Below are 72,089 nucleotides of genomic sequence, written 5' to 3'. Positions count from 1 at the left end.
TGAGACCTTTAGGTCTGGTATTGAACAAATCAGAGATATGATACATTTTCAACAGAAAATTACACCAACACATGTATATTTACAGGTCAAAATTTCAAACTCCAAATTAACTACTGCACCACCTCTCTGGTTTTAGCAAACATTTGGCAGACGATTAATCTTGTGACTGACTGTGCAAGGGTTCTTTTTTTTTTTTTTTTACAGAGAATAATGAGATTATTCATAATGTTTCAATAGAGACGTTGTGAAAGTCTAAATTAGATCCTGTTTTCTCCCCAGATCAAACTAGTAAATATAAACATTCCTGACATCATTGATGGCAGACCATCCATCATCCTGGGCCTCATATGGACAGTCATTCTACAATATCATGTGAGTTATACATTTTTCATTGTCATAGATTTTTTTCTTCTTCTCCTGTCTTCTTGTCCTCTTTGTTTTACATTTGTTGTTCTTCTCTCTATTTTTATCTTTTTGCTCTCCGTCTCGGCTCATACATTTTGACTGAACCTTTAAACTTAACATCTCCAAAATATATTTTTTATTAGCCAGGGATGCTTTCTCATGCAATTTTTACCTTCCCCTTTCTTTGTTTCTCTTTGTCTTATTTTGTAAGTTTTTTGTTGTTGTTGTTGTTTTACATATTTTTTTACCTTCAACTCACTTTCCAAATACAAATGCCTAAAATGTTGAGTGTGTGTGTTGGGGGACTTCTCAGATCGAGGAGTTGGCCAGCAGCCTATCATTCGACTCACGTCAGTCCTCCATGGAGTCGCTGGCCAGTCTGGACTCACGTTCCACCCTGTCGAGCCGCTCGGCCAGCAGCAGTCCTGTTCCTCCCAGAGGCTCACCACTACACAGCCGCTTCAGGGTTTCTGCCAAGAAGGCCCTGATGCTCTGGGTCCGGGAACAGTGTCACAAGTACGCACTCAGTGAATGGCATTAATGAGCAAAGATGTTACTGTGTTGTATAGGGTATATATAGGGTTACATTGATTGCTTGCCAAATCATTGAGAAACCTCTATTAGATACAACTTCTGTTGTGGGCCAAGTATGTGATTCAAAAAGTGATATATCCTCCCACTGGGACCTCTTGGTCATTTCCAGGTCTGGGCTAAAGACCAAAACCTGATCAGGGCTTTACTGACCTGTACTTGCTCAGGTACTTTGGCTTCCAAAATCTGTTAAAATACATTCCTATACACAGGAGCTTTAATGGTATTTTTTGTTACGTATTTCCCTCCTGTATTTAATATCATCGAATTGCTGTGTTTACTTAGTAGCATTTGTTATTGTGTTTTTTCTGTGAAGAAGCAATGATAATGGAACTTCATAAAGACAATAGTATTAGCACTAATTTAAGCACTGAAAATTTATTTTTATCCAAAGACTTTTTTGGTATATTATTTATATTATCCTGTTTCATTTGTTCAAATATTGATGTTGTCCTGGATGTCTTGGACTTAGTCTGTGAATTAGTTTTTTACTTACCTTAAATGCTGTGGTTGGTTTCTAAGTTTCTTTATGTTAGATTCATTCTTTTGTCTGTTTTTTCTGGATTTTGGTCACTGGTTGCATTCATATTGTTAATTTTAATTAAATTTATCTCCCAGTAGCAACATTATCAAAACACTGTGTCAAACAGCAGCACATACTAAAGACTGTATATAATAAATAACTGAATGATTTATTTCCTTCAGAGCTGGCTGTTCAATAAATGTGAAGGACTTCAAAGCAAGCTGGAGGAGTGGAGTGGTCTTCCTGGCGATCCTGTATGCTCTGCGGCCCGACCTGGTGGATCTGTCCAAAGCCAGAACCAGAAGCAACAAACAGAATCTGGAGGAGGCCTTCCGCATTGCAGAGAAAGAGCTCAGGATCCCCAGACTGCTGGAGCCTGATGGTGAGTGACTGAACTTTATTGCAATAGTTTGACAAAACCCGCTGTATGACAGAAGAAGCACGAGCACTTACTAAACTATTTTTCTCCCTTATGTTTTTGAATAACAATGAAAACAATAAATATTGGATTTGTTTAAGTTCTAATGTCATATGTGGTCTGATAAATATTTAATTTGAGGTAAAACAGCATCAGCCTCTTGAGTGATTGTTTTTGAACAGTCGTATCATCACCGGGCTGGGAGCGGCGACCCTGATGTAGGTGTGATGTGAATATTCTGCCGACACTGTTCAGGTTTAACTAGTGCAACAGGTGTGGGTGAAGTATGATAGAAAAGCTATACCAGAACCTCTGTCGCTCTGTATCACAAGTTAAAATTCAGACAAAGGTGGATGCTGTAAAGTCACTGTAGAAATATCATAGCTTGCTGTTACTTTACCAGAAATAAGTCCATATAGTAATATTGTTGGACTATTATAAAACACTCTGTTAATTATATTATGGAAGTCGCAGTTTGTTTTGTTTTTAAATGAGTTAATACTTGTTCCCATTGGATACATTATTGAATGCAGTTCTGTTCCATAATATAACATTCTGTGCACTGCTTTCATGGGAGAGTACAATACAATAATCAAATACACATTTCACACATTATCATCAGTTTGTGTGCACAGGGAAATGTAATATCATTTGTTCATGATATTGATAGCTGACCTGCTGCTCATTATTTTTAGCCCCAGATTTGTACATATTCCACCAGCTATGTCTCACCACTAAGGAGCAGAGTCCTTTGTCTTCAAAATAATATGAATAAACGTGATAGTAAAACAGGCTGAAAATATATTCTTAGATTAAATACATTTTAACAAATTTACAAACTTTTCAAAACACATTATTATTATTATTATTGCTTATTTTTTAGATTGTTGACAAAGAAAAAAGTCGTAGTTTGTTTTCATTTCAGGCTGCAAAATCAGGAAATATCAAGTAGGCTTGCCGCCCCCACCCCTGCACCCAGCGATAATTTCACATATCATGCTACTTGGGCTGGACTGTATCAAGATAAGAGAATATGAATGCAGCCGTTTATAAAGTTGATGCTGATGCACATGAACATGAACACATGAACATTTTGAGAATCCTCTGAGTTTCACAACACAGACTCACATAGATTTACCATGTGGTTGACTTTTTATGATGATTTATTTGCCAGTCTTCTGCAATCAGTTTTCTACAGTTGCACATAATTCTACTGGTTTACATGAAAACTATCTATTACTAACTATTAGTGTTTTGCTCATATTTAGCATATCCCTCTGTGCCTCTTCGTCTGTTTCAAAAACTCTATTACAAAGATGATTTCTCCCATTTTTCTCACTGGCATACTTGTGTAGCAGTAATTGATGTGGTGCCATGTGAATCACTGTGAAAGTGTGCTGAATGTGGCTGGGTGCTGTGACTGAGCCATACCAAAGGAGCCTAAGGGCAAGTGAGATGACGATCTAACAGTCTGCTGACTCACTTGTTGCTTGTTTGCTTCAGTCTAATATAAACCCCTCACTTGTTTCACTTTGCTCTGCTTGTTAGTTTGTCAGCAGACTTTTAATCAGCCGGATGTTTTAAAAACAGAGTTACACCTCTGTCCCTCAGATTTCAGTACCGAGGAGCTTACTTATGTGTTAGTCTAAACCTTTGACAGTAAGGGGCTAATCATGGAGGATTGTGATGTGGATGCAGATGTGGACGTTCGAGACCCTGATGAGAAGTCCATCATGACCTACGTGGCTCAGTTCCTGCAGTATTCCAGGGACCTGCCAGTGCCAGAGGAAGAAATGCAGGTCTGTTTCACTGTATCATATTCTACTCAAACATCAAGCAAAATAGGGCACCATGTGACACTGCAGCAATGTTTGCAGAAAAGGTTTAATGTCAGTGTAGTAGTTGAGATAGTGTTTTGGATTCTGGTGAAGATGGTATTAACCGTTTAACCACTGCAGTCCATTGTCAATAATTAGGATGCAGCTGAGCTCTGTCTAATTCAGTCCTGCTCAGTCAGCATTGATTTGATGGTTTGCAGGTCAAAAGAAGTCTACACATCTGCACATCAAAGTTAAATAAGGCAAAGTGTGGTTGAAAAGTTTTTACATGCTTTGGTTACGTATAAAAGTTGTTTCAATGTAGACAACTTAATTTTACTGTGAAGCAGGTCTAAGCTAGACTGTAATCACAGATTTAACCAAATTTTGCCAGTTTTAACCTCGACACCTGGATGTCTTTTCATGTGCAAATCAGTAAATCAATGCTTAGTGGATTTTTCTTTTTCAGCTTCTTCAATCCTTATGGTTAAAGAGTCTGACTTATGTCTGATGTGTTCACTGTTTCAAAATCTGTATTTGAGTATAAAGATGGATGCATGGATGCACGTGGGTGATAGGTACGTAATCACACTCCTGTTGAACAGGAATCCTTTAAATCTGGTCAGAACAGAGAGTTGTTCCAAAGATATATACCAGAGGAAGGCTACTTTACAGTACCACAATAAATGTATTGTTCTTCACCGACTCCACACCACCATCTGTTTATCTGTTTCTTCATTTGCACTGTCATCTCTTTTTTGCAAATTGTCCAGAATATATGCAGATACAGATGTGTGTATGTCAGCCTCCGACATACCAGTCAGGTCGGAATGTTTCTGGAAATTGTAATTGCAAATTATTTAAAGCTTACAAAACACATTTGGTAAAACTGTTACTGTGTTACCAATTTGTAAATTGAAGGTTTTACCTGCATCGAAGTTGTGTTAAATTTGGTTATCCTGACCATAACTAGTATAAAGAATCACTGTGTCTGTTTTTGTTAGTGCACTGCCCTTCAGTTACCTCTGCCACATGCCACTTTCCACAATAACGTTTTGTTTAGAATTTCTGTTTTCTTGGCATCATTTTCTCCACTGTTTCTGCTCCTCCTCCTCTTTACTTTCCTTTTTCCTCCTAGACACAATATCTGACTCCTCCTAAAAGTCCTTCTCCAATCAACCTGCCTGTTCACTACACTCCTGCTATCTCTGCTTCACCTCTGCGACAGGTAGACACTGCAGCCATAGCGCCACGCTGTTTCATCTCTCAGCTTTAAGCCACCTGCTTATGTTATAATTAACCAGCAATGGATTCAGTGACACGTTAGATTTGATAATAATTTAGATATCTGAAATAATCTTTTTTCAACACTAACATTTTTGGGGAGAGAATTTACTGCAGCTTTTGGGAAATAGGGGAAAATGTAAACAAACTGGACGACACTGACAGGACTACGAACTATACAAAACTATAAAAAAAAGAGAAGGAATGAATTAATGAATTAATAAATAAAACAGTTTGACTGAAATTAAAGGCCACATAAACAAAAACAAGGCAGTAATACTTGACATTTATAAAGAAACTTTTACAAAATGTATTATTTAATTTTGAAAACAAACCCAAATCCATATGACTTCTTCTTTCATTTGTCTCAATCTACTCTGTCTCTGTCACTGCCACACCGCCCTGTCACTGCGTAATGGGTTAAAAATAACAGACATTTTTGTGTGTTCATTCAGTGTTTGCAAACCCTCTGGGTTGCTGCTTTGTTATCGTCTGCTGTGTCACATGGCGTAAATCAGCTGCACCAATCCTCTGCAGCACCTGCAAATAACATTAGATTTTATTGCTAACGATTATATACTAGGAGAGTTGTTTATTGGGACAGCATGGCAGCTATTTAAATTAAAAAGTCGGTTGCTCAAGCCAAGATTACCTATAAATCACATGGAGGTTTCATAGCAGGACTGATCATGCAGAATCGAACTAGTTTGACCTGTTCTCTGGGAAGAAATCCAAAAGCACGGTAAGGGTGTGTTTCTCTGCCTCCCATGAGATGAATAAAGTGATCATGGGGTGACTGCAGTGCAGCTATGAAATCCTGCGGGCTTGGCCTGTCGCAGAACTCATGAAAGATCAGTGGCAGTGGACAAAGCAGCTGTCAGCTGGAGTCTCTCACAGGATATCACCTTGTCCACGTGTAGCTGCTGTAGACATTTTAGTTTTTAATCGACTTTTTATGTTGTTACTTTTTCCCCAAGGTGTTCTTCATTCTGCAGTGATTGTGCAAGATGTGTTGCAGGGTGAACAGCACAAAAAATCAGACCTCTGCAAAATGAAGAGTTTTGTTCAAATTTGGGAAACACATCTGAAAATAAATCTAGAAATTGCCCTACATAATGCATCAAATTAAAACAAATAAACCTTAATTCTACTACACACTGAACTCTTTGTTTTCATACAGCTGACATTGTGAGAATAAAGGTGGCTGTTGTCCATGTTGCCATGTTCTTATGAGTAAAAAACAAACTTGTTGCCAAAACAGACATCTATGGGCTTGGAACTCTACTGTGCACAGGCTTGCTTTAAATGCAAGACATTCTGGCACCTCAGCTTCCATTCTGTTTATTAAGTATCCCATGACTGGTGCTGTTGCCTTGTGGGAAATGATTTTGCTTAGCTCTTTTGTTTACATAATTATAGCATAATAAATATGGTATTTTAGTGCTAGATGGAGTAGAACAGCTTTTTCTCTGCAGCCGTTGTCTTGCCTTTGTTTTACCACCTCTTCTACTCGTGAGGGATATAAATAAATAAACAAAGCTGCAGTTTTTTTTTTCATGGATTTGTATGGGGAGAAATGTTTTAGTATTCAGTTGCAATCTAGTTTGTCTTAGTTGTCATAGATGATAATATGTTAGAGCAGTTTGACAGTGATTGACTTCCCTTCCTCTCCTGTGTCTTGGCCTCAGTCTTCTTACAAGACATTTAAATCAAACTAAACGTCACTGCTTATGACTGACCCTGATAAGCATGACTATACCACTGGGTAATGAAATTAGGTAAGCCTGGAAATGTTTTCAGTCAATAACTATTTTGTAATTATCATGTTGCCAGGCAACACCTGATCGCAAGGCACAGGAAGTGACGTGCTGGCTGGCCCAGGCCTACGATGAGCTCCTGGAGGGCTGGGACTCCACGGAGGGAGAGAGCTACTCAGAGAGATACCATGTACGTTTCCAGCTAGTTCCTATCAAGATACGTAATGGCAAAACATTGTGTTACATGTAGCATTTTAAAACACTGCAGTAATTGTCTTGTTAACTGTTACATTCATATATGATTGCAACATGCCAATTGGAGACACAGTTGGCAGCCTCTGGCTTATGTTGCCTTCAGTTATTAAGAACTTATTGCTGCTTCTTCAATTTAAAGCAGCCCCATTCTGTCTTGTTGCACAATGACATGTAATAGTTTTCCCATGAAACAATCTATCTATCATCAGTGTCCTTAAAAAAGAAAAAGTGTATCCTTGAAATTTTGCTGTTTGAGTTGACCCTACAGAAGTGGCACTAAAGATTTCATTTTCAATCCCTCAGGTATTTCAGACCTTTCTCGTGTCCTTTAATGAGCAACGGCGGCCCATCATGCCTTTGTTGACAGCAATGAGACGAACCTCGAAACTGAGCGAAGAGCAGCGGGCTCTCAGAGAGGCATGGGACACCCTCACTGAAAAGGTCCGCTCCACTCAAATCTCTTTTCCCATTCAGTAAAGCTTGTACAGTTTTTGATATTGGTATATTTAAACTTTTTTAATGTGGTTAAATGTGGTTAGTTTTGGTAGTGTTTGATTAGGTTACATAGTTGGCTTCTCCAATATGTTATATATTTACAATGTCTTATTTACATGTATGCATCAATATACAATATGCAGGTATACATCTGTATTATATTCTTCTGCACACACTATAAATGTTTTTGTATGCATTTTAATTTGAAAGACAGTTTACTTTAAATTAAATTTGACTTCTTTCTCTCTGTTTTTTCATTTAGCTTCGTGAATACAAAATTGAGTTAGATAAGAGCCTTCCAGCCCCCTTGGATACTGTGGCCCGCTGGTTGCTGAGAGCAGAGGGAGCTCTGGCCGAGGAGGAGGGTGACCCACAGGACCACGGTCGTGCTGCTGACGAAGCCAAGGAGAAACAGGAGCTGCTCAAAGTGAGTGTTTACTCCATCCAACCTTTAAACTATAGGACTCTAGGAAGTGAAAAAAACAATGATACTGACTTAACAGACCCAGGTTCCTCAGGCAGGGGTTTTCATGTAAAGAATAAAATTAACATCAGCTGAATAATTCCTTTATCTGAATATCCATGTGTTCATTTACAGTTCAGAGAAAGTGTCGAACACAATGTCGACATAACTCTCCTTTTTGTAAGGTTATATAGACTTTCATGAATGTGTAAATGTACCTGTGAATGAGCTCACACCTGAATGTTGCTGTAGGTTTGCCTGGAGGAGATGCCGCAGCAGGTGAGGACCTTCCAGTCCTTCCAGAACCTGGATGAGTACGGAAACATGATGGTTCCTTCTGACAAGATGGAAGAGCTAAAGAGGAGGTGAGGATACTTTCCCAGGTGGACTGTTTGTTCACGTGTATGTGTTCAATCATATGTACTGTACCTGCAGTGCATGAATTGATTACTTTCCATAAGCTAAATGTTCTAGTAGTACATCACTAGTAGTTGAACCTTTTTTGTGGATGTCGTTTCCAGGTTCACCGGTGTGAGAGTTACTGCTAAGTACCATGGAATCAAGCTGGAGTACCGGGAGCACCGCCACACAGTTTTGGATTTGTTGGGGCAGATCAGGACCAAGCTCCGTGTCTGGAAGAGGCCTTACATTTCTCCAGAGGCTGTCAGGGTGTTGCTGCAAGAATGGCATGTGAGTAGTCCTTGATCAGATTTGGCATCTTCAAAACGTACTTCAACAATTGGGAGTAGTGGGAAGGAAGTGTCATGTTGGTGTTTCACATGTTATATAAGTTGGAAGTTGGGTGATTGTAAGCACTTTAGCACAGGCCCTGATCCCGGAGGGGGGCATCCTAACTGAATGTATATTTGCATGTTTATATTCTAATAGATTTGCTACTGTAGTAACATGCTAAGGCTAATGCTAAACATCTGATGTATCCTAAATTAGCCACTGTAAAGATGACAAAACCTTTAGCTTTGGTAAGAACATGGTCTTTCCACTGGTACCACTATGATAAAACTTGCTCCACCAGCGGTGAAGGTCCAGGAATGAAAAGTTCATCTCTCAGTTTTTTCCCAAAAATGTTGTTTCTATTGTATAATTTGCATGGCTGTAATGGCTGTGTATATAAAATCTTTTTTTTTAAAACACAGGAGCTGGTAAACACACAGGAGCTACCTTCTCTGTTGGAAGCAGCTCTTCATAAGTTGAAGAAGATTTCTGAGAAATATTCAAGCAAATCTGCCCTTGGTAAGTGTTCTGTGACTCCATGACAGACGTATTGAATTCCTTTATCTATATCTAACTGATATGTTTTGCTGCTTGCAGTTTGATTGAAGCCAGTTCATGGATTCAGTTTTGGATTGACTAAGTATTTGACTGCTGTTTGTCTTGCTCTTCAGCTGCAGACTGTCACCACGTCAGTCTGCAGGTGAAGCAGCTGGAAGAGGACACCACTGTGGTTTTAGAGGAGTTGACCACAGCCAAGAGCACCATGGGACGGGTCCTGTCTGCCTGGGACGCCTACAGCGACAGCCTCAGTTCCCTGCAGGCTTGGCTGGAGCAGGGCTCTGCAACATTCAGCCCTGGGCACAGACCAGAGGTATTGTAGATACAGTAGAGAGAGCAAGGAAGAGAGATGAACATTTGAAATATTTTGGGGAGAACATATGCAATGGCACTATTCCTTGAGTTTAGTTTTCTCTTCATTAAAATTGTGTAAACAAATTTATTTAGTGATTAAAAAACAACAACTACAGCTACTTCCTTTGCTCAACCCCCTGCAACTCAACCAATGAGATTATTTTTTCTCCAGAGCATTTGGAGACTAAAATGTATCAAAAAAGTAATAGAATAGCCTACACTTAGACACAGTCTTTTTATACACACTTCAATATTCATCCTCTCTCTTGATATAATCATGTTTTTTTAGGTAACGCCTGAATCTGTGGCTGAGTGGGGCTCCCGACACGCCCACCTGAATGAGGTGGGTAACTTCCTGATCGAGTCAACAGACCCTCAGACCAGCAGGAGCCTGGCGGAGGAGCTGCGCAGGCTCAACATATACTGGGCTGAGTTCATCAAGAGAAACACTTTTGTAAGTTACAGAACAAGGAAAACCTGATTACTGAGAAACACATTTGTGTTTGCTGTCATTTCACCGTAGCTCAGGCTGCAGATGAGATATTTAATAAGGCACGTGCCATATCGCTTTACATATTTAACATTTTGAAGGGCTGTTTCTTAACCAGGATGAGTGGCTTTGTTGTCCTAATGTGTTGTCCTAGTTTCTTCTGTATTTCTTGCTAAGTGACTGGTGACAGCAGGGATTCAGGTAACTTAATGTCTCATGGCTTTGGAATTTAAGGCGTAATTGTCATAATTGTTCCCACACTCTTATACTAAGGAGTGGGTTCAAGTTTGAAAGTGGTACTCCACCTTTACTTTTTGTATGGAGGTTATTATGAATGTTAGGCATTATAGTCTTTAACAATAGTGCATTATCATGCGGCTTCAGTGATATCTCGAGTTGCAGACAGGTGTTATAAATACATCCTGTGAAATGATTCTATCAGACGATTGTATCATATCCACTGTGGTATTAACAAACAAGAAACAAGTGTCATTAAAATACCAGAATTAATGACTAATGATTAAAAATAAATTTAACAGCCTAAGCTTGTCTGATTGGCTTTTGTTGTAAAAGCAACAGCTTTTGTCTTTCACATTATCAAGTTTTTTCTCTTTGTGTTATTTAACATCTTGTGCATTTTTCAGGACAACGCGCCTGAGCCCAGTGCCGACATCCAGGCCAGACCCCAGGACCCCCAAGCTCTGATCAGAGAAGCCACTCTGATTCTCAAAGAGCCTCTGGAGGCAATGGCAGGTCCTTTGCGCACCTACAGAAAAAGAATACAGGTAAGACCAATGGAGTCGTTAGCCGTTCATTTTACACACTGTTATGTGTTATGATTATGGCACTCTGAATTACTCACTCTTGCTTTCTTCCCTTCAGTTCATATTGAGGAAGCTGAAAGAGGTGGATATGGAAGCTCTGGCTCCCTTTTCAGAATGCCCAGCAGATCAGTTACAGAAACTGAAGCTTGCTATGCCTGAAGTATGACTGATTTTGTTATGTTTTACAAGTCTTTATATTTTGTTCATCTGTTCATCTCATTTTGTAACTAAGTAGCACCTGGCAGCTAAAATTTGTGCATGTATAGTGTACTGTAATTTATTCATCCATTACTATCCAATTCCTTAACATCACCAGGTGATACAGACCCTGTTCGAGGCAGAACAGGTCTGTGCGGAGCTGCAGCACAGTGTGTCGGGTCTGGACAGTCGCTTGGCTGAACTCCTGCATTGGGAGACGGAGGCCAGGGAGCTCTACCAGCTGCTGAGGGCTGCAGAACGACAAAAGCAACAGCGGGGCCAGGACCCACGAGCCAGGGTAAGACAACCCACAGAGAAGAAAGGTTGTTCTGTTTTATGTCCTTTCATAAAGCATTATGCATATTCGAAGAAACACTGGTGGTTATTCAACACCATTTATTCCCGCAGGTCCTGATTTCCCGTGGTCTACAGCTGGAGGGTCAGGTGGTGACAGAGGAGCAGGACCTGCAGGTGGTGGTGATGACGAATCAGAAGAGCTCTCCCATCCAGTACCTTCACGCCTCCGCCATACAGGACCGAGTGCGAGCGGCTGTTGCTCAGTCACAGGCCAGTAGACTGCACAAGCCATTACTTTTTGCATGTTCTGTATGAGAATAGTATAGCAAGAGAAGCATGACAGATAATTTTAACAATGTAATTACAATGCCAGTTTTTCTAATATATGTGATTTCAATTCCAGGAGGCTGTTGGTATGTTGAGCAGCTTGGGAGCCAGAAGAGACAGAAGCAGAAGCCCCCCAGAAGGTTCTCCTCCATCTAAAATCCTTATCCAGGCTAAACAAAGGCCGCAACATCTGAGACAGTCAGACACCAGCCAGCCAATGCAGCAGCCAGAGACAAAGTTAATTTCTCATCAGTATCATGAAACCTTTATTCCAACGATAGTGGTGCAGGAATACAGAGAGGAAAAGATGACCTCTCCTCCAATGCCATATACCTATGCGCAAGCTGTGATGCAGACCAGGACAAAGTCACCACCAGAAGTCCAAACTCAGGCCTGGTCAGAGACTGATGCACAAAAACAACTGCAGATTCAGGAGCAAGGGTTGATACAGCAGCAACAGCTGACGCAACAAGAACAACTTAACATACAAAAGGAAAAAGAGCTACAACAGCAAGAACCCAAGCACCAGCAACTACAAGAAGTGCAACAGCAGAAGCTGATGCCAACACAGCCACAACAACGGCAGCAGAAACAGGAGCAGCAACAGGTGGAGCAACAGGTGGAGCAGCAGCAGATAGAAGTACATCAGTATCAAGTTCATCAGCAGGTGGTAACTCATACACAGGTTGAAACACAAGTCAAACAGATACGGGAGTCCCACGAGCAGACTTCACGTCAGCAGCCAGCTGTAAAGAAACCATCTTTAAGCTCAAGTGAGCTTCAAAGCAAAAAGGCTCGGGCCATGAAGAACCGGCCCTGGCTTCAGAAACCAGTTTCAGCAGAGCATAAAACTCCTGCTTCAGCTTCAGAACAGGATACTGCTCAGGACCTAGTACAGACTACACAGACTCCAAAGTCAGACAGGGGAATGGCATCAGTTCAGGTTGTTCCTCAGCATACAGGAACTCCCAAGCCTCAGCCTGAGGCAAATGCCAAGGCCACTAAGCAGCCAAAACAACAGAAAAAAGAGCCACAAAAACAAACACAACAACCTCAAAATCTCGATCAGCAACAGCAAGAACAACTTCAAGATCAGCAACAACTACAAAAAGAGCAGCATCTGCAACTGGAAAAACAGCACAAGCAACAAGAACAGTTGCTGCAACAAAAACAACCACAAAAACCACTACATGTTGAAAGACAAGCACAACCAGATTCAGACACCAAAGCTAAATCCCAGACTGTAACTGTGGCTCAGCCTCACCCACAATCTAAGGCACAACTCCAAACTATGGTTCAGTCTACATCTCAGCCCCAAGTACAGTCAACAATTGTGTCCCACATTACCACAGACAGCCATCAAGCAGTAAAGACCATGTCACAAACCAGAGTGAGCCAAGGTCAGTCACAGGCACAAGTCCTCCCACAGCCCCATGGCCCTGTCAAGACACATTTACTGACCCAGCCACAGACACAACCACAGCACCAGTCTCAGGGTCAGGCTCAGTCCCAAACATGTGTCCCAGCTGATTCTCAGCCAGGTATGCACCCACAGGGTCAGCTGCAGGGTCTAGGCCATGGTCCAGCTTTAGCTCAGGTGCAGACATGGGCTCAAGTCAGGCCTTCTTCCCCAATGCAGGCTCCAGTACCGGGCCAAATTCAGCCTCCCGTTCCATCCCACATTCAACTTCGTAGTCATCCACAGTCATGGGCCCCTGTCAGACCCCCCTCCCCTAAGCCCCCTATACAGACTCAGCCTCAAACCCATGTTCAAGCAATCGCTGATCCTCAAACCCATGCTCAGTCAGTGGCCCAGGCTCAAACCCATCCTCAGCCAAAAGCCCATCCTCAAACCCATGCTCAGTCAATGGCCCAGGCTCAAACCCATCCTCAGTCAATGGCCCAGGCTCAAACCCATCCTCAGCCAAAAGCCCATTCTCAAACCCATGCTCAGTCAATGGCCCAGGCTCAAACCCATGCTCAGTCAATGGCCCAGGCTCAAACCCATCCTCAGCCAAAGGCCCATCCTCAAACCCATGCTCAGTCAATGGCCCAGACACAAACCCATCCTCAGCCAAAGGCCCATCCTCAGTCAATGGCCCAGGTTCAAACCCATACCCAGCCCGTGGTCCAAGTCCAAACCCATCCTCAGCCAAAGACCCAGGCTCAAACCCACGTCCAATCAATGGCCCAGGTCCAAACTCATACCCAGCCCATGGTCCAGGCTGAAACCCATGTCCAGTCAATGGCCCAGGTTCAAACCCATACCCAGCCCATGGTCAAAGTCCAAACCCATCCTCAGCCAAAGGCCCATCCTCAAACCCACGTCCAGTCAATGGCCCAGGTTCAAACTCATACCCAACCCATGGTCCATCCTCAAACCCACGTCCAGTCAGTGGCCCAGGTTCAAAGTCATACCCAGCCCATGGTCCAGGCTCAAACCCATGTTCAGTCAATGGCTCAGGTTCAAACCCATACCCAGCCCATGGTCCAAGTCCAAACCCATCCTCAGCCAAAGACCCATCCTCAAACCCATGTTCAATCAATGGCCCAGGTTCAAACTCATACCCAGCCCATGGTCCAGGCTCAAACCAATGTCCAGTCAATGGCCCAGGTTCAAACCCATACCCAGCTGGTCCAGGCCCAAAGACATGGCCAGTCAATGGCCCCAGTTAAAACACATCCTCAGCCAAAGGCTCATCCTAAAACCCATGGCCAGTCAATGGCCCAGGTCCCAACTCATCCTCAGCCAAAGGCCCATCCTCAAACCCATACCCAACCCATGGTCCAGGCTCAAACCCATGTTCAGCAAATGGCCTGGACAAGTCAGGCCCAACCTTTGACTCAACATCATACACAAGCTCAATCTGTAGTCCTGGCTCAGGGTCATTCTCAGCCTACTACTCAGTATTCACATACACATGCTCAGGCACTGGTCCACCACCCTGGCCATCCCTCCCAGGGCCAGCTACAGGCTTGGACTGAAGTCAGAACCTCATCCCCAATGTCTTTCCAGCATCCACAAGCTACAGCACAACCCCAGCTTTATCTTCAGGGTTACTCCCAGGCTCAGTCTCCATCTCAGCAGTGGACACCCAAACAAGAGCGACAAAATCAATTCTTTCCCCATCAGAGACATCCCATTCCTCAACCATATCATCAACAAACAGATCAAGCTTCACAGTCTCAGGCCCCTCCAACATTTCAGGCTCTACCACAGTGGGCCCAAACTGGGCCCCAGCAAGGACCTAACATAGGGGCACCTGGGTATTCTCACATGGGACCATCATATACTCATCCTCAAATGCAGCCACAAACACAAACCCAACCCTGGGGTCAAACACAACCCCAGATGAGGCCCCAGAGTCCCATGCAACAGCAGCCTCAGATGAGAGCTTATAATGTTCATATCCAGACACAACAAGGCCAAGTGCAGCAGCAGACTTCTGTTCAAGCACCCCCGCAACTCCAGCCCCAGCCATATCCACATCCTCAGTCTCAGCAATATCCACAGGTCCCACATCAGCCCCAAACCCATCACCATCCTCAGCCTCAGATACAAACTCAAAAACCTCTTCAGTCACAACCACCACAACAAACCCATCCTCCGGTTCCTTCACAGCCCCAGCTACAAACTCAGTTGCAGGCCCAAACACACATTCAGACACCGCCTTCGGGACAAGCAAAGACTCAGCAGCCTCAGCTCAATCTTCAGTTCCAGGAACCCCCTCCACATCCCAAGCATCAGGCACAGATCCAACCACAGCCAGAAATTCAGTCAGTTGTTCAACCAAAATGTGAATCACCTTCAAAACCCAAAACCCAGGCCCAATTACCACCACAACCAGAGGTTCAATTACCAGCTCAAACCAAGGTTCAGTCACCAATACAACCCATGACTGGATCACTGCCACAACCCGCAGCTGAGCATCAATTGCCACCACAACCAGTTGCTCAGTCACTAATCAAACCCAAGGCTGGATCACCTCCAAAACTGAAGCTGCAGGCCCAACCAGCACCACAACCTGAGGCTCAATCATCAACTCAAACCAAAGTTCAGTCACCAACCCAACCGAAGACTGGATCACCTCCACAACCCAAGCCACAGGCCCAACCAGCACCACAACCTGAGGCTCAATCATCAACTCAAACAAAGGTTCAGTCACCAACCCAACCCAAGGCTGGATCATCTCCACAACCCAAGCCACAGGCCCAACCAGCACCACAACCTGAGGCTCAATCATCAACTCAAACAAAGGTTCAGTCACCAACCCAACCAAAGGCTGGATCACCCCCACAACCAAAGCCACAGACCCAGCCAGCACCACAACCTGAGGCTCAATCACTAATTCAAACCAAGGTTCAGTCACCAACCCAACCCAGGCCCCAATCTCCGACACAACCCAAACCTCAGGTACAATTGCCACCACAACCCCAACTTCAGGCTCAGTCACCACCGTTACCCAAGGCCCAAATTACAACACATTCCGAGGCTCAATCACCCCAACAGGCCAGACTTCAGATCCAACCACTTCCACAATCGGGACCTCAAACCCAGTCTCCTCCACAACCCAAAACACAACATCCCCAAATCATTCTCCTCTCTCAGGTCAACGTGCTGCCTCAGTCCCAGGCCGAGTCACCAGATCTCTGCATCAACCCTCCAGCCCTGGCTCAGGCGCCTCCCCAGGCCTACACAGAGGCTTATGCCAAGGCCCAGGCTTTGGCCAGGAACGGCTTTGAGGAGGCCAAGCACTGCCTGCAGGAACACATCCTGGAAGCCATCAATGTCTTCAAAGACAAACGTATATCACCCGAGCAAGTATCAGTGAAAGAGGTAAACTTAATTACTGATATTCTCATCTGATTCATGTCATTAGTGATGGTAATGAGTAGGTTTTAATCGACATCTTTTAAATTCAGTTACAGGTCTGTTTTAATACATGCTACTGCCAATTGATATTACAGTTTAAACATGGTGTTTTGTATTAGGATAGATAAAAACTTGAAGCTGGGGAAATATTTCACACAAGACATGCCAAAATGAGGAGTTGCAAGGAGCCAGTCTGCAACTTTAATATATCACTTCCCCTCAGGAGACTCTAAAGACTCTGGATCCAGAGTTGCTGGAGGAGTTCCTGAGAGCAGCCAAGGGCATGGAAGCCTTTTGTACCCCCTCAGAGCTCAGAGACATGGAGTTCTTCACCCAGTCTGTCAGGACACAGTGGGAGGTAAGACACAAACTCACTGTGGGAGTTGTTTTAATGTGTGGGATTTTTAATTGCCATAAATAGACTTTCACATTTGTTAGTTTTAATGAGGTTTTATTGTGTTCTTTGAGGGAACAAATGTGATAACTGCTTGCACATGTTTTTAAACTATAAATGTACTAAAACCATTGTAACATTTTCTGCATTTGTCAGCTTGTTTTTAGATATGAATGTCAGCAGATTGTTCATTTGCTTACATATAAAGCATTCATATTATAAACCATTTAATACTTTGTTCTAACATGTCGTTTTTTAAAAATTCATTTTATTCTATTTCCCAGGCTGTGAGAGCTGAGATCTCAGGCTTTTTGCAACAATTGCAGTTCGAAGTAACAAGGACAGACTTTAACACAGCTGCCCTGCAGTGTGAGATGCACTTAAGCTCCCGATTAGAAAAACAAGTTCAGGTAGCTCAATTACTAGAACTAAGCTCTTGGCAGGTGTGCTTCAGTGGATGGGTATTCTGCCAGCTTATCAGCTCTGCTTATCTAACCTTTTTTCCTCCGTCTTCTTTGTATGCCTCCAGGGAGACTGACAATAATAAGATTTGGTAACTGTTTTGGTTTCTCTTTAAGAGTGCTGTTTTAAATAAAATGAATAAATAAAATAATTAAGATTAAATTCTTAGCCATTATACAGTGTAAACTACACTGTATAGAAGACAAAACATTTCAGTAAAAGATAAAAACAGCATTCTTTTATTTTTGTGTAGTTCATCTGTTCGCTGCTGCCATCTGGGGTTTACTTGTGCATTGCAATATGGCTATGTTAATCAAAGATATACAAATTTAAAAAATGTTTTGTTGAAAATAAATTATGTTGTGAGTTCATGCATATTTCTATGAATCTGAAAAAAACAACAAAAAAGCCAAGCAAGGTTCTGAGTTAAACTAGCATTGAGTTGGTAGTATTAATCCCCTGCCTGCAATTGCAGTAATCACCATGCCTGTACGCTCATTGTTTCTGCTCTGTCAACATTAACCAGGCTTGCTTCTCAGTGGATGGCAGCTTTGCCCAGGCAGGGCAGCACCTCGAGGCCTTGAAAGAGCTGTGTGACACCCTGAGCCCAGAGGATGCCCACCGCCTGGCCCAGACTCAGCTGAGGGAGTGTGAGAAAAGGCTGGCTGCCATCCAGCACCAGTTCAGTGGAGACCAAGACACAATGCTCCCTGATTCTAGGTGGGATATTAGAGTGAGATACAGTCTTCTAAACATCAGAGATGATGGTCGATTTTTTTCTTTAAAGGAAGACATTTAGGGATGCAGCCTGTAATTTTAGATGATTTCTCAGACCCAAAGTCCTTGAAATTTCACGTCAAAAATTTAACTTCCACTGTCTACAGACTGATTTTGTCCTGTGTAGCAGTTAAGACAAAATACTGAGAGTGATCCTTGTTTCTTCTTCACAGGATTCCTGTTGCCTTCAGTGAGGATCTGACCACAGAAAAGGAGTGTGACAAACCTCAAGTCTCAGCTGAGGTATGAGTCACGCCCACTGAGACCATGTACTCTCTAAATTCAACTCAGTTAGAGCTCCTCTAAAACCTTTTTTACACCATGCTAAACAACTGTTAGACGTTTTCTTGTTATATACATTCAAACCTGGAAGTTGATCACCATCTTTTACAGGCAGTCACGGAGCAGCTACAGAGGTTTGAATTCACAGATAAGGCGCTGTTACTCTTTTTCAGGTGTCCCCGGTGACAGTGAAGACAGTGAGTGTGGAGAGGAGGGAGGTTGAAAAGCAAGCGTCTGTGGAGGAAGAAGTCACCAAAAAGGAGGCTTTAGACAAGTAAATGGAATTTACCACAGTCCCATGTTTTATAAACTAACACACTATAGATTTTATTAATGAAAAGAATTTGGATAATCAGTGTTTATCTTGTTGTCTTTTGTTTTAATTTGTAAAATCTCCAGATATGAGAATTGTAAGAGGACTCTGCAAGCCCAACTTTCTAAAAATGAACAGAGCATCAAGGATATCCCCTCAGACTCCGTCTCTCTTAAAGGCCTGCATACACGGTTGCAGGAAATACAGGTACAATATAAGTCTGTGTGTGTCAGAAACTGATAGAACTAAAGACTGAAAGATTGTTTCAGTGTTTGGAGATTACATTTGTTTTTGTACTGTATTTACTAAGCAAACAAATCCCTCTGACATGCCAACAATCTTGAGTTGAACTTTTCTTTCCGCAGTTCTTGAGGCAGGAGACTGAGTCTCTGTGGTCTGAGTATGGAGTCATGTGCTCCCAGTGTTCCCAGCTGAGTGGAAACACTGGTCTGGAGCAGGAGAAGTCGGAGCTGCAGGAGCAGTGGCGCAGCCAACAGTTTAACCTTCAGAGGAGAGGCAGCTCGCTGGGTGCTGCCCTCAGACAGATTGACTCCACTGAGAACCACATGGTGGACTTCACCGACCGTCTGGACCGTTACCTGAGACAACCCAAAGACATCACTGCCTTCACACTGGCCAGTACCAACATCCTGAAAGATATTAAGGTGTTCTATCAGTCACACATATCTTTCATTTGTTTTTTTATTCTGTCATTTTGTCAGATTTACTACAAGTATATGCAGGGAACAGTTTAACTTCTCAATCAGCTTTGGAACTAAACTGTGCACATTGTCTCCCTTTGCAATAGGAACTAGATGAAAACATTCAGAGTGAGCTGAACCAGCTGTCCCGTCTGGACCCTGAATCCAGCGATCTGGACCCCAGAGACTGCTTCCCTCTGACCCGTGAAGTCGAGACTCACAGAACCAGCCTAGATCAGCTCCGACAGCAGGTCCGCAAGAGTGAAGCAGCTGCCCGTGCCCTCGACCGGTTTCTTATGTCACTGCGGACTGTGGATGAAGACATCTCCGGTGTCCAAGGTGCCCCCTGCAGTGACGCAACGGTACTGCAGGACTGTCGCTCCAAGCTGGCTCTGATCAGGCAGAGCATCGACAGTCTGAAAGAAAAGGCACCTCAGCTGGATCTGCTCCTGCAGGGAGCCAGACTGACAGTCACAAGGGAAGGTGTCCCAGCCTCCTGCCTGGATATGGTAACTGCCCTGTTGAGAAGACTGGAGGAGGCTGACAGTGGGTTGGCCAGCCAGCAGCAAGACCTCAAGAAGGAGACCCAGAGTAAATCTCTGGGCCTGAGGAAGAGAACGCTGATGGTGGAGCTGAGGAAGCTGCAGGATACGATTGAAATGCAAGGCCTAAAGGAGCCAACCATTCCTGCTGTGCAACACAGGTGTGTGTTATGTGATTTATGCTGATGCAACAATACTTAAGCTATCTTTCTGATGGTTGTAATTGTGATACTTACATGTTTTTCAGGGTTTATGTTTTATTTAACATGCAATTTAAATGTGTGTGCTCTTTTACTTTGCTGTTTGTGTTTTTGATGAGATCCTTTTCTCTCAAGTGTCTGTGTGAAAGGCTGCAGTGTTAACCAGAGTTAGTATACTACATGTAAATACACAGTACTTATTAGAATATAAACCTAAGAAGTATCTTAATAGATTTATTTGTAGAATTAAAAGCCAGATTTCCTGATAAAATGTCTAAATAATAAACTCCTATTTTCCAGGCTCCGTGCTTTGTCAGATTTGGAGGACCAGGTGCAAGCCCAGCATGCAGAGCTCCAGAACATCTCTGAACTTCAAGAGAAACAGGGAGGAGGAGAAAGCCTCCTGCAGGAGTTGGAGACTCAGTGGAATGAGATTCAGAAAGGTTTTTCTGACAGGTGTGTTTAGTGGGAGAAGCATGCTCAGATCAATTAATCTCAATAAATAAAGCCTTTAGGAACAACTGGCTCCTGGCCACTTTGCTAACATGCGTTACCTGAAACAGAGCTACATTTACACTACATCTGTGAACCTGAACAGATGATATGTTTAGCTCTCTACACACAGACCTCATCAACTAGTCATTGTCGAGAGGTGTGTCTTTAATTAAAGTTGTGATATAAGCTTGTTGGATATTCATGTAAAGCTTTTCTGACAATTCTGTTAAGATGCTAAGCTGTATGTTAACAGCTGCTCAAAGGGGCTTTTGGTAAATAGCAGCGTGTGTGTGGCCAACAGAAGGCAAGACATCACTCTTAATTATTTTTGTCATTTTCTCCCTCTTGCAGGAAAAAGCAGTGCAGCATCCTGTTGGAGAATCTGAAGAAGTTTCAGAGCTGCCGCAGTCACCTGAGCAACTCCATGCAGAAAGCAGAGCAGACGATCAGTGACCAGGCTTCCTACATGGGCAAAGACAACCTGCAGAGAAGTATAACCAAGGTGAATTCACAAAAAAGTTTACTTTTTTCTGCTGTGACCCATTAATTTGCTGAAGAAGAGTCATGTGCTGTGGCTTAGATTTACATGTAATAGCAGTGTTTGGGTAGACAAAATAAACATTCTGTTAATGAAGTGAATTTTACAAAGTGTAACCCAAATGTTTAACACAGCTTGAATTTTTGTGCATATACACAGTAAGTGCAAAGAACCAGTAGATGGCAGACACATTCTAAAAGAAGACTGTTGTTCTCACTGTGTGGTCAGGTGTGCTCCATGTTAACATGTGTACATTTATCCAGGTCTGTGATATTAAGGAGGAGCTGAGTGGTCTTGGGGAGCGTATGGAAGAGATGAGAGGTGTTTGCAGACAGCTGCAGTCCCAACTGAAGAAGTTCCCAGACTGCAGTGAGTCTCCATTTGAAGCAGAGGCTGACACTCTGATGGACAACTGGCTGGATGTAAGCATCTATGCATGTGTATTTCCCATAGACATTAGATAGGAACATATGGATACTATATTTATCATATTTACCAACAAATACAAGAATTGTACTAAACCTGAACGCTGAGTGGATTCAAGGAGACAGATCAGCCGAACTTGACTGAATGCTGTTGTTTGTTGGTTCTCTTTCAGGTGACTGAGAAGACAGATGCATACATGGACAACCTTAAGGTGGGACTGGAGTTGTGGGAGAAGCAGCTGATGCTGGGAGGAGAGGTGGACAGCTGGGCAGGAGCCAAACTTGCGCTGTTTGCAGAGAGCCATCCCTTCAACAACGAGCAACAAGTACTCGCCATGAGGGTAAGATTTCTGTGGAAGTGAAATTCACAATACTTAACAGGCAGGTTTTCATTTTAAGGACAACTTCAACCATTTTACACTTCGCCCTGTAGGATGAGATCCATGCTAATGAGGAGAACATTGAGCATTTCCACAAGAAGTCTGTCGAGATCCAGGAAATGCTGCAGAGTCAGGAGGCACCACTAGAGCTACAGGTGAGTGGAGAAATTAATAGATCTTCTTTTACAGTGTTTGTGTCCTCTTGACAGTGTTTTAATAAGTGCTGCTGTCGTTGAGAAAACTCATCACTCCTTAGCAACAATGATGATTTACTCTATTCTGCTCTGCTCTCTTCCTCTCCTCTCCTCACCGCGTCTTCCAGGTGATGGAAACCCAGATGAGGAAGAGGATGGAGCAGGTGAAGGAGCTGTTTACCGACTGCACAGACGTCTTTGAGGAGCTGATTGCTGTGAAGAAACACCTTGCTGAGAAGATAGAGGAGTGCCAGTCAGCTGTAGAGAGCATCCAGTGTTCTCTCAGTAAAGTTGATGCTTCAGGACCAGAGGTTGAAGCCCAGATACAGGTATACAGCTGCTTTATTGTAGAACAAAGTACAGTTTAGCAATATAAGAATGAACAAAATTAGGATATATATATATACAGTATATATACTGTACTAGTATACACTGTGAGCAGTAAAATATACACACCTAAAGTACAGGATCTTATTCATAAAAGGAAATACGAATAATTTTTAATGGGTTTTCAGCTTATTCAATTCAACCTTATATCAGTCCCACATTAGTGAGTTAATCAATAACCTCTATTTTTACTATTTCATCTCTCCCCACCAGGATCTGTGTGATGATCTTGAGACTCAGGAGGAACAGGCTGAGTCCGTGTTGAAGGAGGTGGGTTTGGTTTCCAGTGTGGCCAGTCCTCAGGTGCTGGAGGCGCTCTCTGTAGACTGCAGCAGGCTGAGAGAAGCCATCTCCCGCACCAAAGACATGATTCACCTGAAGAGAGAGGAGAGGGATCAGGGCCTGCTCGAAGTGGTCAAAAGTTTGTATTTCCTGTTTCAGCTGTGTGTATTTTTGAAAGTGACCAGAATTATCATTGAGAGAGGTGGTGATATACATGGTGATATCTTGTTCTTTCATTCTTCGTTATGGTAATAGTTTCCCATTTTTCCTCAGATGAAAGGCAGTCATTTGAGGCATGGTTCCAGGACTTGCAGCTATCTGTCAATGAGTTCTTTGAGAACCCTGAGAGCAGAACAGATGTGGAATCATCTCTGCAAAGGCTCACTGTAAGTGGATGGAGGAGTAGATGGATGATTGGAGAGAGAGGCACGTATGACCCTAGTCATATGAACCTATGTGATCTAGGTCTGATAAATAGATAAAACTTTTCAAGATGGATGGGTCCTCACCATTTCTCTTGTGTGCATCAGAGTTTCTTAAAATCCAAGGATGGAGAGAGACGTCTGGACCAGCTGAAGGTTCAGCTGGAGAGAGGCAGCCAGCAGATCCCTCCCCAGCAGCTCTCCGAGTTCACCGCCTGGCTGAAGGAGCAGCAGGAGGAGGTGGGCACGTTCAGAACTCATTGCCACAACAGGCAGAAACAAATGGAGTCCCTCCTCGGTGACTTGAACAGGTAAATGCTGTCTTGGTTCCTCAACAGCACCAGTTCACATTAATACAAATGAATCACCATTCCTACAAACAGTCTTTTAAAAGTTGTCAGCATTTTATCATGTATGAACACAATATTATCTGGACTTTGTGATCAGTGACATGGTAAGTGTAAGTTAACGCGTTCCTTGACTTGTTTGTGTGTGTTTTTCTTGTGTTCTCTAGTCTACAAAAGCAGCATGATGGCTTCCGTGAGTGGCTGCAGAGCAAAGAGAAACAGTCTGTGGTGTCAGACAAAGTCAAACTCCTTCTCAAAGACCTTCAGGATGAGAGGTGATATTCAGCTTGAAACATTCCAGCTTACATGCAGTAAAAACAAAATAATTTATTGTACTGAGGATACATATGGTATTAATACAAAAGTGCACATAACACACATACTTCTTCACAAGAGAAATGAAAGTGTGATGAAACATTTTGCTGCAGTTTTAACTGGGAGTACTGTTCATCTTTGTGAATAATACAGTACATTGATCACTAACACAAATGCAGCGACATCCTCCTTGTTTTAGGGAAAACAAACATGCATGTTTGCCACCAAATAAGGCAAAATTGCACCATAAAATTGTTTCACCATTGTAATGAATGGTTGTAGAATATGAGACATATCTACTGATTACCTGCAGTGATACTGGTGTTAGTAGGCTACATATGTAGGATGAGCTAAACTGCAAAAAACTAATGCCTGAAGTCTAGAACTGTTAATCCACAGTGCAATACAGGTTCAGCACATGCTCTGTGATGCATTGTCTTGTGTACTTTGTGTCTCTCTTTCAATGTGACAGTGGTAAAGCCGAGACCCTCAGTGAGCTGGTAGCATCAATACGCAGACAAGGGGTGAGAGCTGAAAGCCTCCTGAAAGACAGTGATAACCTTATACAGCGCTACAAAAACCTTGAGGCAAGGCTGCAGAAACAGGCAGAGGCCCAGAGTGCCCTGGAGGAGGAGTGCGACAGGTTTAATACCCAGGCTGGGAGCACCAGGACCTGGATCAGTGACCTTCTTCAACCCCTCACCTCCCCAGGCAGAGACATACAGACGGAGGAGTTGAAATGCAAAGCACAGGTCAGTGGAAAGACTTTAAGTCTGATCTGAAATAATCGATTCAAATATTCACATTAGCCTCTTATGTTACCCTGAGCTGAAGCTGACAGGAATTTGATCATAAGGTTTAGAATAAACTTAAGTGTAATGTAACTAAGTGTTGCACAAGTAGAACATTTGACCTGTTGGAAACACAAGATAAAATGTCAGAAGGTCACCAAAGTCCTGAGGATTTATCCTCTTAGGACCATGAATGTAAGTACCAATTTCCCATTGTGTCACCAGGCCATTCTGAGCTCCAAGCCTGAGGGAGACTCTAAGATGAACGACCTGATAAGACAAAGCCAGAGTCTGTGTGAACAGGAGGACCTCGACAAAAGCAGGAAACAAGAAATCCAAGAGTCGGTCAGAGAAATAGAGGAGCAGTGGAGGACAGCCCTGCAAACAGCTGAGGACTCTCTGAACAAGCTGGAAACACAAGTCTTATTAGACCAAGACCTGGTCTCTTTCAAAACCCAGAATGAAAATATCGAGTCCTGGATCAGAGACCAGGAACAGAACCTGCTGTCTGTTGGTGGTAACATGCAAGTTGAAGAAAAGCTAAAGATTGCGCAAGTGAGTTTAAGATTGTGTGTGGATCAATTTTTGGTGGGTTATAATTTCAAGAACATCTTGTAGTGGTCAGATAATGGGATATTTGTTGTTTTTCAGGCTACTCTGAGCTCCAAGCCTGAGGGAGATTCGAAGCTCCACGATCTGAAGCAACAGTGTCAGAGTCTGTGTGACAACCAGGCCTTGGACGAGAGCAGGAGACGAGAGCTTCAGGACGCAGTCAAACACAAAGAGGAGCAGTGGAGCAGAGTCTTGAAGGATTCTGAGGAGGTTCTCAACAAGGCAGAGACCGAAGCTGCCTCTGAGAGGGACTTTGATGCTTTCAAAACCCAAAGTGAAAGCATCCAGTCTTGGATCAAAGAGCACAAGCAGAAGCTGTTGTCCCTGAGTAGTCAAATGCAGTTTGAAGAAAGATTACAGATTGCACAGGTGAGTTAACGAGTCAGGTTTGACTTGAAAATATCAGGCTGTAATGTTCATAATATCAGAAATAATTTAGTGTCAGTATTTATTTTATTTTTACTGACTTTATAGAGAAAATATCCTACATCATGTTTGATTGACTAACTATGAAGCAGTGTTGACCAGTGACAAGTTTGTAGTTGGAGTTCCCTCACCACCATATCTGTGTGTTCACCTTCAGGCTGTGTTGACTGCCAGACCTGAGGGTGAGTCCAAGGTGCTCGATCTGAAGCAACAAGGCGAGAGTCTGTCTGAGCAGCTTGAGGAGAGCAGAAAACCCGAGGTTCAGCTGCTGGTTGAAGACACAGAGCATCAGTGGAGAACAGTCCTGCAGGCTGCCAGGCAGGCAGAGCTCAGAAGTCTTTCAGATGACTTTGACACTCAGAGTAAAAACACTCAGTCCTGGATCAGAGACAGACAACAGAAGCTGCAGTCTGTGGGTAGTCACACACCACCTGAGGAAAGATGTCACATTATCGAGGTTTGTTTGAACTTGTTGTATTTTTTGATGAGTTGCCTTTAAAAAGATATGGGCATTAAGTTCCTTACAAGTGTCCATTTAATACATCCCTGATGTTTGGAAGTTTAAAAACGTTGAGGATTGATAATGTCATGAAATTCCACTGAGTCTGACAAGATTAATTTTAAACTGATTAAAGATAAGCCATTTCTGACAATGTCAAGCTGAGGTGTACTAAAATGGTTGTAAACAACATTTTCTATCCAGCAACATGTTTTCTGATATCAGTTTTACAGCCTAACTTTTCATCTGTCTTCCTGTTATTCCTTTTGTTAAAGCTCTAAGGTCTGAATTAATCAGCTATTGCAGTTAATGAATATTGTGTTTGCGTTATTGTGGTCTTCTGTAGACCATCTTGAGCTCCAGACCTGACGGTGACTGTAAGGTGAACAACCTGAGGAGACGAGGCCAGAGTCTGTGTGACCATAAAGATGCAGACGAGGGCAGGAGAGTATATGTTCAACAGACTGTCAGAGAGACAGAGGAGCAGTGGAGGACGGTCCTGCAGGCTGCTAAACAGATCAAAGCTGCTGCAGAAGCACAGATCGCTCAGGAGACTGAGAGGAAAAAGTTAGAGGTGAGAGAAGTCAATGTAAAGTTTTTGACCTTTTAATACAGTTATGACAGTTTTCCAGAATAACTCACACTGTGTGCTATCATTAATGGTCAGTATACAAAGGTCTAAATATAGATCATGGACTTCTATAGTCAGCAGAAGCTTTAGCCAATAAGTCCTGTCCAAAATATGCAAGCTTTTACAACAAGGAGGCTCATTCCAAACTTGAGATCCACTGTGATTTTACTTAGAATATATGTAACTCATAAATATTTATATTTTAATTTATATTTTAATGCATTAATTCTATCTTGACTTAGAAAATTGTTTATTGGCCCTGTAGGTATCATAACAATCATATATATGTATTTTTGCAAGTCTTACAATGCTCCCACAGTGGGAGTGTATGATGAACTCTCTAAATAAACATGCGCAAAACATGTTCTCCCTCTCCCTGAGCCATTTTAAACCACCTCATTATGTGTACGTGTCTTTTTCTTTTCAGCTGAGGGAATTTGATACCTGTCAGCAGGACACTGGGCGCTGGCTTGTAGACCTTCAACAGCGACTGGGCTTACTGGGCAGCCAAACCAAAGCTGAGGACAGACTGCGCACAGCACAGGTGAGCTGAGAGGCCAAGAGCAGTGTGGCTCATGTTACAGGGAGAAATGACATCACCATAATGGAGAAGAAAGTGGAACATTTAGCAGCTACAGAACCAGATATTTTTCTCAGGAACTGGTGGAGACCAAAAAGTAGATAATACAATCACAGCTACAAATGAATGATAAAGTGACTCTCTGTCTGCTGGATGAAACATGCATGTGTCCCAACCCCACAATTATGCTGTGGATCTCACAGATTATGTTCATTGCTTTAAACCAAGCCTTGCCTTTTAGATGTGACTTTCTTTATCTTATCTCCAGGACATCACGAGCTCCAAGCCTGAAGGAGACTCCAGGCTCCAGGAGCTGAGGAGACAAGGCCAGAGTTTGTGTGATCAGGATCTTGAGGAACACAAAAAGCAAGAGGTTGATCAAAAAGTTAGAGATGCTGAGGAACAATGGACTAGAGTCCTGCAGGATGCTAAGCAGGCTGTGGATAAGGCTGAGAAGCAGTGTGCTCTGGAGGGCCAGCTGAAGGACTATGAGGCCCTGAGAGGAAACACCAGAGCCTGGCTAGAAGAGAAGCAGCAGAGCCTTGTCTCTGTGGACGGTCAGAAAGATCCAGAAAAGATAATAAATGTTGCACAGGTCAGTTGCCATACAAGATTAGGCAAAAACTTGGACATCTGTGCTAATGTAAAAGTTATGTGTGACATATAGCAAGCAAGCATGCTGTTTTGGTCTGCGCTTAAGTAACTTACTTTTGTCAAAATTAGCTTTTTTGTTTAAAGTTTTAATTCCTTAACTTTTGCATGTTTTTTTCGATGATTTTTGTCTTTTCAATGTTAATATTTAATATTTGATATTGATATTTTATCACAACTCAAAACAGGATTGATCTGAATGTTCAGATTATTTTGTAAAACATGATCGTTGTTTTTTGCACCCTTGACATTCTCTGCAGCAGCCATAATTTATTTTCTCCTCTCTGTTTGTTGTAAACACACTTTGTAACTTCTTCTCAGACGATCCTGAGCTCCAAGCCTGAGGGAGACTCCAGGTTGGCAGACCTGAGGAGACAAAGCAAGAGTCTGTCTGACCAGGAGGACCTGGAGGAGAACACGAGACAAGAGGCTCAGCAGACAGTAAAAGACTCAGAGGAGCAATGGAGGACAGTCCTACAGACTGCTGAGACCACTCTGAAGAAAGCTGAGGTCCAATACTCACTCTCCAGGGAGATGGAGGCCTTCTTTACCCAAGCAAGGAGCACTAAAACCTGGGTTAAAGAACTGCAGGAGCAGGCTGAGTCCAAAGGGAAAGGCACTCAGGGTAGCAAGGCTGAAATAGAAGACAGGCTGAACACAGCACAGGTAAAACATAAAATACAAAATATCATTATTTTATTGGCTTAGAGCAAAATAATTAATAATAATTAATTAATGTATCATTTGAAAAAGAAAAGATGACGATGATTATATTTGTAAGACATTTTTATTTCAGGACAGTGGACAAATGACAACTGTTCAACAGAGTAAATATCTAGATCTATAATAAATATAATTTAATCTAATAAAAACTATGATTGTGTCTTTAGGTCATCCTAAACTCCAAGTCCAATGGTGAGGCTCAAGTGATGGAACTGAAGAGTCGAGCACAGAGACTTTGTGAGCAAAAAGACTTGGAGGGAGAAAAGAAGCTTGAAGTTCAGCAGATGGTCGAAGACACTGAGCAGCAGTGGAGGACAGTCCTGCAGGCTACTGAGGAGAATCAGAGGTACAGGAAGCTCTTTTCAGATGTTTGTGGGGAAACAGATCAGCTGCCTGAAGCTTGTTATCAGGCTCAGACTTCTGTGGCTGTAACTGACAGCAACACACTGAATTTCTTTCCAGTGGCAGTGTTTAATAACATTTTATCAGATCTGCTTATTGGATCTAAATCCTTTGAAATCCTCTATCAGATTCACAGTATTAAGGTTTACTAACTCTTTAAAGTAATAAATCAAGAAAACAATATTTATAATATCTATGAATTATACCAGAAAGACTGACATTCCTGGTAGATTACACATTTGTTTGTGAGCTAATGACTATCTGAATATTTTTTTCATTACCCACTAATAAAAAAAAGAGAAGAGACAGGAAAGATTCCACTAGAGATTTACAACATGGAACCGTTTTTCAGAACTCAACCTTAACCAGCAGCCATTATGTGACGGAAATGCTTATGTGAATATGACTTCAATTGACTTAATACTGAATTTACTTTGAGTCTGATTTCTAATGTTATCTGTCATATGCTGTTACCCATCAGAGAGTTGAAGGGTGTTGTGGAGCGCCTGGAGTCCTGTCAGCGTAAGCGAGGCCAGGCTGAGGCCCGTCTGGCTGAGCTCCAGAATCAGACGTCCAACCTGCCACGTGTCTTCCCCTGGCCGGGCCTGGGAGAGCGGAGGCAGGCAGTGGAACAGGCCCAGACCCTGCTGGACTTGAGCACAGCCCTGGCCCCTGTCCTCTCAGACCTTCGCACACAGGTAAAGACCTCATAGGAAAGCATATTTCTTTTCCTGCAGATTTTTTGTACAACTTTAATAAAGCTGAAAGAATGTGATTAAGATTAAGTTAAGGCTCACAAAATACAATAGAACATATATTTTAAAACATCCTCATTGTGCTGCACTGTCCCCTAGGCTGCAGAGCTGTTTGAGATCACACAGGACCATGGCTGGACCGATCCCTCCTGGGCAGCCAAGCAGGAGTCCATTCCTGCTCTGCTGAGAGAGCTGACTGTGAGTTCAGTGCTCTTTGCTTACCTTCTGTTACAAGTAAAAACTGTTACTCAGCTTCTCTGTTTAGTACAGTACCATCCAAATAAAATCTAAAAAACTACTGTTATTTTCAGGATGCGGTGGCTAACTTGGAGCAGGGCATCCTGACAGAGAGGCAGTGCACCCAGCTGGTGGAGCAGCATGAAGCAGCTCAGGATTGGCTGAGGGAGCAGGTTAAAGGCCTGGGAGCTCCTCCAACAGACAGACAGGGTCTGCACAGCACTGCCAATACTCTGAAGGTCAGACAATACAACATAATCACACAGTTGTTAGCTGTTAAATAATCCAGAGGCACTTATTTTGATCTATCATTGAAATTATTCATGTGACGTTACACCAAACTGGAGAAATTCCTTTACTAATAACAGACTAATAAGACATTTGAAGAAAACATCAGAAAACACATTGTGGAATGTGTATGCATGTTCAGTTTATCACTCAAAAATTGCAAATGTATACTTTTAAAAAGATGTAAGACATAATGTAGTCATAGCAACTGTTATTTTACTTTGACAATCTTACAAATTAAAACAGCCTCATTACGTTGTTGTTAGTGGTTCTTTGTCGTGGTTATAGTCAAAAATACTTTCAAAAGATGTTAATCACTGTTCATTTCAATAATCTGGATCTCCAGGCTTTGCTCCAGACAGTGGACAGGGAGCAGAGAGAGATGAAGGAGCTAGACTCTGCCAGAGACAGTTTGCTGAGCCTTTGCACCCCTGGAGGTCGGGATGCACTTACCCTGGAAGTCAGTCACCTCCACAACCTCTGTGCCACCTCGGAGCATGAGGTAAGGGAGCGCCTGACGGCCTGTGAGGCCCGGCTGGAAGAGCTGGAGAGTCAGTTGGCCAGGAGAGTCCAGGATCTAAAGGAGAGAACGGCAGCCCTGCAGTGGGAGCTCCGCTCTCTGGACCAGGCGCTCAGTTACAGTGAACCACAGAACAACATTGCTCAGCTCCAACAGCACTGGCACAGCCTTCAGGTTGTTACTAAATTTAAATTTACAAAATTTCTGATTCAGTTGTCTTAAAAAAAAAGGCATATATAAGCAACTTTTTAGGGAGCAGTTCACATCAAAAATATGAACCTGTGCAGTTTAGAACCTGCAGACATGCATGCATTACATATGTGATGTTGTTGTCCCCTTCTGTTAGAACTGTGAGAAGTCACTAGAAGATTTGGGTGTGAAAGTTCACGATCTCCACCAGGAAGTAAAGTCAACCCCTGCCACGAATGAACTGCCAGCAGAAATTATCAGTGTGGTTGAATCTTTATGCCAGCAACATGACAGGTATCTATACAACTGATGACATTTACTTGTTGTTGTACCAAAGCTGTTAAAAGAATGCACAAACAAAAATGATTCCGATTGTTACTCATGTCAAAAGACGGTGAACACCACTATTTTTGCCACTTTTTGTTTGATTCATATATTTTTGTTTCACTTGAGATATAAATGGGAAAATATATAGTGAAACATGAACTTGATCTCAGATGACATGCAGTACCATCTGTCCAGTTTGCTTTGGGGCTTTTTGAAGTGTAGATAGCCTACTTGAACAAATTCTCAGCTGGAATCCTTCTATTTCTATTTAGTTTTCGATTATTCTTACATACCCTTAACAAGGCAGACTGGGTCATTCTGCTCTTGATCAATTACAAGGAAACACAACGTTCTCCTTTATTTATTACATATTTGAGGCATCCAGAGATAACATTTTAACCAATACCTGGTTTCATTGATCTAACTTAAAGGACTCACATCCACACACAAACATTTTCCTATTGTTTGTTATGTCAGAAGAAAGTTTTTAATCGGTTCTTGTACTTGCAGTAGTTCCTGTTTGCGCACCGTTTTAAAAGTCTTTTTTTTTTTTGCCCGTTTTCATTTTTATCTCATCTAGAATAATAGATTCAGGTACCATGCAACATGTTATGTTTTAAAGAAATGTGCTTAATTCTGTCTACAGTCTAAAATCCAGGCTGAATGAGCGTCAGGGTACCTGCTCTAAAAACACAGCTCGCTGTCTGACGGATTGCCTTCATGCCCTGCAGCAATGGAACCACAGCAAAACATCAGAGTCATTTTCTTCTGTACAGGTTTCTTTCTTTGAATGTTTTTACTTCTTTGCTGACAAATACTTTGTTTCAGTAACACCCTTCTTCACATTTGTGCAGTTAAATATATGTGAGAGCTGCATAGTAAATGTAATTTTCTGCAGTTAGCTTGTTGTTAGTGTTTTGTTCAGAGGCATCTTGCTTGTAGATGTTGGAATTATAATAAGAGTCTATTTAAGAAAGCTTAGTGAGTTTAGGGATTTGTGAAATGTAACATTTCAACTCTACGGAACACTTAGCAGTAGCTTATTTACATTTGACTGGCAATGTGGGATCCATTTTCTGATGATATTTCACACATAGATTTGTCATCACTGCAGACACTTAAATACTTTTTTCTCCCGGTTTTAGGTGACATTAGAGGAAGGTGAAAAGCTGCAGATGAGCCTGCGGGAGGCGCTTTCTCACCAGCAGTTTCTAACAGACTGCCTGACGCCAGTTTTGTTTGAGAAACTGGAGAAAGAGGGGTCACAGTCACTCAGAGAAGCAGACACACATAAAGGTTTTCTAAGCCAGAGCTTAAAGGTATTTAATTAAATATATTTTGAATCGAATTTCACAGGATCATAGAAGTTTCATTTAAACAATATACATATATATATATATAGTGTTATATCATTTGTTAAATATTTTGTGTTATATTTGAGAAACAGCTAACTTTGTAGTAATTAATGCATATTTATCCTTTCATTCAAGGAACTTGATGAAAAGAGGAACAAAAAACCGCATGACATTGACAGTCAATCCTCTGATGTCCTGTCCGTTAATCTAGAGGAGACAACGACCTCTGTAGTGGCACCACCACGAAAAAATAAGCACGCATCAGAGAAAAAACATCGAGTGAAACTACAAATAACCACTCCCTTAACAGAAAAATCTACATCTGTTGAAGATGAATTGTCAGTTTCAGCTGATTCAATCATAAAAACTGAAGCTGAAGCGTTAGTGTCAGCAGTCTTGGAAGATGCAAAAAGTACTGGTGAGAAGCAAACCACAATTGAAACAACAAAAAAGAAATCTCAGAGTCCAACACATACTTCAGAATTTATAACAAAACAAAGTTTCAACACCTCTGAAGAGGCACAAGTTAAAAGTGTAAAGCTAGATGTCACAGGTGAGCATGTTGAAGCTGAGCAAATTAAACCTGCTGTTGTGGAACCTACACAGATCCAAAAGGTCATTGAAAAGTCTGCAACTGTCATAAGTGAGGAAACTAAACCTGTACCAACCAGAAGAAAGTCCAAAGCTTCAACCACTGATAGACTCACAGAGCAAGCTCAAACCACGACCAGGCCTGGACTTGAACATACTGTTAAAGAGGCAAGGAGTCCAGAAGTGTCCTTAGAGATTAGTGATGCAAAACCTACAGAGATCAAGGAGGACTCTGAGAGTCTGATGTCTCTCCAAACTTTAGAGCCTGTCACAGAAACAGATGCTGACCAACCTAAGCCTGTACAAAAAAGGCAGGAGTTAAAGGGTTCAAAAGTTTCCACAACTTCAGAAACCGTCACTACCCAGGGTATAACTACTGAATACTATGCGGAGCTTGAGGATGATAAGACTTCTTCAACTGCATGGGTGGTCACAGAGCCATCTGAAACTGCTATTTTGAAAGAAAGTAAGGTTATACCAACCAGAAAAAAGTCAAAGAGTCTAGATGTTTCAACTGCTCCAGAGCCCATGTCAGCAGCTGAAAGATCTACATGTGTGGTTAAAGAACCTGAGATGTCTTCAACCACAGACTTAGTTCCAGGGCAACCTGTAATTGCTGTTTCGGAACAAAGTGAGGTTTCACCACCCAAGCGAAAGTCAAAGAGTCCAAACCTTCCTCAAAAACACACCGACCAGCAGGTAGCAAAGATGAAGGTAGAAAGTCAACCATCTTGTTTGAATTTGAGTGAGCAAACTGAAAGTATCAGTATGGAAGAAATAAGACTCATACCATCCAAGAGGAAATCAAAGAGTCTTGAGGTTTCCACAATTACAGAGCGAGTGTTTCCCCTCGATAGAAATACTGGTGTTGATCCTAAGGAAACAAGACAAGAACTTGAGGAGTGTCCCACAATCCCTCTTTCACAACTTTCAGATGCTGAAACTGCTGATGTGGAAAAAAGTAAGTTTCTGCCACCGAGGAGAAAGTCAAAGAATACAGAACTTCTTCTTAAACTTGCTGACACTGAATTTCCTCAGATAATGGAAGGACCTGAAGGTCAAAGATCTTCGTTGAGTTCCAGTGACCAAAATAAAAATGTTGTTATCGAAGAAACGCTTGCATCACCCAGAAGAAAGTCAAAGACTGGTGACGTTGCCACAACTTCTGAGACAGTTGTTACAGATGTTAGATCACCTGATGGAGAGGTTGAACAAAATAAGAAAGAACTTGATGGTCAAAAGTCTTCAACTCCATTTGTGGCCACAGAACCAATTAAGAGTACTGTTGTGGAAAAAGGAAAGCTTTCACCAACAAAAAGAAAGTCAAAGGCCCTGAAAGTTTCCCCAGAATCTGCCACCAAGGATGTTGCAGAGATCATAAAAGAGCCTGACAGACAGAAGTCTTTAGATCAAATTGAGGCAGAAACAAAGCTCATAGCGACCAGAAGGAAGTCAGAAGGTTTTGATGTTAGCACTGCTCCAGAGCCGGTGTCTGCTATTGGTGGGACTACTGAGTGTAGGGAAGCTAGGAGAGAACTTGAAAGTGGGAAGGCTTTTTCAACTGCACAGGTAATCATGGGATCAGCTGAAACTATGATTGTGGAAGAAGGTAAGCTTACACCAACCAAAAGAAAGTCAAAGAGTCCAAAGGTTTCTCCAGAGCTTTCACACAAGGAGGAAACACAGGCCATGGAAAAGCCTGACAGTCAAGTAACTGAAGCTGCTATTGTGGACGAAACTAAAGTTATACCAAACAGAGGGAAGTCAAAGGAAGGTCCTGACGGTCAGAAGGCATCTTCAACTCAGGAGATGGTCACAGGACTACATGAAATTACTGTTGTTAAAACAGAAAAGCTGTCACCAACCAAACAAAAATCAAAGGGTGTGAAACTTTCCCCAGAACTTGCTACCACAGACCTGACAAAGACCATGGAAGAGCCTCACAGTCAGCAGTCATCATCAACTCCAGAGGTGGTCACAGCAACAGCTGAAATTACTGTTGTGGAAAAAGGGAAGCTTTCTCCAACCAAGAGAAAGACAAAGGGTCTTAAACCTTCCCCAGAACTTGCTACCACAGACCTGTTAAAGACCATGGAAGAGCCTGGCAGTCAGCAACCATCTTCAACTCCAGAGGTGGTCACAGCAACAGCTGAAATTACTGTTGTGGAAAAAGGGAAGCTTTCTCCAACCAAACAAAAATCAAAGGGTGTGAAACTTTCCTCAGAACTTGCTACCACAGACCTGTTAAAACCCAAGGAAGAGCCTGACAGTCAGAAGCCATCTATAGCTCCAGAGGTGGTCACAACACCATTGGAAATTACTGTTGTGGAAAAAGGGAAGCTTTCTCCAACCAAACAAAAATCAAAGGGTGTGAAACTTTCCTCAGAACTTGCTACCACAGACCTGTTAAAACCCAAGGAAGAGCCTGACAGTCAGAAGCCATCTATAGCTCCAGAGGTGGTCACAACACCATTGGAAATTACTGTTGTGGAAAAAGGGAAGCTTTCTCCAACCAAACAAAAATCAAAGGGTGTGAAACTTTCCTCAGAACTTGCTACCACAGACCTGTTAAAACCCAAGGAAGAGCCTGACAGTCAGAAGCTATCCTCAGCTCCAGAGGTGGTCCCAGCAACAGCTGAAATTACTGTTGTGGAAAAGGGGAAGCTTTCTCCAACAAAGAGAAGGTCAAAGGGTCTTAAACCTTCCCCAGAACTTGCTACCACAGACCTGTTAAAGACCATGGAAGGGCCCGGCAGTCAGCAGCCATCATCAACTCCAGAGGTGGTCACAGCACCAGCTGAAATTACTGTTGTGGAAAAGGAAAAGCTTTCTCCAACCAAACAAAAATCAAAGGGTGTGAAACTTTCCCCAGAACTTGCTACCACAGACCTGACAATGACCTTGGAAGAGCCCGGCAGTCAGCAGCCATCATCAATTCCAGAGGTGGTCACAGCACCAGCTGAAATTACTGTTGTGGAAAAAGGAAAGCTTTCTCCAACCAAGAGAAAGACAAAGGGTCTTAAACCTTCCCCAGAACTTGCTACCACAGACCTAACAAAGACCAAGGAAGAGCCTGACAGTCAGAAGCTATCTTCAGCTCCAGAGGTGGTCACAACACCATTGGAAATTACTGTTGTGGAAAAGGGAAAGCTTTCTCCACCCAAACGAAAGTCAAAGGGTCCTAAACATACCCCAGAACTTGCTACCACAGACCTGTTAAAACCCAAGGAAGAGCCTGACAGTCAGAAGCCATCTATAGCTCCAGAGGTGGTCACAGCCCCAACTGAAATTATTGTTGTAGAAAAGGGAAAGCTTTCTCTAACCAAGAGAAAGTCAAAGGGTCTTAAACTATCCCCAGAACTTGCTGCCAGGGACCTGACAAAGACCAAGGAAGAGCCTGGCAGTCAGAAGCCATCTTCAACTCCAGAAGTGGTCACAACCCCAACTGAAATTACTGTTGTTGAAAAAGGAAAACCCTCTCCAGCAGTTTCCCAAGAACCTGCTAACAAGGAACAGATTCAGACCAAAAAGGAACATGACCATCAAAGGTCACCATTGCCTTCCACAGAGCAAATTGAGGTTGCTGCTGCGGAAGAACCTAAGCTTATACCACCCCGAAGAAAGTCAAACAATGTTGAAGTATCCACAGCTCCAGAGACAGACTCCGCCCTTGAAAGACTTACTGATGTAGAGCCTAAAGAAACTGAGAAAGAACTTGACAGTGTGAAGCCTGCCACAACTTTAGATATGGTCACAGGACAGCCTCAAACACAACCACATCTCTCTTCTGAGCCTACAGACACACCACTCATAGCAGATTACATTGACAAGTTATGGAAAAACACAGCAGATATTCAGAGGAGATATCTGGTCCTTGATATGCCTGACATAGAAGTTACCCAGACACATGAAATAAAGCCAGTCCAGCCAGAGGCAGAGACTGTGGCTGAAAGGGACTCCACGAAACCTACTTCTGCTGTTTTTGCAGTGGCACAGCCTCATGAGGCAGAGGCAGAACCGGCAGAAATAAGCTCATCTGAGCGGGAAATAATGGAACTAAGCGAATCTATGAGTCAGCTGAAGATCATGGAAACCACACAGGAAAGACCCAGAGAGGACAAGGAAATCTGTGTCCAAAAAGAATATGCTAAAATTGATGAAATCCCCAATGTGGGAGAAGTGAATGTTTTACAAATGACTGCAAAGACTGGTACACACAAATATGAAACCATAACTGTCTTAAAAGAAAAAGAGCATGAGATGGATATAAACCAATCAGGTATCATGAGTGAGACAGTACCAGAGAGCAAGGATATGGCTATGTTTGATGTTCAGCCAGAGAAGGTTGCAGTTGAGATTACCGGGGTAGAAGTGGGAGAAAGCAGTACTGACAGTGTGGCTAAAAGTGATTCCAATCAACCTACCTCTGCTGATGATGCAGCTGTGCAGCCACATAAAGCAAAAATATCATTTGCAGAAACAAGTTTATCTGAGCATGACACAGAGAAACTGAGCCAAACTGTGTTCCAGTTGGAGCTGTTGAAAACCACACGGGAGGGAGAGCAAACTGAAGTGTCTACACATGCCATCCAAGATTTCCCAGAAAGCCTGGGTGAAAAGTCTGTAAAAATCCAAATGGAGCCTGAAGTGCGCATTCTCCAACTAGATATACCAACCAGTCCAGAGGAAAATAAAAGCATATCTATCACAGTAGCAAAGGAGCAAAAGGTGGATATTGTTGAAACAAGTATCCAGCGTGAAAGGGTGCCAGGAAGTAAAGATGTAACTACTGCTGATGTTAAACCAGAAAAGGCTGCAGTTAAGATGACCATGACAAAAGCACCAGAAATCTCTGCCGAATGTCCAGACAATATGGCTCAAATGGACTCTGCTCAACCCACCTCTCCTGCCTCTGAAGCATTGTCATCACATGAGACAGGGACAGAATTTATAAAAATAAGCTTGTCTGAGAAAGATATGGTTATACCAAGCCAAACCGAGACTCGGATAGAGCTCTTAAGGACCACGCATGAACAACCCAAAGTGGTCAAGGAACATGTCCAAGAACAGTCTCCTACACTGTTGACACATGGCATGGACAAAGCACCCAAGAGCTTGGATGAGAAGTCTGTTACAATGGAGAAAATTCACATGGGGCCTGAAGTGCACATTCTGCAACTAGACATAAAGACCACTACAGAGGAGCATGAAAACACAACTGTCACAAGAGCAAAAGAGCCAAGAATACATATTGTTCAAACAAGTATGCAAAGCGAAAGAGTGCCAGAAAACAAAGATAAGACTACTGATATTAAGCCAGAGAGAGCTGCAGTTGAGGTGACTGTGTTAAAGGTGCAAGAAAGCAGTACTGAATGTCAAGACAGTGTGGCTCAAAGGGACTCACCTCAATCCCATTTTGCTGTTTCTGAATCAATGCAACCATGTGAGACAGAGACAGAATTTATAGAAATAAGCTTATATGAGCAAGCGACAGTAAAACCAAGCCAAACTGAAAGTAAGATAGAGCTCTTAAAACCCACACAGGACAAACCTACAGAGGTTAAGGAACATGGGGTTCAGGAAGAACATCCTGAAGTGTCAACACATGGTATGCACGATATACCCGAGAACCTGGATGAAAAATCTATTAGAATTGAGAAAATTCACATTGAGCGTGAGGTGCGTGTTTTACAACTTGATATACCGACCAGTCTTGTGGAGCATGAAAACACATTTGTCATGAAGGCAAAAGAGCAGAGGATAGATATAGCTGAAGCCCAGTGTGAAAGAGAGTCACAAAACAAAAATATTACTACAGCTGATGTTCACCCTCAGAAGGCTGCAGTGAAGACAAGAGCGGAAGTTCAACAAATCACCAGTGAAAGGCAAGAGAATGTGACTCCTAGTGACTCCACTCAACCCACCTCTGTTGCTTTTGCAGCAATGGAGCTAAGTGAAGCAGAGACAACATTTGCAGAAATTTGCTTATATGAGCAAGACACTGTAAAACCAAGCGAAACTGTGATTAAGCTAGACCTCTTGAAAACCAAACAGGAAAGACCCAAAGAGGTCAAGGATGGTGAAGTTCAGGAAGAGCATGCTGAAGTGTCTATGTCTACAAAAGACGTGCATGATGCACCCCAGAGTCTGGATGAAAAGTCTGTTAGGGTGGAGAAACTCCACAAAGGGGCTTCAGCATGTGTTTTACAACCAGATACACAGGCCACTATCAAGGAGCATGAAATCACATCTGTTAAGATCACAAAGGCGCCAAGGACTGATATAGATCAAACAAGTATCCTGTGCGAAAAAGTGCCAGAAAACAAAGACCCGACTTCCACTGGTGTTCAGTCAGAAAAGACTGCTGTTGAAACAACCATGATAGAAGTGAAGGTTGAGAAACATGTCATGGATGATTCACCCAAGGTCCTTAATGAAAAGACAGAATTAGTAGAAATAAGCTTTTCTGAACAAGACACGGTTAAACCAAAACAAACTGATACTCAGGTAGAACTCTTTACAACCGCACAGGAAAGTCTCAAAGAAGTCACGGACCCTGGTGTCCAAGAAGAACATGCACAAGTGTCGACACATGAAATAGATGATATACCCAAGAGCCAGGATGCAAAATCTGGTACAAAAAGAGAAATCCACATGAGTGTACATGAATATGAAACTGTCACAGAAGAGGAACCAAGGATGGATTCAAGTATCGAGTTTGAGACAGTTAAAGAAAGCAAGGATATGACTACCACAGACGTTCAGCCTGACAAATCTGCAGTAAAGATGACCAGGGTAGAAGTGAAAGAGAGCCGTACTGAATCCCTGCCTGGACTCAGTGTGTCCCATGAAGCCCAAATGGACAAACACACAACAGATGCAACAGAAAAGAAAGAAGAACAGGAGGAGGAGAAGAAGAGGCCAATTCAGGAACAAGAAAGGGAAACAATGGTTAGAGTAGAGCTACAAAATGTGGCCTCAGCAACCACCACTGATGAAGTGAGGCTTCAGGACGTCTGTTTGCCACAGGTAAGACATGAGGGGCAGTAATCTGCTTTCTAGCAGTTAAAAATATTTGAAACTATACCAACAAACAACTAAACTAATGTATTTGGTATTGTTTTAAGGAAAATTACAATCTATTCTCGTCTTCAACTTTTTTTCCCTTCAAGAATCATGTCAGTTTGCAGTGTCAGCAACAGCACAAAATACCTACATAAGCTAATATTACATATTCTTCAAACACAAGTGGAGTAAACAGAGACAGAGAGATAAAACAATATCCTGAGAAAAGAGGATAAATATAGGTTTCTTGCTCCAGGGAGGTCACATAGAAACTGTCTCCTGTATATACATGTTTGCACTTGATCTCTAACATTCTTTATATGTCCATTGATGATTGGTCAATTCACCTATAGAGCCTCTGAAAAAGCCTACAGTTTTCACAAGATATTTACTTAATATGATATGATTAATATTTACTGAACATGGCTACATGGCTATGTTTTATCAGCATTACAAGCAAAGCCAAGAACATAATCCTGAGACATTTATTACCTGTGCTATCAAAGGTTTCAGTGCTTCAGGGTAGGAATATGAGCTACCTCATACATGATATAATTATCCTGCAGCTCATAGGCAGTACACTCGGTGCACTTTCAGACAAAAGTTATGATTCAAATGGGATAGACTTGTGGTCACAAAGAGAGAGAGTTCTTTTCTTAGCTCAACCGAAACAGTATACAATTGTATGTCATAATTTTTCTTGCATTAATACTGGTGTTTTGTGTCCACAATAGGAGCAGGTGCCCAGTGCTGACAAGATATCACCTGCATCACTGCAGGCGGTTCAGAAATCGTCTACTGACATTATCCTGGATAAAGTTACCCAGGTGGAAGGATTACCGACTCAGGAAAACAAAGCAGAAGAAAGTGTTTTGAAGACTGAGAAACTCGTTCTGGGGGCACCAGAAGGCTTCGCAATGAGGAACATCCTCACAGAAATACAGCTGCATCCAGGGACGGGACCCAGCAGTCAACTCATTGAGGTATTAAGATTACTGTCTGAAATAGTGCCTTTTTGATGCTACCACCAGGAGTTGCCAAAGTTAGAAACTGTGAAATCCTACACAGAGTCTTTAAATCAAAAGAGAATAAAGCTGTGATTTGTATCACAGAATCGCTGGTATTAATATAGCTCAGGTTGTCATGTTCTTTTCTTTCTTTTACATCCTACCTGTTGCTCTCCATTGTATAATGATAAATACACAGTGAAGTCCTCAAAGACTGGTGCAATTTCTTAATTCAGAAACTCAATCTTTTTAGAGTACTTCTTATCTTTAGAGGCACACATTACTTTGAATAAAACTTCTCAGTTTCAGGTCTAAACATTCTTTGGTTTTCAGACTGAATTTTCAGATTCCAAGCTCTGATGTGTCTCTTTGTCTCAAGGGTAAATCACTTGAGGATGCTCCAGAGGCTCTGATTACATCCAACAGTGATCTGGATGCTTCTCTAAGCAGACTGGTATCTAAAGTGTTGAGCTTCAAGAATCGCCCGGCTGAGCTCAGCCTGACAGCCATGGCCCAGCAGGTGGAGGAGGCTCAGGTGAGATGAAAGACAACATGACTCACCAGAGAAATATCAATGATTTATAGCAGCAGCTGGATTTATAGGTGTTGTGGAGTTGGACAGTAGGTTGGTAAAACATTTAATGATGCCAAAGTACCTCCAGAATTGGGCATCTTTAATTGATATCTGTACCAGTCAAGACATGGATAGTAAAACAAGCACACATTTGCCAAAGCAATGTGAAGCTTACCCTTGTATGGTTGTAACTGTTTGAAACCACTCATAGCAGTTTACTTATGTGTAGTATTAATTTTCAGATAGTCTAGATAAACATAAGATTTGCATTAAAAAATTCAGGTTTTGAATAATGTTCTGTGTGTTTACTGTGACTTGTTGAGTACAGCAGTGCAGAGACACTGCCCAGGCGCAGTTGTCATCCCTCTCCCAGCTCAGAGGAGCTGATGGTGAGAGCCGGGACACGCTGGAGCATGCAGAGGATCAGTGGAGCACCGCTGTTAAGGATGCAGCTGCTGTGATCCAGAGTAAAGAGGCCCAGCTGCAGCTTGTGACTGATTACTGCAGACACACTCAAAGAGCCAAGACCACAATGGAGAGACAGACAGCACAACTGGACGCTGTGAAAATGTGAGTTTGAACAGTTTGAGACTGGACCATAATTCTCAAAGATGTATCAAGAGACATGGATTGTGTGGCATTGAAATATACTCTCTCATACCTACAGTATGTCTTGTGTAATCTTTTGCAACAACCCAAATGCCAAGCATATGATGTGTAGCCTTTTCTGTTTTTCTTTCAGGTGCCCAGATCAGAGCAGCTCCAAGGAGGCAGAGCAACTATCCTCCTTACAGAGAAGTATGGAGGAGAGCAGAACAGTACTCGGAGAGTTGCTTGTGACCTATACCAAGTTGTGCCCCCATCTCAGCCAGTCTGAGCGTGCAACCGCACAGAATAAGCAGAGGAACCTACAAGAGAAGTGGAGAGGCCTGGAGAGAGCTGTGGAGAGGACCCTCCATCACACAAACGTCCATTCTCTCGAGATCAGCAGCCTTCGGTCAGAGATATTAGATCTACAGGAACACTTGGAAAAAATTGACAAAGACCTTAAAGTCAAGTCTCCTGCAGTTACTCAGTGGAATTGCAAGAAAGCACAGCAGCTGATGGAAGCAAATGCTGAGGTTAAAGCTGCCAAGCAGAAATGCATCCATTTGCAGCAGCTTTCAGAGACACTACTGCTCAGCCCACGGTGGGAGAAGGAAACAAAAGAAATCCAACAAGGGCTCCAGACAGTCAAAGACAAGCTTAGCCACACAGAGGAACTAGTGTCCACCCAAACCCAGAACAGCAGCAACCCCATCATGGAGAAAATTATTGTGGTGATGAGGGATGGCCTTGCCTGGGCTAAACAGACAGAGAGTGACATCGAGGGCAGGAGGAAAAGGGTGTCTCTCCTTCCTGAAGAGGTTCACCGGCAGCTCAGAGATCTGAAGAAGCTGCAGTCTGAGGTGATGGTCAAACAGGGCCAACTGGAGTCACTGGTGGAGGAGCTGACGGAGCTGCTTCCACAGCTGGACCAGGCTGAGGAAGTGCCCATGGTTCGCGCTTCTTTGGAATCCCTCGAACAAATCTCTAAGTCCACCACTGATAAGCTAGCCAAGGCTGTGAGAGACATAGAGTCAGGGCTGCAGACCAGAGAAAAGCTGTCAGAGCAGATTGCAGATTTAGATTCCTGGGTTGTGGCTCATCTACACCGAGAGGCTTCCAGGAGTGCAGACAGTGAGTACAGAAGCCCCACTGAACTTGATCGCAGAGTTCGTCAGATGCAGGAGACACTGTCTGAGGCTGAAAAGCAGGCCGCTGTCTGTGAGGCTCTTTTAATGAAGAGTAAAGACATTTCCTCTGAACTCAGCATCACAGAGAACTGTCAGCTTTTTGAAAAGCTTACTAACCTCCAGGAGGACATCAGAGCTATCAGTAGCTGTGAGAAGGCCAACAAAAAGGAGCTGGATGAACTCATTAAGTCTGTAGAGTCAAACAAGAAAAACCTTGTCACCATTGAAAAAAGCCTGAGGCTGATGTTAGTGGATCTCAACAAACACAGGTTTCCCATCACAAGAGAGTCCCTGCAAGCTCTGGAGCCTTTCAAACACGTGATTTTGGGGCACAAGTCCCAGGTTGACCTCCTGCAACCCTGGATTCCCTGGGAAAAAACAAGGGAGCTGCACTCAGTCATTTCTGAACTTTACAGCAAAATTGTTAGCCTGGAAATGAAAGCCACTGATCATGAAAGGTACCTGAACATGAGGCAGTGTGTGGAGGACCTCAGGGAGGATGTTCAGGAGCAGGTCCGGCAGAGTAAAGAAGACAGCAAGGAGCTGGAGGAGAAGTACAAAGTCTGTCAGACCTTACTCATCCAGTTTCCCCTGATGAAGTGTTTGTGTAAAGAGGCTCACACCAAACTTCAGATAATCTCCGCCGACCTCTACCCCTCCCAGCTGACTGTTGAACGACAGAGGCTTAAACAAAATGAGGAGAGCCTCGACACCTTGGAGATTACGCTCTACAACAACCTCAGCATCATCGAGTGGAACCTGTTGAAGGGACTGGACCTTGAATCGGAGAAGAAAGCCACTCGGGCCTTCCTCTCGCAGACCCAGCAGGAGCTCCAGACACTCACCGTGGTGGAGCCGAATGAAACAGTGATCAACAAGGAATACCAGAGAATCATGTCTTTGAAAAAGACTGTAGAGTCAAGAATGAGAGCACTGGAGGTTCTAGAGCAAAAAAAGGGCAAGAAAAAAGGAAGTGGATCCCAAGATCTGATGGTCTTGAAGGATGCAGTCATCAGTGAATGTGACTCAAAAATGGCAAGTTGCATTGTTCTCCTTCATTTTTCATATGCTTTTTACATATTAGACAATAGTGTTTTAATGTTTAGAAAATCCCAGAGAAGCATTTGAAAGTTAATTAATACAATATTATTCTGTGTCTGACAAGTGTCCTCAGGCTAAAACAAATTCATCACATTATTTTCATACTTAAGTATTGTCCTGGGCATAAACTATTTTCTTTAGTCAAGTCCCGGGCATTTCCAAAACCAGGTCCACTAAAATCTGTTTCATGATCAGGTTCAAAACATTTGACACCAAGAAAGAATCCAACGCAGATGACATTCAAGCCTTGGCAAAACTAAGATATTACTGCTGAAATAAAGATTTTAAAAGTTTCCTGGGCAAAGAAAAGCCTGGTCTTATTTTTGCAGTCTTGACCATCAATGGTCATAAACAGTGATAAACTTGTGCTTGCCATCTTAACTATGAAAGGCCAGGGTCAGAACTTATGGAACTGGTTAGGTCAGGCACAATCTGAATATAATCACACACATAAACAACCCCTGGTTTTACCATATTATTTAAACCACTCATTTGGAAGATGATGTCTGAAACTTTTGTCTTTCACATTTTGCAGAGCTACTTCTTGGTTCAGCTTTGAATCGTACTGCACTCAGCATAGTTCCATTATACTGTTAAACAAAGCAATGACAAATTATACTGGAAATGGATAACATTGTCAAAAACATCAATAAACTGAATGAACTGACTAGAAAAATACAGCCCAAGTATGATTACAATTTGTAGTTAAAATTTGTATTCATTATATTTTAGGAAAGCATCTCGCAGGCCAGGGAGGCTTTGAGAAGCTACACCTTTGCTGTTAAACGAGCAGTACATTTCCTGGGGGACATCGAGGTCTCTCTGCTGCCGCCACAGGGCCCTGTTGGTCTCTGCTCTGAAAGACTGGAGGAGACCCAGAAGGCTTTGGTTGCCCTGCAGCAGCAATTCCAGACCCACGTGGAGCAGCTCCAGAGCCAGTTTGATCTGCATCCTTACCTGTCCCCTCCGAAGGTGCAGCAGCTCCTGGAAGATATTCTGAGCCAGCTCCTGGTGAGGATGTCCACTCTTCAGGCAAAGGGCCATGTCCAACTGGAGTGTCTCAGCAGGTACGAGGCTCTAAGATAAAACTCTGATTCCTCAACTCCTAATCGAAGTCTTATGGATGCCAGTGTGTAATTGCATGTGTGAAAGGGAAAACTAAAATTGCACAGCACATTCATCAACGACAAGGATAGAAAATTCTTTTATATACAATTTTTAAGAGTAAAGAAGTAGTGTACAGTTTATGTTTTGTGGAGAGATAACAGTGACTTGATGATAAAACACATCATCCGGTAGAGACTGCAGGATCTACCATATACCTTAGAATACACAGCCATTCTATGCATATGACTACAAGCAGTCACTTCTTCTTTAATGAATTTCTGTCTTTCAGGTGTGCAGAACATCACAGAAATTACATCAAGTGCCATGATGAAATCACCCAGAGTATGAAGAGTGTAGAGAGCAGCCTATTGCAGTTAATCTCTGAAAAAGTCATCTGTCTCGCTGACTGCACTGACCAAGAGGCAAAGCTCAGAGTACGTAACAGATTGCTTCTCTGCAAGGTTGAGTTCTTTGGGGCCTTGTATTTTTCCCCTCTAATACTTTTGTAAACAAGTTATGTCAAAAAATGAAAACAACAAAAAAAAAAAAGAAACAACTGACCTGACCCTTTCTCGTGCAGGCTTTGTCTGAGGAGGTGGAGTCCCTGCTGAGGCGTCTGGAGGAGCTGAAGGAGTGGTGCCCAGAGCAGAGCTGTCGTGGAGGCAGGGAGGCCGCTGTGGCTGCTGTCTGGAAAAGGGTATCAAGACTACGGCGCTGCACACAGGAGCTGGCGACTCGTAGTAAACAGAGGATCACAGAATGGAGTGATATCACCAACAGTGTAAGTTGATGTAGATACAGACATAGATTTGTAGAGTCAGCTTTACATGCACTCTGACTTCAAGGTATAAAAATTTCCATTTGAAAAAAATGTCAGTGGCTGGTTTTGTAAGAGTAATGCAAGAGTATTATGTGAGAACCATGTGCTTTAATAACAGATTTAACAAGTACATTAAATTATCTATGTATTTTCTTTCTGTATAGTCAACAGTTCATCCTAAATTTACAAGTCCAAGTATACATTTTCCAATTCCCTCCTTAGGTGGAAAAGGCCTCTACTGTCCTGGAGCAGGTGGAGGCAGAGCTTCCTGAAGGCTCAGGGGTGAAGGCCTCCACTGAGGAGCTTCATGACCTGCTGCAGTCCTGGGAACAGTACCAGGACAGACTGGACTGTGAGCATCGATCCCTGTCTGCACTGGAACTGCGCGCTGCTAGGTTGCTGGGTGTCCCCGCCCACCTAGAGCAAGCTCCTCCCACCCCACTCTGTCAGCAGCTGCAGGCGATGCAAGCGCGATATGGCAGGTGAGATGTTGTTTGGTGTGCAGTTCAGAACTTTACTCACATCAGTGCTGCTGAAGTGGTAAGGTGATGATCTATGAAAATCCAGTTTGAAATTCTTTGATTGGTCACCTAGTATTTATATAGAACATAATTTGCAAGTGTAAATTTCCAGCTTGCCTCCAAATCTCATGCAAACAAACAAACAGATACAGGTGAAAAGATAACCTCCTTGACGGATATATTGAACCCCGTTCATAATGATTTCTGCTCTTGGAAAAGTATATGACTGTTTACAGGAAAAACTCAATTTCCCATAAGCCCTGTTAAGATAAACAAATGCAGGGAAAAGTGGGTCAGGTTAGACAGCAGTGCCTCTGTGGTACACTATTAAAATACATTTGCACTGACAGTGCTTGAACTACTGTGCCTCTGTGCTTTCAGTTTAATGGTGGATGTTGTTCTCAATGCAAACTTACTTTCATGCATTTAAGGTAAGAGTCTGTACAGTTTTTACCTACTCTCTCTGGATGTACTTGTCTATGTGTTTCCACAGTGTGAAGCAGAGCAGCAGGGAGGGTTTAGAGGCATCCAGGATGGAGCTGGAGGAGAGAGAAAAGGTTCGGGACGAACTGCAGGGCATCCGGGTTTGGCTGGAGGCTGCAGATGGTCTTCTGTCAGAGATGGAGCAGAGCAACAGCACACAGGAGCTTCAGGTGGATAGTAGATACTCTTTTGCATGAAATTGTGTTTATCAAGGTTGTATCACACCTGCTGTCTTCTTTTCAACAGTGGTTGGAAAGGCGAAAGTTTTTGAACATGCTTTTGCTCTCATTTTGTGGGTGTTTTGGTTGCAAAAAGGTGAAAACTCAACTCTGCCCTGATGTGTAGGCACATTTCTGCGTTCCAAACAGCCAGCATTACATCAAGGAGCACGTTCTCACCATTAAACATCCCTCATTGTTGATGTTCTCTGAGAGACAACAGCACATTTAACTTTGTTTTGCCAATGCTGTATGAGGTTCTACAAATCCAACGACACAAGTCCTCACAAGTAGCTTGTTGATTTGTCAGATTTTATTTTGACAGTGATTACTGCCACCTGCTCTACAAGTAAAGCATTGTCTGAGCCTGTCTGAGTTGCCATCATTCCACATAAACCATAGATAACAAATGAAGGAACCTAATTTTAAGCTCATTGCATCGTTAAATAGAAAATAAAATTAGTGTGATGTAACCAACCATCCATCCATGTCCTATTATTACAAAGAAATGGAAACAATAGTTATATTTAAGTACTTCTCATGAAAGCGAGCGACTCCTCTGCACTGATCTGGACAGATCCCACTTTGAACCTTAAACAGCACATTAGAGTGTGAGCTCCTCTCTCCCTCCTGACCAGTGGATTGTAAATAATGGGTCTCTAATGAGACAGGACAGTTTCATCAGCTGAACTGAAAACACAATGATGCGTTTGTACTCACTGTAACATCATGGCTATTTTTATAAACAGCACTTGAAACACACTTGTCTTAACACTCAGCTAGAAATCTCATGTCCAGAAACATATCAACACTACACACTGCAAATGATGCACCACAAACATCACAAATACTAGAAGTAAGTGACAGGTTTTTACATTACATTTCATATGCATTAAAATAAAAACACAGGTGAAAAAGGATAGAAAATATCTACTTTTTTATTAATTTATTAATTCACAGCTTCTCAGGTCTGCAGATCTTATGATTTTAAAGGTTTTGATAGGATATAAACCGTTAACAAGTGTCTGGTAAATATGAAACGTTTAACCGTTGACTTGGCCTCAGGCCCGGAGGCTGTTTGGTGTCTGGTGTTCACTTCTATCCACCCACCTACTCGGAGAATCACTCTGCCCTTTGTCCCAAAACCTGAGCAGAGGCCAACATCTCCCCATCCACTTCAGCTTTCACTCCTCTCACACACACACACACACACACACACACACACACACACACACACACACACACACACACACACTTCCCTTCCCCTAGGAGAGGGTCTGTGTTGATGAAAGACCTGAACACCCCCACATCTCCCCCCATCATTCCCATCACCGCAACTCCCCCTCTTGTACCAGACACCCTTTTGTTCACTGTTGTAAGTGGATCTTCCAGGTGGCCTTTGTAGCAAAGTCGCTTCATAGATACACACACACATTTGTACTTCTATACTTGTGAGGACATTCATCACACAACACATTCCCTAGCCCCAAAACCTAAACCCAGTTCCAACCCTCGAACCAAACAGTTCTTTGAAAGAGTCAGGACCTGAGAAAATGTTCTCAAAAATTGCTAAACAATGTTGCTTTCTAAAACACCCTCACTTTACTAGAAATGTCCTCACTCTAAAAACACACACGGTCCTTGCAAAGATAGACATACTTGAACACACACACACACACACACACACACTCTTTTGCACTTACCGTGTCTCTCTCTCTCTCATGCAAAGAAACCATCTCCCTTATACCCTCTCTTCCTTTGTATCGCTCACTCTCTCATACACACACACACACAAAACATGCTCAGTTTCCCATCGTGATAACATGATGCACCTCCCTCTTCAGCAGAGCATCGGACGCATTCAGACCAAGGTAGTCTCTCCTCTGTGTTATTTCTCACATTTTACCAGATTTTATTTTTTGTTTAATGTCGGTTGTTACTGTAAGGTAGAATCTTGTTGAGGGTGAAAAGAGTTTTCTCTAACTATTGTGGAATTGAAGGACTTTGAAGAGGTAGGCTCTGTTTGATGAAAGCAGCACATGGGAGAGAGAGCTGACTGTTTAACAAAGCACTGATGGTTTACGAGCAGGTTAATCGCAGACAGATGGAGAGAGGATCAATGTCTGTCCTTTTGTTCCAAAAAAATACTGCAAGATTTCCACTATTTGACTGTAAAATTACACAATTACACCAAAAATTACACCCCTCCTTTTGCTGATGTTGCTTGTAGGAAAGGGATGTGTGACTAACTGTTGTTAACAATCTACTTACAAGTGTTTCCAGAAGGAGGCAAATATTATTGGTGCAGAAATCAAAACTTATCAGCATGACTCTGTTCTCTCTGTGGTTTCAGGAGGTCCACAGCCATCTGTATACCCAGAAGGCTTTGCTGCAGCGCATCATGGAGAGCCTGAAAATGAAGTACTCTGACATGTACACACTGGTCCCGGTTGAGATCGAAGGCCAAATGCAGGAAGTCAAGCAATCACTGCAACAAGTGGAAGTAAAGGTACATACAAATTTGATTTTAATGTAGCTGATTTGAATATTGAAAATTTTTGGGCTCTTCAATTTTGTTTTGACACATAGTATTGAAAACTAGCAACTTCAGGGAAGATTTAAAGAGTCTAGTTAGTGTAAGAATGGATTATATACAAAAGTCTCTACAGTAGACTTTCTTAAAAATGTTCATAACATGGGACAGTTAATAAACTAAAAATGAATAAAAGTAATAATTTTTTAAACAGGAAAAAAAATGATTAATCCATTTATTTGCAGAAAGGCTCACAATCACAACAAATTGATTACTACATTTTCTGTTTCTTCCTGTAATTGCTGATCAGGTGGGACATGCCGTGGAGAGGAGTGGGCCCGTTCACAGGCTGGGGGCAAAGCTGTCTGAGATCCACGCTGGCCTGAGCTCAGTTCAGAAGAGACTGGAACAGAGAAGTCCTACCATGATTGAAGCAAAGATCACTCAGAAGGTGGGTAGAGACATGGAGGAGACTCTGTGTTATTCATCTCCACTCTTGCAGAAAAATGATAAAATTACTAATAATGTATATATATATACAATTTTCATTTTTGTCATAATGTCCACCCGAAGCCAAGTTTCATGTCTGAATGAATAAATAGATCACCAGTAAACCTTCACATGTGCTTGTGTCTGGTCAGCGTGCATGGGACGACCTGGATGCGTGGCACTCTTGTCTGGCAGCATTGGAGGTGGACATGCAGGATTTGGAGAAGCCCCAGGAGACACTGAGCCTCACAGAGAGATTGGTGGAGGTCCAGCAGCTTCACTCCCAACTGGCCAAACAGGCCGAGCAGAGGACCACCCTCCTCAGCAAGGTCAGAAAGACATCACTTCCCATCTGCCCTCTGTTTCACAGTGTTTGCTCACACTGGTTGGTTGCTATGCCACAGTGTTCACTTATTACGTCTGTTTTTTTTAAATAAGGTTTCAAACTAAATATTGTTTGTGTTTCTGCTTAGATTCATACGTGGCTTCAGGAGCATCAGGAGATGATCAGCAGCTCTAAGAGCTGGATGTCTGAAGCTCAGTCATGGCTTGCTGCCCCCTGCACCTACACCACCGCTAAATGTCTAAGCAGCCATGTTCATGCTCTGCAGGTTGGTCAACTGCACGCTGCACTGTCCTTTCAACACTACCCTTTCTTTATACAGCTCTTTACTGAATTTATACTGAATGTCAACTCATTTTTGAACAAATATTCCTCTCTCTTGTCTTGCAGATGGTGTTGAATGACTCAGCACAGATCCGGACCACTCTGCAGGGCTTCAGCTCGGTACTGCAGGAAATGTCGCAGGTTTGCGACGTCACAACTCTCCAGCAACAGCTGGTTGACGCTGATCGCCAAGTGGCCGATGTTCAAGACAGCTTCACTGCTCCTCTGTCTCAGCTGGAGCACGCTGCTGCTGTGAGTCCTTGATTCTTTTTCTTTTTTTTAGTTGTGTTTAAACTCTTCAACAGGTATTATTTATTGTATTTATTTTAGCTCATCTCTCTTCACTGACTCTCACCCCTCTGCTCCTGTACTTCTCTGTTTTGTAAATGGCCAAATATATTGAGGGATTTCTTGTTTTCTAGGAAGTGGAGGCCATTGAGACTGAGGTCAGACGGATGGAGAATGATGTGGCTGAGATCAAGACTTTATTATCGTCTCCAGAGACTTTCCCAAGCCCCAGAGAGGAAGGTCTTAAGGTGAGATGAGGAAGAGGAAGCATCTCTTTCTTCAGTATTTTACATCAACACATCATGATTGTCTGCACGAGAAAAGACTAAAATCATGTGTGAAACTGTTCCAGTGATTGTCAGTGCATTCTTTAATGGCTCAAATTTCTAAATTGAAAGTTTGCATTATGCCAAAAATATACTGAATGCACCTTTTATGTTTTTTGCAGGAGGTTGAACAAAAAATCCAGACCATGAGGAGAACAGTGGCAGAGATCCAGAAGTGTAAACCAGGCCTTTGTCTTCCAGAGAAAGCTGACGAGACTCTCACTGTCTTTAGTGTAGTGGACAATCTCCAGGCTCTGCTGCTGGAATTGGAGAAGGTCTGTTAAACGACTAATCAATTAGTCAGTCAGTCCAGAAGTATAGACTTGTCGATCACTGAACCCTTGTCTTTACTGTTTTTGTAGAAAGTCCCTGCTGTGTTCATCCAGCAGCCTCCGACTCCAATCCAAGCCAAAGCACCGTCAGCAGAGCAAGCTATCTTTCAGTCTGAGCTCCTGAAATCCACTTCAGATGGGGCTGAGGTTAGTCTGGGTCACTGTCTTAACTGTGTTTTGTGCTTTGTTATCAGCTGACTGTTTAATTTTAGTGATCAGAAGTGGTGTAGGAGATCTGGAGATTTTAGGGGAAATATCCAGTTGGGATTGATTTAAAATCCTGTATTGCCAAGATTATGTACAGCCCCAAAGTCAAGTAATCATCAATTTAACATAACTGTGCTTTTCCCTGGCGGCTCTCAGAAGGAAGACACAGAGCAGGGCCAAATCAAAATTGTCCACCTTGAAGAAGACGTACTGAAGAGATCTGGAGCCACACTGCTGACCGTGGAGCAGTCCTCACCTGAGCTGAGACAGTCCTTGACACCCGACAGTGCTCAGGTAAGGAAGCCATTCTCATCTCTTCTCTTACTGAAGAGTTTGAGCACTGAGAGAAATAACAAAAGAAATTAACACTGCACCTTCACACGAGTAGATCCTCAGTGGTTTGCCAACAAAACACGTTTATCCTCACTGTTTCGAGTTTTGAATATCAAATACTCACCCTCTGCAGTCTTCAAAGATGGATCTTGGAAAAGAAAGTGTGTTGGTTGCTTCTTTATGGTACATTACAACAAAGTCTGGAGTGGTTTGGACTAACTTGCATGCATACCCACTCTTACATATGTTATTAACAAATAGTGTAACATATTACAGAGTTGTTGTATGTTTTCCTGCATGTTCAATTCTAATTTTTCTATTGAAAATTATTTTTGAGCATGAGTCGAGTATAAACTGTTAAAAGTGCAGGCACTGGGACATTGAGCATGACATTGTTTGAGATACTGCTATGCGTTAATTAGAAGCAAGATATTTTCACATCAAAAGTTCGGCCATCATGTTAACCTCCCCAACTGAACTCATCATGAACACATGTTGAGCAGACACATGATCACTTTTTAAACTTAATGTCTAGTGCAGATCCCAGAGTTCATAAAGGTACAAAATATACCTGGCAGAATTTAATGGGAAAATTGTATAAAATTATATACAAGATATATAGAAATCAGTGGAGAGGATTTTGAAATGTCGTGGTAATTAACAAACTCTCACAAGTTATCAAGGTTAAAAGGCATTTGTAGTAGCAGAAACAGTGGTCAATTAGAAGTTCAGTGTCCCAGATGCACATCTTTCCAACCCCACCTCCCGCCACCCCACCCTCCAACCCCATCCCCACCCTGTGTGACTCTGCACATTCCATGTCAGCAGCGGGAGCATCAGGGCGTGCTCCAGGCTGAAGAAGCCACAGAGAAAAAAGACAGTGAGCAGCACAGAGTGGAAGAAGGTGGAGGAGGTGTTTTGTGGTGGCTCTGGGATGCTTTCCTGGGCACTTCTCCAGAGGTAAAGAAGGTTGAGAGCTACTGTGGAAAAAACTGTCATCCAATATTATTTCACTGTCCTTCAATCCTTTTGGTCATGTCTTTCTACCCTTGGAGATGCTTGTTACCCAAGGTCATCTACTTAACATAGACTGGGAGGGATTTACCACACTGGATGCCATATTGATTTCTAGAGCAAATTATGGGAAATTATTTGAAAGTTAATCAATTATGTTGCTTAATGAGACACCTGAGACCATATGACTCATCTGCTGTCATAAATCCCAGTAATGCAGTTATGCTATTAAACCTATTAAACCATTTGTAACAGCTGTATGACTAATCTCTGACCTGGGTCACTCTGCACTCCACATCACTGTTGGTTCCTTCACCTTCCTCACCTCTACTACCATTTCCCTACTTATCATATCAATTCCTTTCCTGATCCTTAATACATCTCTTCAGGCACTAAAGTATCCATTTTTCTTTTCTTTTTTAACCTCATTGCACACCCGTATTCTGGATTTCGTTCTCCCTCTAGAGGGCAGTATTGAACAGGGTTTGTAATTTGTGTGACCGCACTGTAGATGAATGAATCCTGTTCACAAGAGTGTTTTCTCTTTCAGGCATTAAACATTTTCATCTGGTTGTTTATGTAGACTGTTACAATATATGTCATTGTTGGTGTCAGGAACCTGTGGCCATTGCCTCAGAGGAGACTGAAGCTGCCACTGGACAAAGCACTGAGCAGACTGGAGAAGATAGACAGGTAACGCCACTCTCAGCACTGTCAAACCTCATCATTTGCTCTCACTGAAATAACTGAAATGATTAATTATTAGCTTTATTTATGAGATAAGTCTGGTGATATTCAATATTTTTCCATATTGTCAGCAAATCCAATAAAAACACCAAAATCAATGAATGAATTAATATTTGTACTAACAAAAATATTGCCTGTGTAGTCAAAGCCTGATACATCTCTCTACATCCCTTACATAGAGCTCCATTGTATATATTTATATATTTTGAACCCATTTTTAAAGATTTACATTTTTGAAGGAACAAACGAGTTTTGTCTGACACCTACAGAGAAGAGTAGGGAAGTTGGAGAATACGCACTGTTTTAATCTTTTTATGGGAATTGCTGACAGTAACAAATAATATAGAACTTCGCCAGCCATATCTTTTAATTAATCTCAATTATCGGTTTTGATGTACCTTTGTATCTTATTGTCTGTTGTTTACATGTTATTTAGGAATTTGAACTCATGCATGTGTTGTACTTTACTTAAAACAGTGAGCTAATACATTTTATATGTATATTATTGATGACAACGTCTATTTTCTTGGAAAACCCTTTAATAAGAATGAATGAAAACTGCCAAAAAAAAGCCATTTAATTATTTTACAACACAGCAGGTGTTATATAAGACAACATAACAAAAAGATGTCTGTAACATTACGTAACTTCCTCAAATTCCTTAACAGAGTGTATCAATAACTGTGTGTCTCCTTATCCTGTGGTAAACCTTTAGACTAAATGATCAGTGTTTTAACTGACTGACCTGACTGATCTTCTAACCCTGCTCATGTTTCAGGATGTTGAGGGCCCCACTGACACCACAGAAGCAAGTTCATCTGAAGCTTTATCAAAACCCCTGGGCACAGTCAGAACTCAGGCCCTGCCTGAGAGCATGGTAAACACAGCCTCGACCCTAAAAGTTTCCAAATCTGACTCTGGGCCCCAACAGAAATGTGTAGTGTCCTAGATCTAGAACTTCTTTTACTAGAACTTTTCACTTAGTCTAAAACAAGAATTACGTCTAGATTTATGTGCAAAATCTCCAAACCCTCCTCGAAACAAGCCTAGATTCCACAACTTTTTCTAGAATTGTTTTCTGAAAACAATTATTGAGCTTCCAGTCTCTTCTAGAACGTACTTTAGAACTCACAGTGTGAACTAGAATCCAAATCAGACCTGCCATTCCTTCTAGAACCAAGCCTAGACACCAGTGTCTTATACAACCTTCTTCTAAATCCAGTCATAAATATCTTCTAGTATCAAGTCTAGATTTCAAGGCTCCCTCTTGAATCTTCTAGAATGAATCCTGGAGCTCCTACTGTTTCTAGTCCCATTTTATAGAACTTCTACTACCAAATCTAGAGCTCTGTGTCTTGTTTGAACCAGCTGTAAACTCTCAAATTACGCTAGAACCAAGGCTTTTACCACAAAAAAACTTTTTCTTGAACAAATCTAGAAAAACATTTTTTTTTTTCTACTACTGATATAAAGTCTCCCAACTTTTGAGCTCCTGGTGTCTTCTAGAATCAAACCTAGATTTCTAGGCTTCTTGTAGAATTTTTTAGCACAAGAACTCCTACCTCTCATAGTCGACCCCCCGATCTAGAGCTCTATACTCTTCTTCCTTGTTTTATACAGCCAAACCTGACGACTCCTCATGTCTTCTTGAGCCAAACCTAGAACATTAAGTTCTTCTACAACCTTTTTAGATCTACCAACCTCTTCTAGATTTCACCATAAAGCATCCAGTGTCCTGTGGAATTCTAGATTTCAAGGTTTCTATTTCCAAACATTGATACTCAAATTCGTCTCTTCTTAACCAAAATCTCTTTTCCCAGTCAAGAGCTCCATGCCTTTTAAGCCAGCTGTAGAGCTCTTGACTTTTCTAGAACACTTTTTCTAGACCCAAACCTAGAACACAAATCACTTCCAGGATCTATTCTAGCTCTCCCAGCTCTACATCAAACCTTAGAACTCTTAGAACTCTTCTAGAATCAGGTCCGAATTTCAAGGCTTCTAAAATGTTCTAGAACGAGACCTGGAACTCACTTCTGACCTTTTCTACAATCTGTGTTTTTTCTACAGAACTTTCCTCTAGAAAGTAGCTCAGAACATTCATTCTTCTTGAACCAAGACTAGAACACCTGACATAATCTAGCACCAAGCCTAGAACTCTTCTAGATTACTTTGAGAAATGTCTCACTTTGAATCCTCAGTGCATTTACATGGCAGAGAATTCCAGATATAGGCCTCCACAGTTCAAAGCTGTGGATGTTTTGTTTATATCGTAAATTTGGAATCATTATCAGTGTTACTGCATTATTGAAACTGAAATAGAGGATACGATTAAGTAATTAAATTAAATCTAATGTGTGCCAAAGATGTATTTTTCTAAGTCTACCTGTGTGTTTACATGAAGGATTATTGAGCTTCACCCATCCACAGAGTAATTCTGCCAATTCAGTGACAAGTGAACACCACTGAGATGTGGTTCGAGATTACACAGCACATTATTTGCAATTAAGAGAGAAGTGGTTGATGGGGTGATGGTTACTATTTTACCAATCAATGAAAGCAGACTGATGGTATTTAGCATGTGTGGTGGATGGTTTTAACAGTCTGTAATAAGCTTTTGCATGAACCTTAATTCTGATGGGTTGATGTTTTTATAAAAGGCAGAAACAAAGTGTACTCATAGACATATTTTGTGAACCATGTTTTATAATGTATCATATAGGGAATGGTGATTTAAAATAGTTCCTGATTGTTGACCTTTTCATTTACTGTCTGTGCTCATTTGCCAGCAAATGCAGAGCATATCTGTTAGAATAAACTCCTGTTCGCTTGCTTATATGCATCTGCCATTTGTATTTCCATAAGCTGAACATAATAATAAATTGTTGTTTACAGAGTTGATCGATTAACTGAGTAATTATTACTTTGATTGATTGCTCAGTCACTGCCTGGCAGCAGGAGTGTGTGGAGAAAGATTCCCCCTTTGTTATGAATCAGCATCATTACTTTAACTCTATACAGTACAGCTTTTATACTGAAGAAAACAACCTTTTTCAGATGATTGTTGGCCATGAAAATGCACTGGTTTGACATAATTACAGATTAACACATGCTGTTAGCAGGTGAAAACCTCCAAATTTCATTTTAATTTAGTATCACTTAATTAGAGCAATTTTACTTAAACAATAAGATAATTATGTTACTTGCTCTTATGCAAAGGTTTTTTTTATTTATCTAAGAAAAGTAACTTCACCTAAGAAGCTGCCATTTTTGGAGCTACAAGGTTTTCACCTGAAAGCAACAACACTGAGATGTCTTACATTATATGGCATGTTCTGTACTTGTACTTTGTTCCACTTTTGTCTTTCCATTCTGTCTACATATCCAAACAAGAGCACAAATACAAATAAACCCACAACAGTGATCTACTCCTCCGTCTCTCTTTTTCTGTGTCAGGAGCTCATGCAGGGTCAGATGGGGCTTGCATGGAGGGGGGATGACAGCCACCCAGAGGGGCTGAAGACAGACACAGTATATGCACAGAGCAGACACACACCTTCACAGGACTCACTCATAACTGCCCAAAATACACTCACAAAGCAGTCATGCACACCTTGTGAGGACACCAAAGACTTTAGAACTGTAAGATCAGACAGCAGTGAGGTGGACAGTGGTATGTGGTCAGTGGAGACGTCTCAAAGTCTCGAAGCACACACACCTTCTCAAATCAATGTAACATCAACGGAGCGAGCAGAGGCCTCAAAGCCTCAGGTCTCCCCCACTTCCACATTCACACCAAAGCATCAGGACCACGCTGAGGGTCTGCATCCTGCAACAGCCTCGGTAAGTTGATGAAGAGATGAAAATCATAGTCACTACCCTGATTTCAGCATGATACACAAACAAGAACACTGTCCTCTGCCCTAACCCTCTAACAGTGCAGGAGTGGATGCAGAGGTGGGGCCTGGTTGCACACAACCCACAGATGGACTGAGTTGACAAAACTATTGTTCTTTCCAAAAATAACCATCTACCTGTTGATGAATTTTATGTTTGAATTGAGCAGGTTGCACCATTTTTGAGTTTACTGACACTCCATTGAATGTTGTATTGGTTTAATTTGCATTTATTGCATTATGCATTTACATGTGTGAATTTACCATCAACAGGTAGATGGTTTATTTTTGGAAAGAACAATAGTTTTGTCAACTCAGTCATCTGTGGGTTGTGTGCAACAGGCCCCACTCTGCATCACTGCCTGCAACTGTTAGAGGGTTTAAGGGCAGAGAACAGTGTTCTTTTGGTTTTGTGTATATGCTGAAATCCAGGGTAGTGACTATGATTTAATCTCTTCATCAACTTACCGAGGCTGTTGCAGAATGCAGACCCTCAGCGTGGTCCTGATGCTTTGGGTGTGATGTGGAAGTGGGGGAAGACCTGAGCTCTGAGGTTTCCCTCTGCTCGCTCTGTTGATGTTACACTGATTTGAGAAAGGTGGTGGTGTGCTTCGAGACTTTGAGACGTCTCCACTGACCACATAAGCCACTGTCACCTCACTGGCTGTCTGATCTTCAGTTTCTAAAAGTCTTTGTGTCCTCACAAGGTGTGCATGACTGCTTTGTGAGTGTAATTTTGGCAAGTTATGAATGAGTTGAGTCCTGTGAAGGTGTGTGTCCTGCTCTGTGCATATACTGTGTCCTGTCTTCAGCCCCTCCTGGGTGCTGTCATCCCCCCTCCCATGCAAGCCCCATCTGACCCTGCAATGAGGCTCCTGACACAGAAAAAAGAGAGACGGAGGAGTGATCACTGTTGTGGTTTATTTTGTATTTGTGCTCTTGTTTGGATATGTAGAACAGAAATGGAAAGACAAAAGTGGAACAAAGTACAAGTACAGAACCTGCCATATAATGAAGACATCTCAGTGTTGTTGGCTTTCCAGGTGAAAACTTGTAGCTCCAAAAATGGCAGCCTTCTAGTGTGAAGTTACTTTTTCTTAAGAATAAATAAAAAAAAACCTTTGCATAAGAGCAAGTAACAATAATTATCTTATTGTTTAAGTAAAAATTGCTCTAAATTAAAGTGATACTAAATTAAAAAATGAAATTTGAGGTTTTCACCTGCTACACAGCATGTGTTTAATCTGTAATTAATTCAAACCAGTGCATTTTCCATGGCCAACAATCATCTGAAAAAGGTGTTTTCTTTAAGTAAATAAAAGCTGTACTGTATAAGTTAAAGTAATGATGCTGATTCATTAACAAAGGGGGGAATCTTTCTCCAACACCTTCCTGCCTGCCAGGCTAGTGACTGAGGGCAATCAATCAAAAGTAATAATTACTTTCAGTTTAATCGATTCAACTTGTAAACAACAATTTATTATTAAATGTTCAGCTTATGAAATACAAATGGCAGATGCATATAAGCAAGCGAACAGGAGTTTATTCTAAACAGATATGCTCTGCATTTCTGGCAAATGAGCACAGACCAGTAATGAAAAAGGTCAACAATCCAGAACTATTTAAAATCACCATTCCCTATATGATAAACATTATAAAACATGGTTCAACAAAATAGTCTATGAGTACACTTTGTTTCTTGCCTTTTATAAAAACTCAACCCATCAGAATTAAGGTTCATGCAAAAGCTTATTACAGACTGATGGTATTAGCATGTGTGTGGATGGTTTTAACAGTCTGTAATAAGCTTTTGCATAACCTTAATTCTGATGGTTGATGTTTTTATAAAAGGCGAAACAAAGTGTACTCATAGACATATTTTGTGAACCATGTTTTATAATGTATCATATAGGGAATGGTGATTTAAAATAGTTCCTGATTGTTGACCTTTTCATTTACTGTCTGTGATTGCCAGCAAATGCAGAGCATATCTGTTAGAATAAACTCCTGTTCGCTTGCTTATATGCATCTGCCATTTGTTATTTCCATAAGCTGAACATAATAATAAATTGTTTTGTTTACAGAGTTGATGCGATTAACTGAGTAATATTACTTTGATTGATTGCTCAGTCACTGCCTGGCAGCAGGAGTGTGTGGAGAAAGATTCCCCTTTGTTAGAATCAGCATCAATTACTTTAACTCTATACAGTACAGCTTTTATACTGAAGAAAACAACCTTTTTCAAGATGATTGTTGGCCATGAAAATGCACTGGTTTGACATAATTACAGATTAAAGACAATGCTGTTAGCAGGTGAAACCTCCAAATTTCATTTTAATTTAGTATTCACTTAATTAGACGCAATTTTACTTAAACAATAGAATAATTATGTTGCCTGTTATTCATTATAGTTTAGTTTTTTTATTTATCTAGAGAAAAGTAACTTCACCTAAGAAGCTGCCATTTTTGGAGCTAAAAGGTTTTTCACCTGAAAGACACAACACTGAGATGTCTTACATATATTGGCATGTTCTGTACTTGTACTTTGTCCACTTTTGTCTTTCCATTCTGTCTACATATCCAAACAAGAGCACAAATACAAAATAAACCCACAACAGTGATCTACTCCTCCGTCTCTCTTTTTCTGTGTCAGGAGCTCATGCAGGGTCAGATGGGGCTTGCATGGAGGGGGGATGACAGCCACCCAGAGGGGCTGAAGACAGACACAGTATATGCACAGAGCAGACACACACCTTCACAGGACTTCACTCATAACTGCCCAAAATACACTCACAAAGCAGTCATGCACACCTTGTGAGGACACAAAGACTTTAGAACTGTAAGATCAGACAGGCAGTGAGGTGGACAGTGGTATGTGGTCAGTGGAGACGTCTCAAAGTCTTCGAAGCACACACACCTTCTCAAATAGATGTAACTATCAAGAGGCGAGCAGAGGCCTCAGAGCTCAGGTCTCCCCCACTTCCACATTCACACCAAAAGCATCAGGACCAGCTGAGGGTCTGCATCCTGCAACAGCCTCGGTAAGTTGATGAAGAGGATGAAAAATCATAGTCATTACCCTGATTTCAGCATGATACACAAACAAAAACACTGTCCTCTGCCCTAACCCTCTAACAGTGCAGGAGTGGATGCAGAGGTGGGCCTGGTTGCACAACAACCACAGATGGACTGAGTTGACAAAACTATTGTCCTTTCCAAAAATAACCATCTACCTGTTGATGAATTTTATGTTTGAATTGAGCAGGTTGCACCATTTTTGAGTTTACTGAACTACCATTGAATGTTGTATTGGTTTAATTTGCATTTACCTGAAAATGCATTTTTATTGCATTATGCATTTACATGTGTGAATTTACGTTCATATAGAGCCTGGGAGATTGCATGGGGAGCACAATTTGGAAACTATACCTTAAATATTTCATTAGCTTGAGATGCTCACTTTTGTTGCCTAAGTTTAGTTACATATCTACTCTTAATAATTTGCTGTAAATTTACTTAACTTTTCTGGTGTTTCATCCATAAGAAGATATGTTTTAATGGTATCTCAATGTACTTTTACATCTTCTCTCTTTTGGGCTTCTCTCTGGAGCTGTAGTTACAACCGTCTGACTGTTCTCTGAGTGACCGAATATAAAAATATAGCAGATTTCAGGTGAAACATTTCAAGATTGGACGGTGGGTCTGGGTGGGCGTGCATGAGGCGTGACTGCTTTTGTTGTGACATCACAAAGTTCAGGAAATCCTGACGGCTCGTTAAAAGGCTCAGTGTCTTAATACAGGCTGTGTGCATTTCTCTGTGGACTGAGTGCTTTGATACTTTCACAGTATTAATATAGAACCTAGACACTGCTTCATTATAAAAGAGCAGGTCTAGGAAAGCAGAGCAGGCTAATTTACATAAATTTAATGGTAAAAATATGTATCCACAGTATGAGATAAATGTAATGACTGGGCATGTTTACTAATTTGACATAAGTTTATCAAAAATATTCCCTTTACAAACAGAAGGCTCCTTACATTCACATTAGACTTACTGTCATTGAAGCCTGGTGAATGGTTGAGTCAGGTGATTGATCCTGACCTTTAAAGCAGGTTTGTTGACTCTTGGTGTTCACCTCCTGTTCTGGCTGCATTAAATGCTTATTATTTTTTGGCAGCTGTATGCAGAGCATTCAGCATGTAAGAGAACAGCTGTTTAGATTGGCTGTGAGTTATGGACTTCCATTTCAATGCACATGCAAAGGAAGCAGTGGTTAAAAAAGTCTAAAGAAGAGTCAATGAAAACTAAAAATTTCTGACAGCTGTCACTCATTTGATAAGCTTCAGATGAGTGACTTGCTACAAACTGCAACAACATTTAATGAAGAAGTAGGGAGTACTCTTGTGTTTAGTTGCTTACTCAAGCTCACCGGCCCTCTGTGTCAGCTCCACCTCCCATGTGGCCTGAGTCCTCTGTTCCTTTCTCTGTCAGTTCTCTATCTCGCTCTTCATGTGATAAAGAGTCGCTGCACAGGAGACTGGCCACCGCTCCAGGAAGTGGTTTGTGCCACAGGTGGGGGAGCAGACAGGGAAAGAAAGAGGAAGACGACTGTGAGAAAGAGAAAGAGAGGAACAGGCAAGAAACGGTGCTAGAAGTGTCAGTGTGAGAAGTAGAGTTACATCTCATGATTATTTGTTTTAGATCAGTCTCAGAGCTACAACCTGTTCAGGTAGCTACTGTTTGCTCAGGACCTAGTTCAGCTTTCAGCCTCCCTCCCCTTGTCCCCTCTCTACTTATGATCCTGGAGCAGAAGGCTCAGCCAGGTGTGTTGTGTTTGTGTCCCAGGGACCAAGAGGAGCCTCAGCCGGCCGGGTTCCAGCCTGGACCCTGCCCCAGTGAAGGTGGGTCCTCCATGTCTGCCTGGAGAGGCTCAGCCGCTGGAGCTGTGGCTGCAGAAAGCCCAGAGGAGCCGCGTAGCCGCCACAGCTGCCAGTTCATCGACCATGCAGGACAGTGTGGAGCAGCAACTCCTCACCTGCCAGGTAAGCCACACCCACCAGGGGACCAAGCCACACTCAGGGATTTCCAGTTTAGATAATGCTTAGATATCTAGATTAAATCTGAGTTAATATGGATGAAAATTAAACATTTTTAGACATTTAAAGTTACTTATGAACTGTTGTTATTAACAGTTTTTAGATTAAAGCAGGTCCCAGTTTTGGAATATTCTGCCTCTCAACTGAAACAAGATGTGTTTTTTGCTTTCTTTTATCAGTGTTTTCATATTTGGATCATATTAATTTTCACCTCAGGAAGCTTAAGCTACCTCTGTGAATCTAATGGATATTCAAATATGCAAAAACATTCAAAATTGCTGTAGAAACGACGGAAGTTTAATTTAATTTTTAAGGTGCATATGTAAAATTTCTTTGACCCAGAAATTCACCAAAATCAGTTTTTTCTGTGCTGCTGCTTGTAGAAGTTAATCAAGAATAAATTCCCCTTTGAAACTATTACAAGTTTTTATTATTTACTATGTTTGCTGATGTAAAACTACAATGTTCCAGAAGCTCTTTCTAGGAAACAATCCTTTAGTGCTCACTGGCTACTGGACTCTTTTTTGTTTGCCAAGTCAACATTATTCTTGTTGCGTGTGTCTCATCCCTCTGTGATAAACAGTACATTTCAGCTTAAACTGGTTTTAAGATGACGAGTACACATATAAGTCACAGCTTTAAGAAAAACTGAGGAAGTTTAAAGGACTAGTTTTTTCAGTCTGAGGTTATCAGCTCACTTCATCCTCCGTCTCTGATGCATAAAGCATCCTAATACATAACAACAGTCGTAGGGCACTGTGTCAGGTCATGTTGACTTACAGACATTTTTAAGTTGCAACAAACTATGTTCAGAGCGAAATATGACTCCATGAGTCATTTTCCAAATCCATTTAGAACCTTATTTCAGATCTTCAACATCGACAAACTTAAGAAACCACAATCAGCTCAGATTCAAATTTCCCTCCTGTATCAGTGTTGATTGAGTCTCATGTATCGATGTAAGAACTTAATAACACACATCTGGCTGTGCACAGGAAGGGACTTCAAAGTTCATCAGCCGGGAATGGCCTCAAGTCAGTTTGTGTTTGTGTTTGTCATGTTATTAGTGACATCAGACTGGTCTGTTCCTAACCGGCTTCCTAACCAGGCAGCTGGATGTTATAGATTCAAATCATAGGTCACTAACTTGTCTGCTTTTTTACTATTCTCAATACTGATAACCAATAATGCTGCATCATGTCAGCAGTTATGGCCCTGTAAACACCAGTGTCAATTTTTACACCTGGTGTTTTGTGCTTCTGAATCCACAGTAGTTTTGTTGCTGGTGACGCTTTTTCAAACAAAAAAAAACATCTCAGAATCATTTTCAGTGACTATCACTGTGCTCCAGATGTGTTTTGAGTTCTGACCCCAATGCAGATCTGCCGCCAACATGTAACATCTGCCAATCAGAACTCCCTGTTGCTTGCTCTGTGGTCGGACCTCATGTCATTCAGTTAGTATAATACATTTAATTACACTTTGATTAGTGAAAAAACAACATTCATTAAATTACTGCAGTATAGTATGGAAGTTCATAAAGAAGGAAACAAAGATTTTTGAGCGGTATATAATGGAGAGGCCAGACATATAAGTAACTATTTTCAAAATATGTTTAAAAATATGATATCTTATGTGTCTTCTTATTGAATGTGAACACTGTTTTGTATTATTGTTCTCGGTCAGAATGGTCTCAGATGAATCTCAGTGAGCGTTGTGAGTTCATTGTACTTGTCACCTGTCTCTGATTTTATTACCTCTGAAGTTTGCCTTAAGTCCGCCTGTGAATGAAAGACTATCCATTCAAAACCAAGGCCCGGTGGCGGAAAGTGAAAGAAGGACTCGTTAAAACATTACCCAAAACAGCTTTATTGCAAACTTCAGCAACATTTTCTACTTTTTTTTTTTTAAATCCACTGCCAGTCGTCTCACTCTTTGTGAACTATGTGATATTTATGTCATGGTCAAATTATCACTTGTTCTCTCCGTGCTCATTGTCACGGACGTTGCAACGTCGTCTCAGAAACACAACTGAGCTGTAGAGTTCACAGTTTAACAAACACTAAATGCCAGCTGCTGGTGCTTGCGACTGAGGGCGCAGTGTGGCTGCAGAGGTGGTGACAAAATGGCGAAGATAAGAAATCACAAGTCCAAAGTGTTGTAGTTTAAAAAAATCTTCGCCAGCTTCTCTAAAGAAAAAAATGAAATGAAACGAAATTAAGATATTTTGTAAGGTAAAATATTCACTTAGTATTTTTTGATAATTATATTCAGCCTTAGACATTATGTGAATTTACAGTCAAGAATACCCTATTCAGGTAAAGAAACCCATCATATCAGAGGTAGACAGAATTCCTTCAGAGCATTAAAATTATGAAAAACGCAGCGTATTGTACATTTTTGTGGATTTTTCATATTCCAGTTGAATTATTACTTGGCAGTATAAACTCTAAAACTCTCCTAGAAAATGTGAAAAGTCCTGAGTTCCTGAAATGTTGGCATGGCAACAACATCTAACAACAACTAAATGAAAAAGTAAAACTCTTAAAAAAAGGAAAACTCATGCAAAGTTTCAAGAACTAAAGGTTTAGTGCTGTTGTAGACATTTGCTCCTTGCTGTTATACTAGTAAAACCTAACTGAAAGATCTTTGCTCCTATAGTATTTTGTGTTTGATGATCTCCATGACTCAGTCTGTGGTATAATAATCTTCCAGTCACAGTCATGCCCTCACAGGCTTCAACTTTATGTCTTTTATTCAAAGCTTAAGCAGGTATTTTCCTCCCAGGATTCACTCCCTGTTGGACCCTGTGAATGTACTCAGCTCCATTAAAAGTTCAGAGTTTTGGAAACACGTCCACAAGTCACACCGTCACATTTGAATGAAAAGCTTTGTGTGCAAACAAACAGCACTGATAAGAATAATTGTCCCCTATTGAAACTCACTGAAGAGACTCCAATCTCCCGTGGCCCACATCCCACTTTAACATCGTATATGACTCTTTGTGATTCTTTGTTCACAACTGGACCTCAGACTAAATCTAAATCATTTCATGTTGTTTTTGATACAATAGTGACAAAAAGAGAGGCAGGAAATGAAGGTTGTCAAGGTTAATAAAGGAGTCCAAAAACAAAAATAAAGACAAAATGTGTAGGGGGGGGGGGGCCTGGTGAGCAAAACAAGGTGAACAAAAGCGTCCCAAGGGCAACTTATGATTATGATTGGATTTATTGCATCAGATAGAGACCCCAGATCCCCCAGACATGTACAGCAGAGAAAAAAAACTTTGCCACAGGATCCAATAGTAAAAATAATATGTAGTTTATTAAACACATCACTGACTCTCTGGGGCTGGCTCTAAACAGACAATTAAAGCATTCAATGGCTTTAATTTCTTACTAAAAAAAATGCAGCTAAGACATTTGAATATCTTGGGTAAAATGTATTTTATCAGGATCTGCAGTTATCTAACTGAAAAGAGTGAGAGTTGAACGTAACCCTGAAAGGAGAATCGATGTCAGTTGAAGTGTAAGCCGTGGAGCGTTATCACTGAAAGGAGTTAAAATCCTGAGGGAAAGTGTTGGGAGTTGGTTGCTGGATGTAAAAGTTTAAGTTGTTTTTGTTTCAGGTATTCTGTTTATTTGCCTTTGTATGTATTTGTGTATTGTATACATGTAGTATCTTTGTGGTACATGTATGTAATTTTATAGTAACTGTATTTTTTCTTGTGCAAACAAATACTGCACATATCTGCTCTGCAGTTCTTGTTGCCTGGGAGATCTAAGTTGTAAACTATTAATGACTCAACATGTGTGTGTTTGTTTGCGGAGATGTTCCTGGAGGATTGAGCAGAAGTGGCGAGCCTCTCTCGCTCGGCCAGGTTGCTGACTGCAGCAGGAAGGAGGATGAACTGGAGCTGTGGGGATCCCAGCAGGAGGCGGCTGAGATGCTCTCCTCCACAACTGGAGCTCCTTAACGCCAACCTGTGTCTCCCTTCCAGCAGCTGCTGCAGGACAGACCAGGGAGAGGAAGAGGATGGTCACACACAAAGAGCCACAGAAACAGGTACGTACCAATCAATACAACAGGTTGGTGTATTTGAGATGTTTAGTTTTTAACTTGTATTTGGTTTATTTTCATCACTTTCTCAGTACTAACAATTTAAAATGATTCCCGACACGTCTTATATTTTCTGGGATATGGATATGTGACGTTTATCTTATACAGCTTCCTGCTGAAACGTCTGAAAACAATATGGTGGAATAGAAATATTTCAAAGTCAGGTTAGTAAAACAATTAACTAAATAATCGTTCCCACAAAGCGCAAAAACAAATTCCTCTGCTCTGCTGATTTCATTAAGCTGTTTTTATTCTGTCTCTTTGTTGAGGCAGGTGACAGCAGAGAGACAGGTGCACATGTGGCAAAGTCACTTCCTGATAATTATTAACAGGTTTGTAAACTAAACCGATAGAGAGAAGGCTTCACGGCACCTGTTAGACTTTCCCACTCAGCATGGAAAGGCAGGTCTGTTTAGTCTCAATAGCCACAAGTTGCTAAGCAGAACTGTTTTGTAAGACCTTTGTAAGTCTTACAAGCTACATTTAAAAGTCATGATCCAAGTCTTTTCAAGTCCTTTTTAACGTTATTAAGAAAATGACTGCACCATGTCTTCAGGGTGGTTCATCAAGTTCTTGACTGACACTGTTCAGTATCAGTTTCATCAACTACTTTAAAATGCTTTATGCTTTTACTATCACTGGGTTTTAATCTAGTGAAGAAGGTAACTACCTTCTGATGATAAAAAGATAAACCTTTTCATGTCTCTTCTTTTTGTCTTTCTCCTCAGAAGTCAGAACCTCAGGCGGAGCGCACCTTGTGAGTCCTAAGATGAAGCGCAGCAGCAGCGTCAGGAGATCTTCTCCTCGCCGAAGAAACAAACTCCTCAGACAGAGCAGCCTGCACAGCAGAAGGTACTGGAGTGTAAGAGTTCGACTGTTGTGAACATGCCAATATTGTTATATGACAGTCAGCAATCAGCATGTGTGCTTGATATTATATTTTAATTATCTGAAATTAAGACAACTTTTGACCTATTTAAGCTTTTGAGATTGTCAATGGGACACAAAACATACATTTATTTTTATTGATTTCAGGTGAAAGTGTTTGGCGTTTCTTTTTCACTTTTAATATCCAGATTTGGTGCTCTGGAATTCAAACCAGTAACTCAGTTCAATGCATCATGAAACTCATGTTGGTATTTGTAAGGTTTCTAATTTTATACCTTGTTATTGCTGTTTGTTTTGCAGGAGCTGGAGCAGAGCTGACTGAACAGAGAGGACTACTCAGGCCATCGCCCGGCAGGGCAGCAGAGCTCGACTTCACAGCCAGAGTCAGAGGACCACAGCCAGCTGTCACCGTGGTATAATGATAAATATACAAGTGGTTTTTTTAGTTTTATTTTTATTTTACTGTATTCAAACCTGTTTTAGCAGGTGTCCTAATAAAATGCTTAGTGAGTGGTAGTATGTGCAACATATTTACATACAAGAAATGACAATATAAAGACAATGATTTTATGCAATTGAAATAAAGAAAGAAATTTAAAGAAAGAAAGTAAGAATAGAAAGTAAGAAAGTAAGAAAGAAAAGATGAAGTGAAATGAAGTGTTAATTTTCAGGCCTTTCTCTCCCTGCAGGTTTTGCCTCCTGCTGAGGCGATGTGGAGGAGACTCTGCTCAGAAGAAGTGGGATCGGCTTCACAGTCGGCTGCTGGCTCTGGAGGAAGAGCTGGCTGCTTCCTCCCTCTGAGGTAGGGCCTTCATCGTGAGAGCTGAAGTGCTGATTATCACTTTTCAAATACAAAAAAGAAAAGAAAAAATGGTGTTCTCGCTATTCTTGATTATCACCTTCTTTGAGCAGAAGGCACTTGTTGTCTCTTTGGTGTTTATGGGGACTCCTGCAGGGCTTGATAAGAGTTGTGTGTCTCCGACTTTTCTTTCTGTTTTTTCTCTCTGCTTTTTCTGGATTGTGACCCTCTCTCTTTCACTTCTCTCTCTCTCTCTCTCTTGAAGGTGACAGACTCATCTAGGAGGGCGTAGTGATGGAACAGCAGGACGTATGATTGGCACACAAAACCTGAAAGAGTCTTCAACCCAAACCCTAATCAGCGCCGTCTGAGGGAGCTGGAGATACAGCAGCAGAGCTTCAGAATCAGGTGAGGGGCGCGATATCAACGCTGTTTATCGAAAATATGAGGTTGGTGACCATGTGAGCTCTGGAGGGTTGCTGATGATTAGCCCTTCAATTTGTAGCCTTAAAGATTTCTTCATTCAAACACAATGTTTGACACTTTTTAATGGCTGAACATTTATTCTGCTTTAGCCCTTGAGCAACTAGGCATTGGTCATCTTTGAAGGGAAATATGCATGAAAAGTACAAAGCAGTTAAAAATGTGAAAAGGTTTTAAATCACACTCATCAACAAGTGCATTTTCTGCTCCCCAGTTGACAGAGAGAGGTTTAATTAACGATCAGAGTTCTGGACTTGTCCGTATTAAAGTTAGATTTTTTAAATTAGGAAAAATCCTCTCATTCCACTGTTCTGACAGTAAATATCTGTCCAGCTCTTCATTGAAGAAGTATGAAATTTACACAATCCAAATCCAGTCTCTGTGAGTTAACAAAATTTTCCTTAACATTTCGTCAAAATTCTTCTTCTTTTGGCAAAAGTTTAGGATCTCTAATGAATTAGAGCAAAGTTTCTTTTTATTCTTCAAACTTAGATTAATTTCTTCAGACCATAAAGAAATAAATAATAAACCCATCAGCATCACATTTTGTACTGAAAAATAAGAGTCAAACTTTTTGTGGTGTAAAAATATAATTCGACACTAGGATGTAACTTTGTATTTATTGTAATTTACATGAAGTGATGGTTAGTAAACATGAAAAAAGAAACTGATGGGAAGTGGATTGTCAAATGTTTCATGAATAAAGGACGCAATATTTGTAGTTGTGCTACATGTTTTAACATTAAGGCAGAAGTCAACAAAAAAGTGACGCAAAAAACTTGTGTCTAGTCTTTGTAGATTAATTTCAAATCACATTTGGTCTTTGTTTGAAATCTGATTAAAGTGAAAACTGTGAAATTAAACTCTGATGAAATCCTCAGCCTTTCGTGTTGTTTTCAAGTCGCTCACCACAGGGTGGTGCGTTCTGACCATCACACTTTACAAAAACAAGCGCAGGAAAATAACAAACGTGAAAGGATGACCAGGAAGAGCAGAATGATGCTGGACTTCATTCATAGTTGTTGACTTCTGCTCTGACCCTAGGCCTCTCTGTGGAAGGCTCCCCATCAGACACTGGACGAGGGTTTGTTTCACGTGCCTGCACGGAGCATCCTTGTCCACTGCCTCCATCAATAACCTGCTGCACTCACCTGCTGGGAAGAAACACATGAAAGAGATGCAGAGATGAGGCTGCTGCAGCTGCAGGAAAGGACTCATAAAAAAGGTCATGAAAGTCATGTGAAGGCCCAAAATGTTCCTCCACACTCACCCCTTCCCTGAATGTGTTTTGGCAATCCCTTTCACTTCAGCGTCTGTCAGCAAGAGCTGGCAACCCTCGGCAGTGAGCTTGCGCTCGCAGGGGTCAAAGGTCAACCGTAATCCTGAGGTCAGAGTGCGGTCAGCGGTGTGTTTGATGACCTGAGCAGAGTCCTTCCTGTGGTTCCAGGCGGCTCTGAGCAGCAGAGAGAAGCAAATCAGGAACCCTGCAGAAGGGAGAGTGCGACGAAC

The 72,089-nt window shown here is 41.8% G+C and overlaps 1 protein-coding gene across 1 annotated transcript; it reads left to right on the top strand.

Moving 5' to 3' along the window:
• The first annotated feature begins 45,039 nt into the window (after window positions 1–45,039).
• LOC111225681 (nesprin-2-like) lies at window positions 45,040–58,715 on the top strand. The gene is made up of 18 exons (XM_022750696.1): window positions 45,040–45,150; window positions 45,949–46,283; window positions 46,613–46,757; window positions 46,904–47,104; window positions 47,366–47,625; window positions 48,158–48,317; window positions 50,719–50,874; window positions 51,209–51,349; window positions 51,540–51,716; window positions 51,861–51,998; window positions 52,121–52,306; window positions 52,477–52,590; window positions 52,791–52,943; window positions 53,031–53,147; window positions 53,364–53,501; window positions 54,366–54,500; window positions 55,170–55,247; window positions 56,080–58,715. The coding sequence occupies exons 1-18, from the start codon at window positions 45,040–45,042 to the stop codon at window positions 56,248–56,250; spliced, it is 2,916 nt and encodes a 971-aa protein (XP_022606417.1). The 3' UTR covers window positions 56,251–58,715.
• The last annotated feature ends 13,374 nt before the right edge of the window (window positions 58,716–72,089 follow it).

This window comes from Seriola dumerili, unplaced genomic scaffold (genome assembly GCF_002260705.1).
Source record: "Seriola dumerili isolate Sdu_G_001 unplaced genomic scaffold, Sdu_1.0 BDQW01000149.1, whole genome shotgun sequence".
Taxonomy (NCBI): domain Eukaryota; kingdom Metazoa; phylum Chordata; class Actinopteri; order Carangiformes; family Carangidae; genus Seriola; species Seriola dumerili.
Note: the sequence above shows the minus strand (reverse complement) of the source record. Positions and strands in the feature narration are given on the sequence as shown.

Excerpts from the sequence above, each read along its gene's own strand:
- LOC111225681 (XM_022750696.1), top strand. The coding sequence starts at position 45,040 with ATGAGAGCACTGGAGGTTCTAGAGCAAAAAAAGGGCAAGAAAAAAGGA. Across the intron at positions 50,875-51,208 it reads TGCAACAAGTGGAAGTAAAG|GTGGGACATGCCGTGGAGAG; the intron begins GTACATACAAAT and ends ATTGCTGATCAG. Across the intron at positions 52,591-52,790 it reads CCAGAGAGGAAGGTCTTAAG|GAGGTTGAACAAAAAATCCA; the intron begins GTGAGATGAGGA and ends TGTTTTTTGCAG.